This window comes from Chlorocebus sabaeus, chromosome 6, assembly GCF_047675955.1.
Source record: "Chlorocebus sabaeus isolate Y175 chromosome 6, mChlSab1.0.hap1, whole genome shotgun sequence".
Taxonomy (NCBI): Eukaryota; Metazoa; Chordata; class Mammalia; order Primates; family Cercopithecidae; genus Chlorocebus; species Chlorocebus sabaeus.
The window spans coordinates 11,564,834-11,635,754 of NC_132909.1; the positions used below are offsets into that span (position 1 = coordinate 11,564,834).

General features: G+C 49.4%; 1 protein-coding gene, 1 non-coding gene and 1 pseudogene across 12 annotated transcripts; 2 read left to right on the forward strand and 1 right to left on the reverse strand.

Annotated features, from left to right (window-relative positions):
- Positions 1–3,451: 3,451 nt before the first annotated feature.
- Positions 3,452–55,623, reverse strand: HIF3A (hypoxia inducible factor 3 subunit alpha). 11 transcript variants are annotated; one of them, XM_073016260.1, is made up of 16 exons: positions 55,545–55,623; positions 48,215–48,405; positions 46,940–47,085; positions 42,740–42,824; positions 42,316–42,428; positions 41,713–41,921; positions 38,041–38,147; positions 37,655–37,802; positions 29,206–29,324; positions 27,802–27,992; positions 24,306–24,410; positions 19,423–19,694; positions 16,340–16,457; positions 12,601–12,682; positions 8,198–8,312; positions 3,452–7,206 (listed from the first exon to the last, which is right to left on the reverse strand). In XM_073016260.1, exons 1-16 carry the CDS (start codon positions 55,568–55,570, stop codon positions 6,915–6,917), a joined length of 2,319 nt encoding a protein of 772 aa, XP_072872361.1. In that variant the 5' UTR covers positions 55,571–55,623; the 3' UTR covers positions 3,452–6,914. The 11 variants fall into 11 exon arrangements, with proteins under 11 accessions (XP_072872361.1, XP_072872364.1, XP_072872363.1 ...); XM_073016263.1 differs by lacking the exon at positions 55,545–55,623 and adding an exon at positions 54,147–54,397; XM_037991864.2 differs by having other exon boundaries at positions 7,100–7,206; positions 8,154–8,312.
- On the forward strand, positions 44,524–44,631 carry LOC119621806 (U6 spliceosomal RNA). Its single transcript, XR_005238409.1, has one exon. It is a non-coding gene; the product is annotated as a U6 spliceosomal RNA (small nuclear RNA).
- On the forward strand, positions 44,597–46,005 carry LOC119621789 (non-histone chromosomal protein HMG-17 pseudogene; annotated as a pseudogene).
- Positions 55,624–70,921: the final 15,298 nt, after the last annotated feature.

The window sequence follows — 70,921 nt, forward strand, 5'->3', positions numbered from 1 at the left end:
GCTATCTGCCCACCTCGGCCTCTCAAAGTGCTGGGATTACAAGAGTGAGCCACTGCACCTGGCCGAGGGATCTTTCTAAGACATGATAAAACCATGGCACACCCTCACTCCCAGTCTTCCATGGCCCCAGCACCCTTAGGAGAAAACCCAAACTCCTGATTAGGAGACCCCGAATAGTCTAACCTCAGGCTGAATAGTCTAATCTCCAGATTCCACCCCTTCCCCAACCCCCATCTGCCGTACACCCTTCCAGTCTGTCCTTTCTAAGCCCTCATGTAGCACTAAGTCCTGTAAGGCTCTGGTTACCCTCCTGGAAGCACAGTCCCAAACCTATCTATTCCACTCCCAAACCTCTTGTTAGTCCATCCCCATCTCTCCCACTGGCCCCCAGCACAACCAACAATCACCCTAAAGGGCAGATATTGGTATCATCCCCATTTTACAGATAAAGACACAGACTTGCAGAGGTGTTTGACCGAGGTCACAACAACATAAGAAGGTGACAGAGCCAGGATCAGGAATCCTATCTACTTCCTGTGTCCTTCATTGCCACTCTACTGCCTCTGTAGGTGCCAGAGCCCATCTTGGTGGCTTAGTAAATATTTCTTTTGTGTTCTTTGTTCGTATTGTTTGTTTGGGGGCTGGGGGAAAAGGAGGCTGCCATAATGGATTTGAATTTTGGGTTTGAGTCCAGCAGAATCCTTTCCTGACTCTGTGACCTTGGACAAGTGATCACCCTCTTCTAAGCCTCATTTTCAACCTCTGTAAAGTGGGGATAATAATTATCCCCATCACACAGGATTAGAGGAGAGTTTGATAACACGAGTACAGCATTTGGCAGGGGGCCTGACACAGAGTCGTGCTTTTATATTCACTCCATCACAAATACTCAAAGTAGGCTGGGTATGGTGGCTTATGCCTGTAATCGAAGCACTTCGGGAGGCCGAGGCAGGCAGATCACTTGAGGTCAGGCATTCAAGACCAGCCTGGCCAACATGGCAAAACCCCGTCTCTACCAAAAATACAAAAATTTAGCTGGGCATGATGGCGCACACCTATAGTCCCAGTTATTAGGGAGGTTGAGGCAGGAGAATTGCTTGAACCTGGGAGGCGGAGGTTGCAGTGAGCCGAGATTACACCCCTGCACTCCAGTCTGGGCCACAGAGTGAGACTCTGTCTCAAAAAACAAACAAACAAACAAAACCAAACAATACTCAGAGTCGGGCAGAGTGCCTAGTGCTGTGATGGGAGGGGGCTTCTGAGGTGAGCTTTTAGGGGCATTTTGCCCAATTGGAGCAGGCAGGGAGAGCTTCCTGGAGTAGCTGGTACCTAAACCAAGATGTGAAATATGAGTAGGAGATAACCAAGTGAGGGGAGGAGGGGAAGAGAGAGAGGCATTTCAGGCAGAAGGAACAGGAAGTGCAAAGGTTTGAGAGTGTTTTTCTTCCCTTGAAGAGATTCCTATGTGCAACCCTGTATGGGGGGTTATAAGAGTGACGTACATGACAACAGAGGCACCCACCTGCACATAAGTCCACGGACACACACTCTTGCACACACATGCTCATTTAACTATGGGGAATCATGTCACACAGACACACATTGGTACCCAGAATTACAGCATCAAGCAGTCCCACACACGTACGCAGAATCACATCACACAGACATACACAGGTTAAAAACAAAACAAAACAAAAAACAGCACCTTCCACACTGAGAAACACAGAAACCCAAAGTAACCAGAAACACACATAAGGCAGAATCATTTCACCCAGACAGTAATATGCACTTGTAGAAGGAATCACAACTCCCCCACAACCCACAACACAGGTTCACAGAATGTCACAAAGACCCATACACATACACAGAATGACAATGTGCACACACTCGTGCATGCACACACACACACACACAGATACACAGAATCAGAAAGTGACATGGGGCTGGCATGGTGGCTCAAGCCTATAATCCTAGAACTTTGGGAGCCTGAGGCAGGAGGATCACTTGAGCCCAGGAGTTTGAGACCAGCCTGGGCAACATGGTAAGGCTCTGTCTCTACAAAAAAATGAAAATAATTAGCTGGGCCTGGTGTCATGCACCTGTAGTCCCAGCTACTGGGAAGGGTGAGATGGGAGGATTGCTTGAGCCCAGGAGGCTGCAGTGAGCCATGATCACACCACTGCACTCCAGCCTGGGTGAGATAGTGAGACCCTGTCTCAAAAGAAAGAAAGGGCTGGGCATGGTGGCTCATGCCTGTAATCCCAGCACTTTGGGAGGCCGAGGCAGGCAGATCACCTGATCACCTGAGTTCAGGTGTTCCAGACCAGCCTGACCAACGTGGTGAAACCCTGTTTCTACTAAAAATACAAAAGTTAGGGCCGGGCACAGTGGCTCATGCCTGTAATCCCAGCACTTTGGGAGGCCAAGGCTGGTGGATCACGAGGTCGGGAGATTGAGACCATGGTGAAACCCTGTCTCTACTAAAAATACAAAAAATTAGCTGGGTGCAGAGGTGGGTGCCTGTAGTCCCCGCTATTCGGGAGGCTCAGGCAGGAGAATGGTGTGCACCCAGAAGGCGGAGCTTGCAGTAAGCCAAGATCGCACCACTGCACTCCAGCCTGGGTGACAAAGCCAGACTCTATCTCAAAAAGAAAAAAAAAAAAAATTAGCTTGGTGTGGTGGTGCATGCCTGAAATCCCAGCTACTTGGGAGACTGAAGCAGGAGAACTGCTTGAACCTGGGTGGTGGAGGTTGCAGTGAGCGGAGAATGTGTCACTGTACTCCAGCCTGGGCAACAGAGTGAGACTCCAAGAGAAAAAAAAAAAAAGAAGAAAAGAAAGAGAGAGAACGGAAGGAAGGAAGGAAAGAAGGAAGGAAGGAAAAAAAAAAAGACACTCAGCCGCCAGTGCACCCACACTCCCAGAGGAGATCCAAAAGATGAGTCAACACACAGAGTTCTGGTGCCTAGTAAGGTGAGGTTTTTATGGTGGTATAGAGATTGGTGAGTTTCAGAGCCAGTGTGTCCGGTCTAGTCCCTCCACACAATTCCCTCCATTGAGGATCCACATCACCTCCACAGGGAGGAGGTAGGGGTCACACCCCCCCATAGCACCAATCTGGATAGGCCACCCCCTGATGAAACAGAGCAAGCAGTGCCTTCCACAAAGGGGGTAAATGGGGCTAAGAAGGGGGAGGCCTTTTCCTGTGGGAGACCAAGAGTAGCACCATTTGCAGAAAGAAAGCTGGGGGGTAAGGGAGGCACATAGATGGTGGCAGAGAGCTGAGGGGTCCTGGCCTCTCTCCCCACCCAGCAATATGCAGACAGTGCCGTGCCTGTGCGTGTGCCTGTGCGGCTGGAGAAGTCTTCGGACTGCAAACCATCCAAGGGGTGAGGGAGCCCCAGGTGCCCCAAACGTGGGGTAAAGTCAAGGTAAGTGCATGTCTGCAGGGCTGGGGTGGGAAGTGGAGGCGGTTCTGGGGCACAGAGATTGTAGGCAATGAGAATGGAGAGGCATGAAGTCCAGGAGCAGCACAGCCTAGAGGGTAGGGGTCTAGAATGGGAAGACTTAAGACTGAAGGAAGGAATTGGGGTAAGTTCAGTGGGGTGGGAAGCCCAGAATAGATTTAGGAGGGTGGGGTCTGGAATTAGAGAGTTAAGGTTATAAGATTCAGAACCAGAGGAATCTTTAGGGAAAAGTCTAGATTCCATAATCAGAAGCATTTGGAGGCTAAATTATAGAACCAGAAGAATTTGGATCTGATATGAAAGACAGCTGGAAGCTGTGAGGCTTAGAAGCAGAGGAATTTATAGAATAAGGCACAGAATCAGAAAAAGCCTGGCTGGGCTCAGTGGCTTATGCCTGCAGTCCCAGCATTTTGGTGAGGCCAAGGAGGGAGAATTGCTTGAGCTCAGGAGTTCGCGACCAGCCTGGGCAACATGGCGGAACCCCGTCTCTATTTTTTTTTTTTTTTTAAATAAAAAAAGGAAAAACAAAAGCCTAAAATCTTGAGTTCTAGAACCAGAGAGATTTGGGGACCATAAGATCTAGAATCAGAAGAAGTTGAGGGTGGTAAGATCTAAAACCAGAGAACTGTATAAGGCAAAGTCTAAAATCAGAAGATATTTGAAGGCTGAATTCTAGACCCAGGGTAATTTGGAGTCAGATCTTGAGTGAGCAGGAGCTGGAAATGATGAAGTCTAGAGCCAAAGGAACTTACGGAATGAGGTCTAGAATCAGAAGGCACTTGTAAGTCAGTTCTAGAACCAGAGAAACAGCAGATCACCAGATCTTGAATCAGAGGACCCTGGAGGTAGCACTGTCTAGAAATTGTGTAGTCTGGAACTAGTGAGTGGTGCAGGTCATGAGGTTCAGAATCTAAGAGAACTAGAGCATCGTCTGGTTCTAGAAGAACTGGTTATTATAAGATAAGGACAGGGCTGGGCATGGTGGCTCATGCCTGTAATCCCAGCACTTTGGGAGGCTGAGGTGAGCAGATCATTTGAGGTCAGGAGTTCAAGACCAGCCTGGCCAACTTGGCAAAACCCCGTCTCTACTAAAAAATAAAAACAAAAAAAATTAGCCGGACATGGTGGTGGGCTCCTGTAATTCCAGCAACTTGGGAAGCTAAGGCAGGAGAATCGCTTGAACCCAGGAGGCGGAGGTTGCAGTGAGCCTAGATGGCACCACTGTACTCCAGCCTGGGCAACAGAGAGAGACTCCATCTCAAAAAAGAAAAAAAAAAAGAAAAAAAAAGATAAACACATCAAACTCTCTGTACTTGTTTTTGATGAGGGAAAATGAGTCTTGCGTATAGAGAACTGCAGAAAAATAAGCTGAACCTCATAAGGTCTAAAACAAAAGTGATTTAGAAACTAAGAAGTCTGGCCAGGCGTGGTGGCTCACTCCTGTAATTTCAGCACTTTGGGAGGCTGAGGCGGGTGGATCAGTTGAGGTCGGGAGTTCAAGACAGCCTAGCCAATATGGCAAAACACTGTCTCTACTAAAAATATAAAACTTAGCCAGGCATGGTGGCACACGCCTGTAATCCTAGCTATTTGGGAGGCTGAGGCCCAAGAATCGCTTGAACCCAGGAGGTGGAGGCTACAATGAATCGAGATTGCACCACTGCACTCCAGCCTGGATGACAGAGTGGGACTCTTGTCTCAAAAAAAAAAAGAGAGAGAGACTGACCGGGCGCAGTGGCTCACGCCTGTAGTCCTAGCACTTTGGGAGGCCAAAGCAGGCGGATCACAAGGTCAGGAGATCGAGTCCATCCTGGCTAACATGGTGAAACCCAGTGTCTACTAAAAATACAAAAAATTAGCCGGGCGTGGTGGCGGGCACCTGTAATCCCAGCTACTCAGGAGGCTGAGGCAGGAGAATGGTGTGAACCCGGGAGGCGGAGCTTGCAGTGAGCCGAGATCCTGCCACTGCACTCCAGCCTGGATGACAAAAAAAAAAAAAAAAAAAAAGAGAGAGATATTAAGAGGTCTGGATTTGGAACTAAATATATTACCAATCAAGAGGAGTGGAACCAACAGGAAGCTTGGCGTTGTGGGGTTCAAAACCAGAGGAAATCACTGAATATAAGATCTGGAACCAGGGGGAGTTGGAGGGTGTGAGATCTAGAACAAGAGAGATTAATTTATAGGAAGAGGTCTAGAACCAGAGGAAGTTAGTGAATTCTAGAACCAAAAGAATCTGGGAGTCATATACTGTAGAGCCAGAGGGAGTTAGAAGTTGCGAGGCCCAGAACCAGACAATTTTTGGGGACCGTAAGGTTTGAAAACAGGCAGAATGAGAGGTTGGTGAGGTCCAGAACTAGAAAGAGCTGAAGATGGTGAAATTTGAAGCAGAGAGATTTTAGAGAATGTGAGTCCTAGCTGGGCACAGTGGCTCACGCCTGTAATCCCAGCAATTTGGAAGGCTGAGGCAGGTGGAGCACTTGAGGTCAGGAATTCGAGACCAGCCTGGACAACGTGGTGAAACCCCGTCTGTACTAAAAATACAAAAATTAGCTGGGCATGGTGGCACATGCCTGTAGTCCCAGCTATTTGGGAAGCTGAGGCAGGGGAACCACTTGAACCGAGGACGTGGAGGCTGTAGTAAGCCGAAGTTGCACCACTGAACTCCAGCCTGGGTGACACAGCAAAACTCTGTCTCAAAAAAAAAAAAAAGAAAAAAGAAGAAGAAGAAGAAGGAGAGGAAGAGGAAGAGAGGAAGAGGAAGAGAGGAAGAGGAAGTAGAGGAAGAGAAAGAGGAAGAAGGAGGAGGAGGAGGTCTAAAGCAGACCACATTGGAGGTTGTGTGGTCTAGAACCAGTGCAGGTCAGAGGTTATACAGTCTGGAACTGGAGCAGGTTGGAGGTTGCATAGTTTGGAACCAGAGGAAGTGGAAGGCTGCTCCTGAAGTAGGAGGACCATGAATGAAGTCAGTGTCCAGGCAAAGCTGGGGGCAGCAGGAAGCCCAGAGTGGAAGGGGCAGGCAGGGCTGGCAGGCAGGGCTTGGGGGGCTTTGGCCTCAATTAGAAGTCACTGGGAGTAAGGTCTGGCCCAGAGCCTCCCCCGACTGACACCTGAGGAGGGGGAGAAGATCAGAGTCCCACATTCTTACAGACCCCAGGCAATTCATCATGATTAAAAACCGTATCACGAAATTGACAAAAATAAAAATGATAACATAAGGATAGAAGGAAACGTGATCACATTGACCTGTGGATCATTGATCTCCCCAGAACCTGGAAACACAGATATGACCCCCCGCCAACCCTCCCCACCCCTAATTCCCCAAAATAAAGCCAAGAGAGGCAGAGAAAGGGATAATGAGGTAACCAAGTATTGAGAACCCCAAGAGAAATCCTGAGAGGAGGAGGAGGGAGCCAGGGACCCCCTCCCAGAGGTCACTGAGCTGAGACTACCCCAAGGAGCCCCCAGATTGGGAGCAGGCAGAGGGGTGAGGGCTGAGGTAGGCCCGAGGTGGGCAGGGGGCACATAGAGAGGAGAGGGGCCCCTCTCCTGGCATCCCCATCCTGTGCGTTGGCTGCCGGCTTGGAGTGTGGTTGAGGTCCTCTCTGGGGGAGGAGAAGGCAGATGGGGAGAGGAGGCAGCTCAGTCGGCTTGGGCCGAGCCTGCCGTTGGCTGGAAGTGGTCCCTGGGCTGGGTAGTGTCCTCGTCTGAGTACGGAGAGAGCAGTGAGGGGCCCAGGCCTGCAAAGATGAAAGATAAATCAGAGGACAACCATAACCCTAATGTTTGAAATAATGTTTAAAATCTTAAGGAAATGGAACACTTCAACAAAGGATTTTTAGTAAAGTAATTTTACTTTTGCACAGAGGGGTGCCTCTTTGGCTAGTTACCAGGAAAGCACGCTTGAACAAAGGGGCACGAGAGCCTTTATTTTTGATGCAAGTCTTGCTTTTGTACTTTTTTTTTTATTAGCTTGGGTCGGGTTATACAATTTAAACTAATTTCGGTTGGCTAAACATTTGATTTGTTTAGATAAGATGGGCACGTTAAAGAAAGCGGAGAGGAAAGGGGAAGCGGTGTCTGCAATGAGTTAGAAAGTTAGTCCTTTTTTTAATAAGGAAAGGAACGTGAGCTGGTATTGATAACGCCTGGTATTGTGGCGTGTCTGGGCATTCAAAAAAGGCAAAAAGGAAAAAAGGAGAAAAAGGGAAAAAGGCGGCGGGGAGAGGTACTATGAATGAAAGAATAAAAGATTGGTTGGGTTATTTGAAGAGAAACCTCATCAGATCCCACACCAACCTGTCTCCCCTTCCTGGGACTTAAAAGCCTGGGTGGTGAGGGAGGCCTGCCTGGATTCAAACGGCAGTGACATCTTGGGCACTTTCCGCTCTTTGAACCTCTCTGGGGTGTTCAGGACTGCAGTGAAGAACCTGAGTCCAGAGCCAGATGCTGCCCTAGTTTGAATCCAGGTGTTGATATTTACTTTCTGTGTGACCTGGGGCAGGTGACTTCACCTCTCTGTGCCTCAGTTCCCTCATCTGTAAGATAGGCTAATAACAGCACCTCCCTCTTGGGCTGTTGTAAGGAATAAATGAGTAAATCTATGGAAGGTGCTTTGAACCATAACTAGTACTGGTGAAAAAGCAGTTAAGTCAGCTGTTGTTACTTGGGAAACCAGGATACTCACACGTACTTCATTTATGAGAGTTTATTCATTCAAAACATATTTACTGTCGGGCGCGGTGGTTCATGCCAATAATCCCAGCACTTTGGGAGGTCAAGGCAGGTGGATTACTTGAACTCAGGAGTTCAAGACCAGCTTGGGCAACATGGCGAAACCTCGTCTCTACAAAACATACAAACATCAGCCAGGCATGATGGCACATGGCTGTGGTCCCAGTTACTTGTGGGGGCTGAAGTAGGAGGATTGCTTAAGCCCAAGAGGTCGAGACTGCAATGAGAGCCATGTTTGTGCCACTGCACTCTAGCCTGGGTGACACAGTGAGAACCTGTCTTAAAAACAACAACAAAAAACCCCGACACATTTACTGAGCACCTACTTTGTGTCATCTGTGCCAGATGCTAGAGAGACAGCAGTGACCAGGATAGATGAATCTCCCTGCTCTTGTAGGACCGACATTCCAGTGAGAAGCACCAATTGGATCAGGTACATACAAGATTTAGCACAAACCTAGACACAGCGCGAGTGCGTGAATCTTAGCTCCTCATTCACAAATATGTGCTGTGAACTTCCTCTGTGCTCAACCACCGCCCACCCATGTGCACAAAGAAGAGTACAGCAGGGACCCAGACACCCCTGGGCCCTGCCCTTGAAGGCCTCATACCCAAAGAAGACAACAGACAGTCATCAAATGATGACCCACAGGCCTGTGTAATTATGGACTGTTATAAACCATTAGCATATGAAGTCAGGGAGGGCTTTGTGTAAGGAGTAATATTTGATTTGAGATCTAAAGGATGTGGTAACATGGCAAAGAACAGAGGGAAAAGTATTCCAGGCAGAAGGATCAGGATATGCAAAGGCCCTGAGGCAGCCTCCTCGAGCAAGCTGACTTTAAAGCCATCACAATGCCCCACAGAGTCTCCATGCAGTCAGCCCTCACCTTTCTCTCCTCTCTGCTTCAGCTACAATGGCCTTGCCTTTCCCCAAATAAGACAGAGACAGCCAGGCACAATCTCAGCACTCTGGGAGGCTGAGGCAGGAGGATCACTTGAACCCAGGAGTTTGAGACCAGCCTGAACAACACAGCAAGACCTCTTTCTCTACAAACATTTAAAAATTAGCTAGACATGATGAAGTGTACTTGTAGTCCCAGCTACTCAGGAGACTGAGACGGGAGGATCACTGGAGCCCAGGAGTTCAAGGCTGCAGTGAGCTGTGATTGCACCACTGTGCTCCAGCCTGGGCAACAGAGCAAGACCCACCCTGTCCCTCCACCCCCAAAAAAGACAGATACAGTCCCCACCTAAGGGCCTCTGCACTTGCTGTTCTCTCTGCCTGGGACACTCTTCCCCCCGATATCGTCAGGACTCACCCCAGGTCTTTGCTCAACTATCACCTTCTCAATGAAACCACCCTGATCATACTGTTTAAAACTGAAACCCCCTACTCCAAACTCTTTTTCCTTGCATGCATCATTTCCCCTGTTACGCTTATTTTTATCTCCCACTCTTTTTTTGTTCATTTGTTTGTATTTTTATTTTCTGAGACAGAGTCTTGCTGTATTGCCCAGGCTGGAGTGCAGTGGTGTGATCTTGGCTCACTGCAACCTCCGCCTCCTGGGCTCAAGTGATTCTCCTGTCTCAGCCTCTCGAGTAGCTGGGATTATAGGCACCCGCCACCGCGCCTGGCTGATTTTTGTATTTTTAGTAGAGACAGGGTTTCACCATGTTGGCCAGGCTGGTCTTGAACTCCTCACCTCAGGTGATCCGCCTGCTTCAGCCTCCCAAAGTGCTAGGATTACAGGCATGAGCCACCGCACCTGGCCTGTTTGTTTAAATAGAGACAGGAGCCTGGTGCGGTGGCTCACGCCTGTAATCCCAGCACTTTGGGAAACTGAGATGAGCGGATCACTTGAGCTCAGAAGTTCAAGACCAGCCTGGGCAACGTGGTGAAACTCTGTCTCTACTAAAAATACAAAAAAATAAAAGCCAAGTGTGCTGGTGCCCACCTGTAGTCCCAGCTACTCGGGAGGCTGAGGTGGGAGAATCGCTTGAGCCTGGGGGCACACAGGCTGCAGCAAGCAGACAGTGTGCCACTGCACTCCAGCCTGGGTGACAGAGTGAGACCCTTCTAAAAAAAAAAAAAAAAAAAAAAAGAGAAAGCCTGTAATCCCAGCACATTGGGAGGCAGAGGCAGGCGGATCACGAGGTCAGAAGATCAAGACCATCCTGGCTAACATGGTGAAACTCCGTCTCTACTAAAAATACAAAAAATTAGCTGGGCAAGGTGGTGGGCACCTATAGTCCCAGCTACTCGGGGGGCTGAAGCAGAAGAATGGTGTGAACCCGGGAGGCAGAGCCTGCAGCAAGCCGAGATCGTGCTGCTGCACTCCAGCTTGGGTGACAGAGCGAGACTCCATGTCAAAAAAAAAAAAAAAAGAGAGAGAGAGAGAGAAAGAAAATAAAAATGTGAAAAGAAATAAATAGAGACAGGATCTCGCCCTGTCACCCAGGTTGGAGTACTCTGGTGCAGTCACAGCTCACTGCAGCCTCGAACTCCTGGGCTTAAGCAATCCTCCCATTTCAGCCTCCCATAACTAGGACAACAGGTGCGTGCCACCACACCCACCTGGTTTTTAAAAATTTTTTGCAGAGACAGGGTCTTACCATGTTTCCCAGGCCGGTCTCGAACTCCTGGTCTCAAGTAATCCTCCCCTCCATAGCCTCCCAAAACACTGTGATTACAGGCATAAAACACTCACCCAGCCCTCTTGCACTTTTTTATTTGAGACAGGGTCTCACTGTGTTGCCCAGGCTGGAGTACAGTGGCACCATCATAGCTCACTGCAGCCTTGAACTCCCAGGCTCAAGTGATCCTCCCACCTCAGCCCCCAGAGTAGCGGGAACTACAGGCATGCACCACTATGCCCAGCCAATTAAAAAGATTTTTTTAGGCCAGGTGCGGTGGGTCACACCTGTAATTTCAGCACATTGGTAGGTCAAGGCAGGCAGATCACCTGAGGTCAGGAGTTCAAGACCAGCCTGGCCAACATGGTGAAATCCCGTCTCTCCTAAAAATACAAAAATTAGCTGGACACGGTGGCACGTACTAGCTACTTGGGAGGCTGAGGCAGGAGAATCGCTTGAACCCAGGAGACGGAGGCTGCAGTGAGCCAAGATTTCACCACTGCACTCCAGCTTGGGCGAAAGGGCAATGTAGAGACAAGGTCTCGCTATACTCTCCAGGCTGATCTCAAACTCCTAGCCTCAAGTGATCCTCCCACTTTGGCCTCCCAAAGCTTTGGGATTACAGAGCCACCGTGCCCAGCCTCCCTCTTGCATAGTTTCTTTGTTACAGTCTGTCTCCTGCACTAGAATATCAGCTCCGCGAGGGTAGAGATTTCTGTGTAATTTGTTCACAGTGAGTCCGCAGCCCCCGGAACCATGCCTGGTGCTTACAGCATGCTCCATAAATGTTTGTTACATGCATGAAGGAAAGAATAAACCGAATGACAGTGACTGTGCTGAAACAGAGGGTGTGGAGCACAGCATGGTCTGAGATGTGGCAGCAACTGGACCCTACAGGGATCTGAATCCAAATGAGGAGCTTGATCTTTCTTTGAAGGGCACTAGGGAGCCATAGAAGGGTTTTGAGCAGAGGAGGGCCAGGGTCCAATTCAGGCTCTGAAAAGATCCCTCTGGCTGATACCTGGAGGTTTCAAGTGAAGCTATGCACTAGGAAATGACAGCTTGTCTCATGCTCTGTGGAGGGGCTGTGGGAAGCAGCATCACCACCATAGCCACATGGGAAGACATTTCCTTTAATTTGTTGTTGTTGTTGTTCATCTTAAAACATTTTTAGGCTGGGTGCAGGGGCTCATGCCTGCAATCCCAGCACTTTGGGAGGCCAAGGAGGGTGGGTCACCTGAGGTCAGGAGTTCGAGACTAGCCTGGCCAACGTGGCGAAACCCTGACTCTACTAAAAATACAAAAATTAGCCAGGTGTGGTGGCGCACACCTGTGATCCCAGCTACTTGGGAGGCTGAGGCAGGAGAACCGCTTGAACCTGGGAGGCGGAGGTTGCAGTGAGCCGAGATCACGCCACTGCACTCCAGCCTGGGCGACAGAGTGAGACTTCATCTCAAAAATAAATAAATAAATAAATAAATAAATAAATAAAGGGTGATCATAGGCGTGCAGGCTCCAGAGACCTAGGCTCAGGCTTGCACCCCAAAGGGCAGCTTTGGAGAGCCCATGCCTCCCTTAGGATCTCTCTTCCTCTCTCCTCCGCAGTACCCATGAGAAGACAGAAGAGACAGGAGCTGCCATTTCCATCAAGGTCATCTCCAAGCACTGACAGTCCCCCAGCACCTTTGGAATGGTTCCATCCCTCTCGCACCTCCCAGGGGAGAGGGTGCCCTGGGACTCTGGATACCCAGGTTGCTACTCACCCAGGGGCTCATTCAGGTCCAGGAGGTGGGTGCTGGGGTCCTGTAGCCTCCCTGGGGCTGGTCCTCCTGTCAGAAGGAAACTCTGTGGGAGAGAGAGACAAAGCCATCACCATCACCATCATCATCGTTAGTATCCCAGGAACGGCCGGGCGCGGCGGCTGTCATCACAGCACTTTGGGAGGCTGAGGCGGGAGGATCGGGAGGATCACTTAAGTCTGAAAGTTTGAGACCAGCCTGGGCAAGATAGTGAGATATCATCTCTACAAAAATTTAAAAATTAGCTGGGTGTGGTGGCAAGTGCCTGTAGCCCTAGTTACTTAGGAGGCTGAGGTGAGAGGATCCCTTGAGACCAGGAGTTTGAGGTTGCAGTGAGCTATGATCGTGTCACTGCATTCTAGTCTGGGTGACAGAGACCCTATCTCTAAAAAAATAATAAAAATAAAATAAAATAAAAATAAGGCCAAGCACAGGGGCTCATGCCTGTAACTCTAGTGCTTTGGGAGGCCAAGGTAGGAGGACCACTTGAGGTCAGGAGTTTGAGATCATCCTGGGCAACATAACGAGACCATAGCTCTACAAAAAATTTTAAAAATGAAAGAAGCTGGGCACGGTGGCTCATGCCTGTAATCCCAGCACTTTGGGAGGCTGAGATGGGCGGATCATTCGAGGTCAGGAGTTTGAGACCAGCATGACCAACATGGTGAAACCCCATCTCTACTAAAAATACAAAAATTAGCAGGGTGTGGTGGCACGTGTCTGTAATCCCAGCTACTTGGGAGGCAGAGGTAGGAGAATTGCTTCAACCTGGGAGGAAGAGGTTGTAGTGAGCCAAGATCGTGCCACTGCACTCCAGCCTGGGTGACAGAGTGGACTCCATCTCAAAAAAGAAAGAAAAGAAAGGAAAGAAATGAAAGAAAGGAAAGGAAAGGAAAGGAAAAAGAGAAAGGAAGGAAGGAAAAAATATATATATCCAAAGACAAGATAGCGCAGTGATTAAGGGCTACTGGGGTCCAGTGGCCACCCATCTGTGGTGTGACTTTGGGTCAGTTCCTGTTCAGTCATCCTACTTGTGTACCTCCAGAGCCTCATTCCCCCTTATCCTTCTTCCTTCTCCTGAGGACCTGTGCACAGGGACCGTAACAGCGTGCAACTTTGCTCTGTGTGTTCCTGTTGGTTAGCTCATGGGAGATACCAGCAGGTGGGGTATTCATTCTTCCCTGTGAGTTGGCGGTGTCCTGCCATGGAAGGTTTCAGCCCTCGTTAGCTGGACTCCACTTGCTGCAGGATCTGGTGACCACCCCACCCTGCACCTTCAGGCCAGGGCTGGTGCCCACTTCCCATGCTGTGCCCCAGGGTGCTGCACCAGCCTTGCTGATTTCCCTACACTAGGTTAACACATTTTTCAACAGTCCTGTTATTAAATTCTCCTCAACACTCCATCTGAGTGTGCTACCTTTCCTGTGCAGACTCTGATACAGTTGTTTAACCTCTTCTGTGTAAGTGTGTATAACAGTAACAAGAATATTTCAATAGTAGTTGTGAGGATTAAATAAGTTAATCATGCAAGGAATTTAGAGCAGTCAGTGTCTGGCACACGGTAGGCACTTAATAAGTGTAAGTTGTTATATATAGAGAGGGAGGTTTTTTTTTTTTCCTTTCTGAGACAGAGTTTCACCCTGTCCTCCAGGCAGGAGTGCAATGGCACGATCTCGGCTCACCTCCCAGGTGAGCAATTATTGTGCCTTAGCCTCCCGAGTAGCTGGGCCTACAGGTGTGCACCACCACACCGGGCTAATGTTTGTATTTTTAATAGAGACAGGGTTTCACCATGTTGGCCAGGCTGGTCTTGAACTCCAGACCTCAAGTGATTCTCCCGCCGCATCCTCCTAAAGTGCTGGGATTACAGGCGTGAGGCATTGCGTCTGGACTGTAAACTGTTATATTATCGACCACATCTCATATTTAAACAACTCTTTGCAGAGTGAAGAACCAGGGCACTGCTGGAAGCACTAGGGAGCCATGAAAGGTCCTAGAGGGAGGCCTTGCAGAAGTGACATAGTCCAGGCTGGCTTTTTTATTTTTATTTTTTTGAGACAGGGTCTTGTGCTGTCATCCAGGCTGGAGTGCAGTGGCACGATCATGGCTCACTACAGCCTTGACCTCCCAGGCTCAGGTGATCCTTTCACCACAGCCTCCTAAGTAGTGGGGACTACAGGCACATGTCACCACCCCTGGTTAACTTTTTATTTTTATTTATTTATTTTTTTTTGTAGAGACGGTATCTCACTATGTTGCCCAGGCTGGTCTCGAACTCCTGGGCTCAAGTGATTCTCCTGCCTTGGCTTCCCAAAGTGCTGGGATTACGGGCAGGAACCACTGCACCTGGTCCCGGCTTTTAAAAAGGGTATTGTGGTTGCCATTGTGCAGAATGAATAGTTGAGGAGAGACTGGAGGAGGGACACTGTGGGAGGCTGCTTTTGTTTGTTTGTTTAGATGGAGTTTTGCTCTTTGTCGCCCAGGCTCGAGTGCAGCAGCAGGCTCACGCTGCCTCCCGGGTTCAAGTGATTCTCCTGTCTCAGCCTCCAGAGTAGTTGGGATTACAGGTACCTGCCACCGTGCCTGGCTAATTTTTGTATTTTTAGTAGAGATGGGGTTTCACCATGTTGGCCAGGCTGGTCTCAAACTCCTGACCTCAGGTGATCCGCCCACCTTGGCCTCTCAAAGTGCTGGGATCACAGGCATGAGCCACCGTGCCCGGCCATTTGGTTTGTTTTTGTACACCATTTATGGTCAGCCCACTGAGTGTCAGCTAAGGGCCTAATTTCCTTTAATTCTCATGGCAGTCCCGTGAGATGTAACTATTCCCACTTTCTGGATGAAGAAACTGAGGCTCCATGTGGTGATGTCACCTGCCCAAGGTCTCACAATTAATGAGTGGCAGACCTGGGACTTGAACCCAGCTCAGTCTGATTCTAGTGTCTGCACTTTGAACTCTGCACTGGTAATCCAAGGCCAAGACCTGTTCTAGTTTGGGGAGGGGGTCCCATGGGAGCAGAGAAGCTTCCTGCAGATACCAGCCACACGCCATTTCTCCCCTTACCCTGCTTAATTTTCCTTCTTTGCACTTACTGCCTTTTTTTTTTTTTTTTTTTTTGAGGGAGTTTCGCTCTTGTTGCCTAGGCTGGAGTGCAGTGGCACGATCTCAGCTCACCGCAATCTTCTCCTCCCGGGTTCAAACGATTCTCCTGCCTCAGCCTCCTGAGTAGCTGGGATTACAGGCATGTGCCACCACGCCCGGCTAATTTTGTATTTTTAGTAGAGATGGGGTATCTCCATGTTGGTCAGGCTGGTCTCAAACTCCTGACCTCAGGTGATCGACCTGCCTCAGCCTCCCAAAGTGCTGGGATTACAGGCGTGAGCAACCACGCCCAGCTGACTTACTGCCATCTTATATATATTGGCAGAGGTTTTTGTTTTTGTTTTTGTTTTTGTTTTTGTTTTGACAAGGTCTCACTCTGTAGCTCAGGCTGGAGTGCAGTGGCGCGATCTCAGTTCACTGCAGAGGTTTTTAATACCCATTAGTGAAACTAGAAGATTAGGCTTCAGTCTCAGCTGGCCCACTGACTTTCTGTACGACCCTCAACCAGCCCCTGCCTGTCTGGTTTCCTATCTATAAAACAGGAGGTTTAAGCAGGCTAGGTAATGAGGGCCAGAGAATCCCATTAATCCCCCAACACACCAGGCTGAGGGGAAACAGCAGAAAGTTTTCGGGTTCTGGGCTGGGGGACCTTTTGGGAGGTCTCACTCCCAGCAGCTCCACTCCTTCGTCCTCGTCCTCTGAGCTCTGGGCCAGGGTCCTGGAGGAAAACAGGAAAGAATCTCAGGATACAGCAAACCTGGGCAAGTGTGGGTAACAGTGTAAGCAGGTGATGAGCATTCGTTCACTCCTCTGAGTACCTATTTATTCCTTTACTCATACACACACCAGTCCATCCATCCATCAATCCACCTTCTCATTTATCCAATGATCCATCACCCACCCACCCAAACAAACTCTATCCATTTATCCTTCCATTCATCCACCTGTTTATCCACCTAGTTGTCTTCCATCTATCCATCCATCCTTCCACCCAGCCATCTACCATCCATCCATCCATCCGCCGTCCATCCACCATCTGTCTGCCAGCCATCCAACATCCATCCATCCATCCATTGATCCATCCATCCATCCATCCATCCATCCATTGATCCATCCATCCATCCATCCATCCGCCATCCATCTGCCATCATCCATCCATCCATCCATCCACCATCCATCCATTCATCCATCCATCCACCCATCCATCCATCCGCCATCCATCCACCATCCATTAATCCATTGATTCATCCATCTATCCATCCCCCATCCATCCATCCATCCGCTGTCCATCCACCATCTGTCTGCCAGCCATCCACCATCCACCATCCATCCATCCATCCATCCATCCACCATCCATCCATTCATCCACCCACCCACCCACCCACCCATCCATCCATCCATCCATTGATCCATCTATCCATCCATCCATCCATCGATCCATCCATCCATCCATTAATCCATTGATTCATCCATCCATCCATCTGCCATCCATCTGCCATCATCCATCCATCCATCCATCCACCATCCATCCATTCATCCATCCATCCACCCATCCATCCATCCGCCATCCATCCACCATCCATTAATCCATTGATTCATCCATCTATCCATCCCCCATCCATCCATCCATCTGCTGTCCATCCACCATCTGTCTGCCAGCCATCCACCATCCACCATCCATCCATCCATCCATCCACTCACCCACCCATCCATCCATCCATCCATTGATCCATCCATCCATCCATCCTCCATCCATCTGCCATCCACCATCCATCCACCCATCCATCCATCCATTAATCCATTGATTCATCCATCCATCCATCCATCCGCCATCCATCTGCCGTCATCCATCCATCCATCCATCCATCCACCTGCAGTCCATCCACCATCTGTCTGCCTGCCATCCACCATCTATCCATCCATCCATCCATCCATCCATCCATCCATCATCCATCCACCATCCGCCATCCATCTACCATCCATGCATCCATCCAGCCATCCAGCCATCCATTAATCCATTGATTAATCCATCCATCTGTCTGCCATCCATCCACCACCCATCTGCCATCCATCTGCCATCCATTAATCCATTGATTAGTCCGTCCATCCATCCATCCACCATCCATCTACCATCCATCTGCCATCCGTCTACCATCCATGCATCCATCCATCCATCCAGGCATCCATTAATCCATTGATTAATCCATCCATCTGTCTGCCATCCATCCACCACCCATCTGCCATCCATCCACCATCCATCCATCCATCCATCCATCCATCCCTCCACCCATCCATCTGCCATCCATCCACCATCCATGATCCATTGATTAATCCATCCATCCGCCATCCATCCACCATCCATCTGCCATCCATCCATCCATCCATCCATCCATTAATCCACTGACTCATCCATCCATCTGCCATCCATCCACCATCCACCATCCATCCACAATCTATCCATCCATCCGCCATCCATCCACAATCTATCCATCCATCCATCCATCCATCCGCCATCCATCTGCCATCTATCCACCATCCATCCACCATCCATGCATCCATCCATTAATCCATTCATTAATCCATCCATCCATCCGCCATCTATCCACCATCCACCTGCCATCCATCCACCATCCATCCATCCATCCACCCATCCATCCATCCATCCATCCATCCATCCATTGATCCATCCATCCATCCATCCATCCATCCATCCTTCCAGCCACCCATCAATCCATTGACCCATCTATCCATCCTTCTGTCTACCCAGACATCCATCCATCATCCATCCATCCATCCATCCACACATACACACACATACATACACCCTTTCACCTACACATCCATCCATCTGTCCTTCCATTGACCCATCCATCCATCCATCCACCTGTCCACCCATTGAAGTGCCAACTATATTCATTAATAATTCCCTCCCTCCCTCATTTAATAAGTCTTTATCAGGCACCCACTTTATAGCCAGTACCAAGCTGGGAGCCTTGGAAAATACCAAGACGTATCCATAAGGATAAGACCACTCTGGATTCGAAATGAGCACATGCTTGCAACTTAGTTCTAGACAGTTTCTTTTCCTTTTTCCTTTCCTTCCTTCCCTCCCTCCCTCCCTTCCTTCCTCCCTTCCTTCCTCTCTCTCCATTCTCTGTCTCTCTTTCTTTCATCTTTTTTTTTTTTCTTGACAGTGTCTCACTGTTGCCCAGGCTGGAGTACAGTGGCACAATCACAGCTTACTGCAACCTCGATCTCCTGGGCTCAAGAGATCCTCCCACCTCAGCCTCCCAAGTAGCTGGCACTACAGGCATGCACTACTACACCCAGCTTAATAGTTTCTCCGACACTGCAGCAATGTCTTCCAAACTCTGACAAAAATTGTCACTAGATCAGATATAACTTTGTTCCAAAGGAGACAGCCCTGGTTGACAGGTGAGAGCTCTGGTTGACAGGATTTGGATAAATGGTGAGAGCAGTGGAGGGTACTCCAGAAGGGGTGCACAGCCTAGGCAAAGGCATAGAGATTGGCACAAACTTGGCAGGTGCTGGGCCCACTGAGGGCCTGGCTGGAGCAGAGATCAGGGTTAGAGAAATGGTGAGGGATGAGGCTGAAGCAGGAGGCAGGGGCAAGACGGGGTGAGGGGATGCTCCCTTGATGTCCCCCCTTTACTGTGGCTCACCTCTTCCGAGCCCCAGCCATGGAAGAGGATGCTGAGGGGTTCCCTCTGGAAGGGCTGGAGTAGCTCAGCCGGGGGTCACTACCCCAGCGGGGCAGCAGAGAGGGCTCAAGGGCTGGAGGTGACAGGCCATGGAAGCTCCGAGCGCGGGGCCGGGGGACAGCCCCCAGAGGTCTGTGGTAGGCCCTGGGTAGCTGCTCGTTGGCATTGAGCTGGAAGTCATCATCCATGGAGATGTAGGGGGCCAGCATCTCCAAATCCAGAGCATCGGCATCCTGCGGAGGGCAGGAGGGAGGTAAGAGCATAAGACTTGGACTTGGGTGGACCTTGGCTGACGTCCCAGCACCACCACTTCTGAGTTCCGTGACTGTGGCCAACAGTCTGAGCTTCAGTTTCCTCATCTGTAAAATGGGTATAAGGACTCCCTGAAGAGCATGTTAGAGAAATCCTAAATTGGGTCAGAAGCACGGGAGCTCACACCTGTAATCCCAGAGCTTTTAGGAGGCTGAGTTGGGAGCATCACTTGAGGCTAGAAATTAAGAGACCAGTCTGGGTAACATAGCGAGACCCCCACCTACACAAAAAGGAAAAAAATTAGCCAGGTGTGGTGGCCCATGCCTGCAGTTCTAATTACTCAGGAGGCTGAGGTGGGAGGATTGTGTCAGCCCAGGAGTTTGAGGTTGCAGTGAGTCATGATCACACCATTGAAGTCCAGCCTGAGTGTCACAGTGAAACACTGTCTCAAAAAAGAAAAAAAAAAAAAAAGAAAAGAAAAGTAAAAAAAAGAAATCCTAAATACCTCAGAGAAACCACTGGTCAAAATCTGAACATTGTGGCCGGGCGCGGTGGCTCACGCTTGTAATCCCAGCACTTTGGGAGGCCGAGGCGGGTGGATCATGAGGTCAGGAGATCGAGACCACGGTGAAACCCCATCTCTACTAAAAATACAAACCGGGCGCGGTGGCGGGCGCCTGTAGTCCCAGCCACTCGGGAGGCTGAGGCAGGAGAACGGCGTGAACCCGGGAGGCGGAGCTTGCAGTGAGCCGAGGTCGAGATCACACCACTGCACTCCAGCCTGAGCGACTGAGCGAGACTCTGTCTCAAAAAAAAAAAAAAAAAAATTCTGAACATTGAGAAGACTCAGTGAGGGCTTAGAGAGAGGTGGGAAACATACTGGAAACCAGAGGAAAGAGAATTTTTGTCCTGTAGTGGCTGAAAGTTTAGCAGCACTGCTGCTTGCAGTTACATAGAAAGTAGAAAATACAACAAATACACTAGGTGGTCCAGCTAAGACTCCCAGCCAGAGTGTTGAAGGGGCTGCCTGATTTCTTCTTGTTACTTACAGTAAAAGGTAAGAGGAGAGAGAGAGATAAAAAATATTTCTCCTAAAGGAAGAGATGTTAAACATGAAGGAGATAGGACTTGAAGGTTTTGAATATTCTCAACCTCCTTGTGCAGTGAATAATTAACTGTACCCAAAGAGAGGTCTGGCTTTTGTCCCAGCTCCTGGAAGGTAACCTCTAAACCTCTGGAATTTTCTGAGTGATAGGAGTGTCTTTGCTACTCACTGTGGGTCTTTTGGATAATCTGTGCTAACCAGGTGACTCATGGTGAGCCCCTAGAAAGTTTATGCTAATGAGGTAACTCAGGATGGAGGCTGGCCATGCAGAAAAAACAACCACTGTGATTAGAGGGTTGGGGCTTTGTTCCACACAAAATCAGCCAGATCCAGGGAAGGTAGGCGTGGCATTGGAGACTGAATTCAATTACATGGGCAGTAATTTGCTCAATCATGCCTACGCAATAAAACCCCAATAAAAACTCTGAACATTGATGCTTTGGTGAGTTTCCTGAGTTGGCATTACTCTGCACATATTGCTACATATCAATGCTGGGAGGATAACATGTCCCTGAGGACAAGAAAACTTTCCATTTGGGACCTTCCAGTCCCAGATTCCACCTATGAATATCTTCCTTTGTCTGTTTCTGATTTGTATTCTTTTGTTATGATAAAACTACCATCCTAAGTATAGCACTTTCTGAGTACCACAAACACTTCTAGCAAATTATCAAACCTGAGGGAGTCTACAGGAGTCTGGGAATCTCCACATTGGTAGGCAGCTGGTCTAAAGTGAGGGTGGCCCTGGGGACCCTCAAACTTGTGGCTGATGTCAGAAGTCTGGGCAGACTCCGTAGTCTGGAGAACCATGCCATTAACTTTGAGTTTGGCTGACTGCAGGAGCCCTCCAGATGGGAAATGATGCTAATATTAAGAAGTGGTCTCTAGGCCAGGTGCGGTGGCTCACGCCTGTAATCCCAGCACTTTGGGAGGCGGAGGTGGGCAGATCACGAGGTCAGGAGATCGAGACCATCCTGGCTAACATGGTGAAACCCCGTCTCTACTAAAAATACAAAAAATTAGCCAGACATGGTGGCGGGTACCTGTAGTCCCAGCTACTCGGGAGGCTGAAGTAGGAGAATGGCGTGAACCCAGGAGGTGGAGCTGGCGGTGAGCTGAGATCATGCCACTGCACTCTAGCCTGGGTGACAGAGCAAGACTCTGTCTCAAAAAAAAAAAAGAAGTGGTCTCTGAGCCAGCCTGGTGAAACCTCATCTCTACAAAAAATATGAAAATTAGCCAGGCATGGTGGTGGGCAGCTGTAGTCCCAGCTACTCGGGAGGCTGAGACCAGAGGGTCACTTGAAGCTGGGAGGCGGAAGTTGCAGTGAGCCAAGATTAAGCCACTGTATTCCAGCTTGGGTGACAGAGTGAGACTCCGTTTCAAAAAAAAAAAAAAAAAAAAAAAGAGAAAAAGGTGGTCTCTGAGCAATGAAGGGCACCCTCGGGCCAGACACAGTGGCTCACACCTCTAATCCCAGCACTTTAGGAGGCCAGGGTGAAAGGATCACTTGAGCCCAGGGGTTCAAGATGGGCCTGGGCAATATAGTGAGACCCTGTCTCTATTTTTATAATTTTTTTTTTTTTTTTTTTTTTGAGACAAGAGTCTTGCTCTATCATCAGGCTGGAGTGCAGTGGCACAATCTTGGCTCACTGCAACCTCTGCCTCCCTGGTTCAAGTGATTCTCCTGCCTCAGCCTCCCGAGTAGCTGAGATTATAGGCATGTGCCAGCACGCCCAGCTAATTTTATTTTTATTTTTATTTTTGGTAGAGACAGGGTTTCACCATGTTGGCCAGGATGGTCTCGATCTCCTGACCTCGTGAACCACCTGCCTCAGCCTCCCAACGTGCTGGGATTACAGGTGTGAGCCACCGTGCCTGGCCCCCAATTTTTTTTTTAAAGTCCTAATGAAATAACTTCTGATATTTGCCCACATAGATTTCAAAACTGCTATGGACCAGGGATATATGCATGCTCCTCTTCCCCGTCCTTTTTGAATAGTAGTGTTTATTCCTGTCTCACCACTATATATTGAGTATGTGGGTGACAGATGACTCGTCTCCATTAGTCCACAAGTCAAAATGTTGAGAGGAACTGTACTCAAGGAGTTTCCCCAGCACCCAGACCAGATTTAGATGATCAGATTCTAGACTTCAAGCTGATGCTGTAATGGGAAGAAACTCTGGGAGACTTTGGGGGGGCCTTGATATGTGGGTGAGTGTATTTTGCATGAGGGAGAGACATCAATCATTGGAAGTTCCCAATGATCCCTGCCTCTCTTTTTTTTTTTTTTTTTTGAGACGGAGTCTCGTTCTGTCGCCCAGGCTGGAGTGCAATGGCGCAGTCTCGGCTCACTGTAAGCTCCACCTCCCGGGTTCACGCCATTCTCCTGCCTCAGCCTCCCGAGTAGCTGGGACTACAGGCACCTGCCACCATGCCTGGCTAATTTTTTGTATTTTTAGTAGAGATGGGGTTTCACCGTATTAGCCAGGATGGTCTCGATCTCCTGACCTCATGATCCAGCCGCCTTGGCCTCCCAAAGTGCTGGGATTACAGGTGTGAGCCACCGTGCCCGGCCAATCCCTGCCTCTTGATGTTCACACTCTTGTGTTGTTGCCTCCCACAGTGTACAGGATTGATCTATATGACCAGAACAATATGGCAAAAGCGATGGTTTGTCACTTCTGAGATTAGGCTATGAAAGACTGTGTCTTCAGTCTGGGACTTGTTCTTTCTGTCTCTCTGCTTCCCCATTTGTCTCTTTCTCTCTTTGTTGGATTGCTTGCCTTACGGAAGCCAATTGCCATGTTGTGAGGACACTTAGGGAGTCTATGTAGAGGTTCATGTGATGAGGAACTGAGGCCTCCAGCCAAAGCAAAGTGAGGGACTGAGGCCTGCCAGCCACCTCATGTGTGTGAGCTTGGAAGAAAACCTTCTAACCCCAGATGACTATAGCCCTGACTGAGAGTTTGACTTCAACCTCGTGAGAGACTCTGAGCAAAAACTAGCAGTTAAGTTGCTCCTGAATTTCTGATACCCAGTCACCATGTGACATAATAAATAGTTGTTGTTTTAAGGTGTTACGTTTTTAGACAATTTGTTACACAGCAATAATAACTAATACATCATGCTGCTGTCATTTTATCTATGCACTCAGTAAATCATCCATCCAAATATCACCCATCCATTTTTCATCCAGCTATCAAAACATCCACCCAAACATTCATCCACCCACCCACCCATCCACCCATCAATCCATCCATTAGAATATCTGCCTAAACCTCATCCATTCATCTGCTATCATCCACCTAATGAATACAATGGTCCATCCATCCATCCATCCATCCATCCATCCATCCATCCATCCATCTATCCATCCATCCATCCACTCATTCCTTTAGCCATCCCACTAACCTTCTCTAAAGCCACATATGTGAATCCCCAGAATGCAGGGCTAAGGATTACTCCTTCCATGCCAGCCCTTACCTGAGCTATATCTAAATCTGTCTCCACTGCCTCAGTGTCTTTCCCGGAGGTGAAGAGTCTGTGCACATTCTCTGTTCCCACAGGTAGTTCATCTGGGAGATCAGCCTGTGGAGAGATGGAGTAGAGACTTCAGGAAATCTTGAGCCTGGGAGATGTCAACAGTAAGACAGTCTGTAGCTCAAAGGTAGAAGTGGGGATCAAATGCCCGGCATCTGGGGACAAAGGGAGTCCAATGGCAAATGCAGATGAGTTTTGAGCCTGGGTATTCAAAAGTCAGAATGCCTGAGTGTATGTAGATCGACAGAGCAAACATGGAAGTTCCAGTTAGAAGGATCAGAGCCTGGCCAGGCTCAGTGGCTCATACCTGTAATCCCAGGACTTTGGGAGGCCAAGGTGGGTGGCACTTGAGATCAGGAGTTCAAGACCGGCTTGGCCAACATAGTGAAACCCTGTCTCTACTAAAAGTACAAAAATTAGCTGGGCTTGGTGGCACACATCTGTGGTCCTAGCTACTAGGGAGGCTGAGGCAGGAGAATGGCTTGAGCCTGGGAAGCGGAGGCTGCACTGAGCTATGACTGTGCCACCACACTCCAGCCTGGGTGACAGAGTGAGACTCTGTCGCAAAAAAAAAAAAAAAAAATCCGAAAGACTTTTTTTTTTTTTTTTTTTTTTTTTTTTTGAGAGGGAGTCTTACTCTGTCACCCAGGTTGGAGTGCAATGGTGTGGTCTCGGCTCACTGCAACCTCCGCCTCCCGGATTCAAGTGATTCTCCTGCCTTAGCCTCCTAAGTAGCTGGGATTACAGGCGTCTGCCACCACACATGGCTAATTTTTGTGTTTTTAGTAGAGACAGGGTTTCACCATGTCAATCAGGCTGGTTTTGAACTCCTGACCTCAGATGATCTCCCCACCTTGGCCTCCCTAAGTACTGAGATTACAGGTGTGAGCCACTGTACCCAGCCTGAGGCCAAGATTTTCAAACAAATCCTCTGCTGTTAAAGGTCTTGGAGCCTGGAGTTTGGGTGGGAAACAATGGCGAGTTCAGCTGTCTCAGGAGTAAAGGATGAGGTCAAAGGTCACAGTCTGTATTTCTCTGGAGAGAAGATATTTTCTTGGGGTGGAGAGTGGGGATGAAGACAGTCAACACTAGATAATATAGACTCACTGAGGTCAAAGGTCAGACTATCTTCACAACAAATAGTGATAGTAACAGGTATGATCTGTTGAGCACCAGTAGGTGCCAGGCCCCTACTGAGTGCTTCTCATGAATACTCTCATTTAATGCTCAGAATAACCAATGATGTGGTGACATGTTATCATCTTTCTTTTATAGGTGAAGAAATTAAGGCCTCAAGAACTTGCCTGCCCAGCCAGGGTAACGCCGTTGATAAATGGCAGATTTAGGATTGAATCCAGGTCTGTATAAATCAGGACATTAGACATTTTGACTCTTTGAGGTCAAAGTTCAGAGAATTGGATGCTTAGTCACAAGCTGGAGTGGGAGGAGGGTCATCTGTGCCAGTTCCAAACAACCCAGGTTAGGGGCCTGATATGGTTTGGCTGCATTTCCACCCAAATCTCATCTTGAACTGTAGCTCCCGTAATTCCCACACACTGTGGGAAGGACCTGGTCAGCGATAAATGAATTACGGGGGTGGTCTCCCCCATACTGTCCTCATGATAGTGAATAAGTCTCATGAGATCTGATGGTTTCACAAGGGGAAACCCCTTTCACTTGGTTTCATTCTCTCTTGCCTGCTGCCATGTAAGACATACCTTTCACCTTCCACCATGATTGTGAGGCCTCCCCAGTCATGTGGAACTCTGAGTCCATTAAACCTTTTTTTGTTTATAAATTACTCAGTCTTGGGTATGTCTTTAGCAGCAGCATGAAGATGGACTAATACAGGGCCTATGGTGTTATTTTATTTATATATATATACACACAGACACACACACACAGACACACACACATAAATATATAAAAATATATTTACATTCATGTATATTTACATATATGCAAACACATCCACACATGCAAACATATTTACATATATGCAAATATATATAAATACAAATATACTTATATATTTGCATATGTAAATGAATATATTTGCATATATAAATAAGTATATTTACATATATAAATATATGTTTATCTATTTATTTTTAATATAAAATATATATTTATAGATATACATGATTTTGTATACGGTTCCTGGGTCAAACTCCCATGGCCCTTGTCTTTTGTTAGAACAGTCTTTTATTAGAACAGTCTAATAAAACAGTTCGAACAGTCTTTTGTTAGAACATTGGGTGTGTTAGGCCTCATGAAACAACCTCTCCAGCCTTCTTCTGCCCTCCTTTCACCTGCCCCAAGGCAGGTCTCTAATCTTCCCCCGCCTTTCTGATTGTGAGTCATAAAACTGTACCCAGAGAGGGTCCTGCCCGATACCCTGGGGGAAAGAATGCTGACATCATGAAGCTTCCATAAAAACCCAAGAGGACTGGGTTTGAGGGGCTTCCAGATAGCTGACCCACGGAGGTTTCTGGAGGGTGGTGCCCAGGGACGGCATGGAAGCTCTGAGACCCTGTATTCCCCCATATCTCACTTGACGTATCCCTTCATCTGTATCCCGTGTGATATCCTTGACAATGAACCAGTAAACCTAAATAAATGTTATCCTGATTACTGTGAGCTGTTCCAGCGAATTAAACCCAAAGAGCCAGGTGCGGTGGCTCACACCTGTAATCCCAGCACTTTGGGAGGCCAAGGCCGGAAGATCACTTGAGGTCAGGAGTTCGAGACCAGCCTGGCCAACATGGTGAAACCCTGTCCCTACTAAAAATACAAAAAATTAACCTGGTGTGGTGGCAGGCACCTGTAATCTCAGCTACTTGGGAGGCTGAGGCAAGAGAATTGTTTGAACCTTGGAGGTGAAGGTTGCAGTGAGCCGAGATTGCGCCACTGCACTCCAGCCTGGGGGACAGAGTAAAACTCCATCTCAAAAAGAAAAAGAAAAAGAAGAAAGAAATTCTGGAGGCCCAGACTTGTGACTGGTGTCTGAAGAGCAGGGAGCAGTCTCGGGGACTGAGGGCCAACCTGTGAGATCTGACACTATCTCCAGGTAGATGGTGCCGGAATGGAATTGGAGGACACCCAGCTGGTGTTCGCTGCTTGGTGTGTGGGAAAAACTGCCCACATTTGGTCACAGAAGTCTTCTTCTGTGTTGACGATTGTTGCGTTATCAGGAGAGCAGAGGAAAAACATAGCTTGAGAGAGTTTTTCCCTAACAGAGCCAGATTCTGGAATCCTAACAGTTGAAGAATCTGGATCTGCGTCTTAAAGGAACCTCAACCCCATCTCAACCCAACCTCCCCACTACACAGATGGAGAAGCTGAGGCCCAGAGAACAATCAGGTTTAAGCCACAGGCCAAGACCACCTGAGGGACGGAGCCTTGGATGCTGAGGGCTCATGTGGGTGGGATGGCTTACCGAAAGAGGACTTCGGGGACGCCGTGTGGCCAGCGGGGTGCTGGGAGTGGCGGCTACTGAAGCCCCATCCAGGATGGGTCCCAGGAGGCGACGGAGGTCAGGGCTGCAGAAACGGCGTGGGTCAGCAGCCAGGGCAGCCTCGCTCAGGGAAGGGGGGTGCAGGAAGGCGAGGATCCGGGGGCCAGGGGCGTCTGCAGGACACATGAAGACAGGGAGGACACGGGCTGGTGACCAAAGGCCAAGGGCCAGAGCCCTCCATACCACCCGGGAACACAGTTGACATCAGCAAGTCAGGATGGTCACTGTTCTTAGTGTGGGAGTAAGGAAGGGGCCTGGAGGACCCCTGCTGAGCCAGGGGTAAACTTTATTTTTATTTTTGAGATGGAGTCTTGCTCTGTTGCCCAGGCTGGAGTGCAGTGGCATAATCTCAGTTCACTGCAGCCTCCGCCTCCTGGGTTCAAGCGGTTCTGTGCCTCAGTCTCTGGAGTAGCTGGGATTACAGGTGCCTGCCATTCATGCCCAGCTAAGTTTTGTATTTTTTGTAGAGACAGGGTTTCACCATGTTGGCCAGGCTATCTCAGACTCCTGACCTCAAGTGATCCGCCCACCTCGGCCTCCCAAAGTGCTGAGATTGCAGGCATAAACCACTGCACCCAGCCTGGGTGTGAACTTTAGTGGCCAGATCGTGGTGAGGCTCCGAAAACTCCGAGGGGAGGGGATTGGTGGCTCAGAGCAGCATTTGGCCATTCCATTCAGCTCTGGGGAGCTTGTACCTTAGGAGAAAAGACTGGCCCCAAGTCCTCAAGGAGGCTGTAAGGTCCCCAGAGGTTAAGACAAGGCCCAGAGCCAGCTCTGAGCCAGAAAAGGAAAGGATATTATATCAGCAATCCCACCCCACACCCAGGAGCATGGGTGGCCAGCAACAGTTGGGAGAAGTTGAGGTCTTGAAGGACAAACCAGGAGGGAGGCTCATCCACGATGGCAGGAGAGTGAAGGAAGAGGGAGAAAGGAGCCAGACTTAGGAGGATCGAGATTACTGGAAGCCAAAGAGCGGCAAAGCCAGAATAGAGAGGAGGCAGAAGCATGGGGACAATGTGGAGCCACAGCAGGATTCAGAGCAGAGGCCAGCAAGAGACTGAAGCAACCATGCCATAGCCACAGGAGGGGAGGGAGGACAGGAGAGAGAAGAGCATTCTGGGAAACTGCATGTGCAAAGGCCCTGAGGCACGAGGCTGCAGTGTTCTAAGGGGTCTTAGGAGGCTGTGTGGTTTGGAGGCGGAGTGTGCAGGGAAGGGAGTCAAGAGGCAGGTCCCACAGGGCCTGGTGAGCCATGTTAAGGTGCTTGGGCTTTCTCCCAAGGGCCCTGGGGACACAACCCCTCCCAGCCCCAGCCCTGCCCCATACCAAGGCTGTTCCCAGGGTTAGGGGTGTCCTTCTGAGAGGGGGCACCCCGCTGAATGGGTCTGCGAGAGTGTCGCTCCGTTTGCTCCAGGGACAGCACCACTCCGGTCTCTTCCACCCGGCTGGGGTACAAGACAGAAAGGGAGGTGGGAGTCAGGGAGGGTCCTTGGCTCCAGCCCAGGTAGCCTGTTCAGGTGATGTCCTATTACAGAAGGCAATGGCGCCCAGGGGCTTGGAGGGCGTTTCACAGAAAATAATTGCCCACATTTATTTGTCTCCTATAAGGGTTTGATTTTTGTTGACTGCTTTTTATTCTGACAGCGAATTTTTCTTTCTTTTTCTTTTTCTTTTTTTAAGACAAGGTCTCACTCTGTTGCCCAGGCTGGAGTGCAGTGGCACGATCTTGGCTCACTGCAACCTCTGCCTCCCAGGTTCAAGCGATTCTCCCGCCTCAGCCTTCCGAGTAGCTGGGATTGCAGGTGGATGCCCCTATACCTGGCTAATTTTTGTATTTTTAGTAGAGATGGGGTTTCACCATGTTGGCCAGGCTGGTCTTGAACTCCTGACCTCAGGTGATCCACCTGCCTCAGCCTCCCAAAGTGCTAGGATTACAGGCATGAGCTACTGCGCCCAGCCTATTCTGACAACATTTTAAAAAGAAAGTTAAGTTTGTCCCTTCCCAAGCTCCTTCTGTAAAAGGAAAGGCAGAAAAAGGAGCTGGCATTTAGCACAGCCTGGGCAGAGAGGAGGAAGACTGAGGGAAGCGGGTAGGGCGGCACTGAAAGACAGAAGTGGGAAGAGACCTAGGAACAGACAGGGGACGCCCAGGGGCAAAGAGAGGGGTGAGCAAAAGGCTTCAGAATACTTAAATATTCTCTTTATAGATTTTAACTTACAAACATATTCTTAGAAAACTACTGATGAAAAAATATATTTTTAACATAGTCTTCATTACATTACCAAATAGGAAGAATTCATAGGGCTGTAATTTTTATGAATAAGATTTTATTTATGCTGTTTCTATTCACAGATATTTTTCATATTCAAGGGAACAGGTTTATAAATACTTCCTTATGTCCCTGCCACCTCCCTTCACACAGTCTGTGGCTGCAGAGACAATCTAAATGCTCGCTGGGCAAGTTGGTTTTTAGAGAGTTGGGTGGGGCTGAGGATCAGGCCCTCATTTGCATCTCATCTGCATAACCTGCTTCAGGACAGGATGTAGGTGGGCCTGGTTTTCCCACCAGCTCCTTGAGAAGCTATGACCTCTCCCTACCCTCATTAAACCCTCCCTGGGTTGGAAACATCCCAATTTAGGCTGGATCAAAGCCACCCTTATTCCCCTGAAAGACAAGCACACACAATCGAACTTGCACACACACTCGGTACACACAGGCACAAACAGGAGCGCTCGCATACACCTGAGTGCATACAGGGACAGATATGCTCACACGTTCCATACACTTGGGCCTGAATATGTGCACATGTGACACATTCAGTTCACTCATTCATCATTCCACAAACATCTCCTCGTCAAGCACTACTGTGTAGTGGTTCATAGCAAGGACTCTGTAGTCAGTGGCCTGGGTTCAAATCCCAGCTCTGCTACTTACGCAGTGGTGTGATCTTGAATATGAAAATAAAATATATTATTAAAATTAGGCCAGGCACGGTGGCTCATGCCTGTAATCCCAGCACTTCGGGAGGCCGAGGCAGGTGGATCACCTGAGGTCAGAAGTTTAAGATCAGCCTGGCCCACATGGTGAAACCCTATCTCTACTAAAAATACAAAAATTAGCCGGGCATAGTGGCGGGCACCTGTAATCCCAGCTATTCAGGAAGCTGAGGCAGGAGAATCACTGGAACCCCAGAGGTGGAGGTTGCAGTGAGTTGATATCACACCACTGCACTCCAGCCTGGATGATGGAGTGAGACTCCAAATAAATAAATAAATAAAATGAAATTAAAAAAATAAAATTGGCTGGGCACAGTGCTCACACCTGTAATCCCAGCACTTTGGGAGGCCAAGGTGGGAGGATCACGAGGTCAGGAGATCAAGACCATCCTGGCTAACATGGTGAAACCCCATCTCTACAAAAATTACCAAAAAAAAATTAGCTGGGCATGGTGGTGCGCATCTGTAGTCCCAGCTACTCAGGAGGCTGAGGCAGGAGAATGTCGTGAACCTGGGAGGCGGAGCTTGCATGAGCCGAGATCATGCCCCTGCTCTCCAGCCTGGGCGACAGAGCGAGACTCTGCCTCAAAATAAATAAATAAATAAATAAAATTAATTAATTTCACCTGCTTCTGTTGACTTTTCTTTTGAGACAGGATCTCAGTCTGTCACTCAGGCTGGAGCAGTGGTGCAATCTCAGCTCACTGCAGCCTCAATCTCCCAGGCTTAGGTGATCCTCCTGCCTCAGCTTCCTGAGTAGCTGGGACTACAGGCACATGCCACCATGATGGGCTAATTTTTAAATTATTTGTAGAGATGGGGGTCTCCCTATATTGCCAAGGCTAGTCTCAAACTCCTGGCCTTGGCCTCCCAAAAGTGTTGGGATTACAGGTGTGAGTTATCACACCCAGCATTCTGTTTACCTTTCAAGGTGGCTACTAGAAAATTCAAAATGACATATGTGGCTGGCATCATGCTTTTATTGGACAACATTGGGTTAGATAGTAGTAATACTAGGGAGGGCTGGGCGCAGTGGCTCACGCCCATAATCCCAGCACTTTGGGAGGCTGAGGTGGGTGGATGACTTGAGCTCAGGAGTTTGAGAGCAGCCTGGCCAACATGGTGAAACCCCATCTCTACTAAAAACACAAAAATTTGCCGGGTGTGGTGGCGGGTGCTTGTAATCCTTACTCAGAAGGTTGAGACAGGAGAATCACTTGAACCCGGGAGGCAAAGGTTGCAGTGAGCTGACGTTGTGCCACTGCACTCCAGCCTGGGCAACAGAACGAGACTCCGTCTCAAAGAAAGACAGTGGTAAGTACTACGGAGAAAATAAAGCAGTGATGGGAGTTGGCAGTTTAGAAAAGGGCAATCAAAGAAGGCCTGGCTGAACACACAAGTTAATAGGATAATTACAAATGGTTTTAAGTGCTTTGGTGCAAAAGTACAGGATACCAGGAGAGAAAATGGGGGTGGGGGGCACCTGAGTGCATGTAGGGGCTCAGGAAAGAGGGTCTCCAGAAGTGATGTCTGAGCTGAGACTGGAAGGATGAGCAGGCATGACTCAGGAGAAAAAGGAGGAGGGAAGAGAGGAGAGCATTCTGGGCTGGAGGAACAGCCTGTGCAAAGGCCCTAAGGTTTGGAGAGTGAGTGAGAAGGGGAGGGAGGCAGGAGCTTCACAGGGCCTGGTGAGCCATGCCAATGCCCTTGGGCTTTCTCCTAAGGATGCTGGGGAGCCTCAGAAGGGCTCTGAGAAGGGCAGAGACAGGAGGCATAAGTTGATTTGGAGGCCTGGCATGGTGGTTTCGCATCTGTATTGCAGCGCTTTAGGAGGCTGAGGTGGGAGGATCACTTGAGCCCAGAAGTTTGAGACCAGCCTGAATAACATAGTGGGACCCCATCCCTATTAAAAAAAAAAATTATAGGCTGGGTGCCAGGCTCACACCTGTAATCCTAGCACTTTGGGAAGCTGAGGCGGGTGGGTCACTTGAACTCAGGAGCTTAAGACCAGCCTGGGCAACATGATGAAACTCCATCTCTACAAAAAATACAAAAAAAATTAGTCGGGCATGGTAGTGCATGCCTATAGTCCCACCTACTTGGGAGGCTCAGTCATGCACTCCAGCCTGCATGACAAAGCAAAACTTTATCTCAAAAAAATTTATATACATATATATATGTTGATTTGTATTTCAGAACATTCCTCCGATCTAGAAAAACCCCTAAGGCTTTAGAAACTGATGCATGTCCTATAGGATAACCTTCAAAGAAAAGCTATAATTATTTTTTCTTTTCTTTCTTTTTTTTTTTTTGAGATGGAGTCTCGCTCTGTTGCCCAGACTGGGGTGTGGTGGTCTCATCTCCGCTCATTGCAACCTCCACCTCCTGGGTTCAAGTGATTCTCCTGCCTCGGCCTCCCAAGTGGCTCAGATTACAGGCATGCGCCACCACGCCCGGGTAATTTTTGTATTTTTAGTAGAGATGGGGTTTCCCCATGTTGGTCAGGCTGGTCTTGAACTCCCGACCTCAAGTGATCTGCCTACCTTGGCCTCCCAAAGTGCTGGGATTATAGGTGTGAGCTACTCACTGCACCCGACCGAAAAGCTGTAATTTTAACTCTGCCTCACAATGTTGTCATGGATACCTCTGCATTCCTAAATGGTGAAAAGCTTCTATGACACATGATGGAGAAAAAAAGCCCCATCGTGATTTTCCCACGACACATCTATTAGAATGACTAAAAGTAACACCAAACCCAAACACCCAGACAATATGAAATGCTGGCACAGATGTGGAGCAACTGGAACCCTCATACATTGCTGATGGGAATGCAAAATGATACAGTCACTTTGGAAAACAGTTTGGCTGTTTCTTTTTTTTCTTTTTTTGGAAATGGAGTCTCCCTTTGTTGCCCAGGCTGGAGTACAGTGGCGTGATCTCGGCTCACTGCAACCTCCACCTCCCAGGTTCAAGTGATTCTCCTGCCTCAGCCTCCTGAGTAGTTGGCACTACAGGCATGCACCACCACACCCAGCTAATTTTTGTATTTTTAGTAGAGATGGGGTTTCACCATGTTGACCAGGCTGGTCCTGAACTCCTGATCTCAGGTGATCCACCCACCTTGGCCTCCCAAAGTGCTGGGATTACAGGCACGAGCCATTACACTCTTCCCTGACTGTTTCTTTCTTTCTTTTATTTTTTGAGACAAAATCTCACTCTGTCACCCAGGCTAGAGTGCAGTGGTCTGATCTCAGCTTACTGCAACTTCCGCCTCCTGGGTTAAAGTGATTCTCGTGTCTTGGCCTCCCAAGCAACTAGGGTTACAAGCATATGCCACCACACCTGGCTAATTTTTGTATTTTTAATGGAGACGGTGTTTTGCCATGTTGGCCAGGCTGGTCTCAAACTCATGGCCTCAACTGATCCACCCTCCTCAGCCTCCCAAAGTGCTGGGATTACAGGAGTGAGCCACTGCAGCCAGCCATGGCAGTTTCTTACATTAAATATACACTTACTGTATAACCCATCCATTCCAATCCTAGCTGTTTACCCAAGAGAAATGAAAACATGTGATCTCATAAAATCTTGTATGGGAATGTTTACAGTAGCTGGTTTTTTGTAATCACCCAAACTTGGAAACAGCCCAACATCTTCCAACTGGTGAAAGGATAAAAAAAAAACTGTGCTCCATTCATGCCATGGAATACTATTCACTATTTACAAAGGAGCTACTGATATAAACCACAACATGGGCCAGGTGCGGTGGCTCACGCCTGTAATCCCAGCACTTTGGGAGGCTGAGGCGAGTGGATCACCTGAGGTCAGCAGTTCGAGACCAGCCTGGCCAACCTGGTGAAACTCCTTCTCTATTAAAAATATAAAAGTTAGCTGGGCGTGTTGGTGCACACCTGTAATCCCAGCTACTCGGGAGGCTGAGGCAGGAGAATCACTCGAACCTAGGAGGCAGAGGCCGCAGTGAGCCAAGATTGCACCAATGCACTCCTGGGCAACAGAATGAGACTCTGTCTCAAAAAAACAAAACAAAACAAGAAAGAAGAACCACAACAGGGAGGAATTTTAAATATATCATGCTAAGTATGAGCCAGGCTCAAACGGCTACATCCTGTAGGATTCCTTGTATGTGACCCTCTGGAAAAAGCAAAACTCTAGGTTCTGAGGACAGTGGTTGTCAGGGACATGGGAGTGTGGGAGGGGTTTACTACAAGAGAATATTTCTGTGTAAAAAATCATGGTAATGGCCGGATGTGGTGGCTCACGCCTGTAATCCCAGCACTTTGGGAGGCTGAGGCAGGTGGATCACCTGAGGTCGGGAGTTCAAGACCAGCCTGGCCAACATGGTGAAACCCCGACTCTACTAAAAATACAAAAATTAGCTGGGCTTGATGGCGGGCACCTATAATCTCAGCTACTCAGGAGGCTGAAGCAGGAGAATTGCTTGAACCCAGGAGGTGGAGGTTGAAGTGAGCCGAGATCATGCCAGTGCACTCCAGCCTGAGTGACAAGGGCAAAACTCTGTCTCAAAAAAAGAAAAAAAAAAAAATCGTGGTAATTGTGTAACGGCTATTACAATCACACTAATTGGTCAACAGCTGGACTGTGATAGTGGTTACACAACTGCATGCATGTGTCAAAATTCACAGAACTGTGTACCATAAAGAGAATTTAATGCATGAAAACCATATATCTTTTTGTGTTTTTTTGTTTGTTTGTTTGTTTGTTTTCAGGTTTTTTTTTTTTTTTTTTTTTTTTTTTTTTTTTTTTTTTTGAGATTGGGTCTTAACCACTTTGCCCAGGCTGGTCTTCACCTCTGAGGCTCTAGCAATCCTCCTTCCTTGGCTTCCCAAAGGGCTGGGATTACAGGTGTGAGTCACTGCACCCAGCCATGACAGTTTCTTACATTAAATATACTCTTACTGTATAACCCATCCATTCCAATCCTAGCTGTTTACCCAAGAGAAATGAAAACATGTGATCTCATAAAATCTTGTATGGGAATGTTTACAGTAGCTGGTTTTTTGTAATCACCCAAACTTGGAAACAGCCCAACATCTTCCAACTGGTGAAAGGATAAAAAAACTGTGCTCCATTCATGCCATGGAATACTATTCACTATTTACAAAGGAGCTACTGATATAAACCACAACATGGGCCAGGTACGGTGGCTCACACCTGTAATCCCAGCACTTTGGGAGGCTGAGGCGAGTGGATCACCTGAGGTCAGGAGTTCGAGACCAGCCTGACCAACCTGGTGAAACTCCTTCTCTATTAAAAATATAAAAACTAGCTGAGCATGTTGTTGCATGCCTGTAATTCCAGCTACTTGGGAGGCTGAGGCAGGAGAATCGCTTGAACCCGGGAGGCAGAGGCTGAACTGAGCCAAGATTGTGCCAGTGCTCTCCAGCCTGAGTGACAAGAGTAAAACTCTGTCTCAAAAAAAAAAAAAAAAAAAAAAAATCGTGGTAATTGTGTAACCACTATTACAATCACACTAATTGGTCAAAGCTAGATTGTGATAGTGGTTACACAATTGCATGCATGTGTCAAAAATTCACAGAACTGTGTACCATAAAGAGAATTTACCATATGCAAACCATATATATATCTTCTTGTGTGTGTGTGTGGTTTTTTTTTGGTTTGTTTTCAGGTTTTTTGTTTTTTTTTGAGAATGGGTCCTCACCACTTTGCCCAGTCTGGTCTTAACCCCGAGGCTCTAGCAATCCTCCTCCCTTGGCCTCCCAAAGTTCTGGGATTACAGGAGTGAGCCACACATCAAATTTTTTTTTTTTTTTTTTTGAGACGGAGTCTCGCTCTGCCGCCCAGGCTGGAGTGCAATGGCGCGATCTCGGCTCACTGCAAGCTCCGCCTCCCGGGTTCACGCCATTCTCCTGCCTCAGCCTCCCGAGTAGCTGGGACTACAGGCGCCCGCCACTGCGCCCGGCTAATTTTTTCTATTTTTAGTAGAGACGGGGTTTCACCATGGTCTCGATCTCCTGACCTTGTGATTCACCCGCCTCGGCCTCCCAAAGTGCTGGGATTACAGGCGTGAGCCACCGCGCCCGGCCCACACATCAAATTTTAAAAAGCAAAACAGATCCCATGATCCTGCTACATTTCTTATTTTAACTTGAATAGAGAGTCCTTCTGTTTGTTTGTTTGTTTGAGACAGAGTCCAACTCTGTTGCCGAGGTCAGAGTGCACTGACGCAATCTAATCTCGGCTCACTGCAACCTCCACTTCCTGGGTTCAAACAATTCTCGTGCCTCAGCCTCCCGAGTAGTTGGGATTATAGGCATGTGTCACTACACCCAGCTAATTTTTGGTATTACTGGTAGAGACAGCATTTCGTCATGTTGCCCAGGCTGGTCTCGAACTCCTGAGCTCAGGCAATCCGCCCACCTCAGCCTCCCAAAGTGCTAGGATTACAGGCATGAGCCACCATGCCAGGCCAAACAAAGAGCCCTTTCTAATTGGAATTAACGGTTCACTTAAGCAGAGGTTCATGCAATAAATAAATAAATAAATAAAATAATAAAAATTAACAGTACACACCCATACACATACCTGTGTCCATGCAGACACACACACCGGCATTTACATGGTGACACACATTCCTCATATGTGTACATGTGCACACTCCCTCACATACACTTATGCGTCATACACATGCACGGTCATATACACACACACACACATACACCTGTCCGCACGTGCCGATCAGGCCCACACACAGCCACTCCAACCCCTCCTCCTGCTTACCTGATTAAAAAATGGACACAGACGATACTCTCCGACTGGGGGCCCCGTCCCCCTGACACCACTGTGGCCTGGGTCTGGGTCCACAGGTAGCCACCGTTCCGGGCCAGGAAGCGATACTGCCCTGTTACTGCCTGGCCCTTGCTCAGCACTGAGGAGGGGGATCGGGAGGGGTCAGAGCCACCAAGGGGGCAACTGAGGAGAGAAAGATCTGGGGGCTGGGTATGAGGGGGTAAGGAAGGAGACGGTTCCCTGGGGCTTGGGGAGCAGGGAGCTGGTGTTGAGGTAGGGAGGGATTGCATCCTGGGGTGTGGAGAGCTGGGGGGTCCTGGTGCTGGCTGGGGGCCATGTGGCAGCTGGCTCCACGCCTGGGGAAATGGGATACATACAGGTGTGGATGCTCTTGCTGACCGCATCGGAGTCCAGCACGTGGATGTACTCGTAGGCGGAACAGCCGATCAGGTCATCGGGACTGTAGCCGGCCACTTCTGCGATCCTGGGGGTGGAGCAGAGTGGGGTCTGGTCAGGATGCTACTGGCTGAGAGGGAGGGTAGGTAGAGGGAAGTGGCAGCAGAGGACACAGGAACAAAGCCAGTAAGATGTCAAGAGACAGGATCGTAACCCAGAGAAAAGGAGTAAGAAACAGAGTAAGAGGAGTGCGGTGGGTTGAATAATGACCCCCAAAGATGTCCACATCCTAATTCCCAGAATCTGTAGATATGGTGTCTTTTTTTTTTTTTTTTTTTTTTTTTTTTTTGAGACAGATTCTGGCTCTGTCGCCCAGGCTGGAGTGCAGTGGCGCGATCTTGGCTCACTGCAACCTCCGCCTCCTGGGTTCAGGTCATTCTCCTGCCTCAGCCACCGCAGCTAGATATGGTATCTTACATGGCAAAAGGGACTTTGCAGATATGATGACATTAGAAGTTTTTTTTTATGGTTTTGGTTTTGTTTTTTGTCGGAGTCTCGCCCTGTCACCCAGGCTGGAGTACAGTGGCGTGATCTCAGTTCACTTTAAGCTCCGGCTCCTGGGTTCACACCTTTCTCCTGCCTCAGTCACCCTAGTAGCTGGGACTACAGGCACCCGTCACCACGCCCGGCTAATTTTTTGTATTTTTTTTTTTTAGTAGTGACGGTGTTTCATCGTGTTAGCCAGGATGGTCTCGATCTCCTGACCTCAGGATCCACCTGCCTCCGCCTCCCAAACTGCTGGGATTACAGGCGTGAGCCACTGCACCCAGCTGTTGCTTGTTTTCTGAGGCAGGCTCTCGCTCTGTCACCCAGGCTAGAGTGCAGTGGTGCAATCATGGCTCACCACAGACTTGACCTCCCAGGCTCAAGCAATCCCCCTGACTCAGCCTACTGAGTAGCTGGGACTACAGGTGTGTACCCTGTCTGGCTACTTTATACATTTTTCTTTTTTTTTTTTTTGTAGAAATGGGGTCTCACTATGTTGCCTAGTCTGGTCTTGAACTCCCGGGCTCAATCTTCCTGCCTTAGCCTCCCAAAGAGATGAGATTACAGGTGTCAGCCACCTCACCCGGCCTGCCTTAGTCTTGAGATGGGGAGATGGATGCAGGTGGGTCCCGCTCTAGGAGCTGGAAAAGGCGTGGAAACAGATTCTTTCCTGGAGCCTCCAGAAGGAACACAGCCTTAATTTTGCCTGTAAGACTCATTACTAATTTATTTTTCTTTCTTTAAGATGGGGTCTCACTATGCTGTCCAGGATGATCTGGAACTCCTGGCCTCAAGTCATCCTCCCGCCTTGATCTCCCAAAGTGCTGAGATTACAGGCGTGAGCCACCACGCCTGGCCTAATTTCAAATTTCTGACCTCCAGAATGGTGAGACAGTGAGTATGTGTTTTTTGGAGCCACTGAGTTTGTGGTAATATATTACAGCAACAATAGGGAACTAATACATGGAGACGGGAAGAAGAGCTAAGAAAAGAGAGAAAAAGAGACAACATGCATGACATAGGAGAGGAAGAGAGGGGAAGAAAAAAAACACAAAAAGAAAGAGAAGAATGAAAATAAATAAAGAGTAATGAGGATGATAGACCAGGTGCAGGGGCTCACACCTGTAATCCCAGCACTTTGGGAGGCCGAGGCGGGTGGATCACCTGAGGTCAGGAGTTCAAGACCAGCCTGGCCAAAATGGTAAAAACTCACCTCTACTAAAAATACAAAAGTAGCCAGGCATGATGGCAGGCGACTGTGATCCCAGCTACTCAGGAGGCTGAGGGAGGAGAATCACTTGAACCCAGGAGGCGGACATTGCAGTGGGCCAAGATCCTGCCACTGCGTTCCAGCCTGGGCAACAGAGCAAGACTCCATCTCAACAACAACAACAAAGTAATGATGACAATAATGATTTAAAAATCAGACACTTGTGCTTTGCACTGGGAAACTCACTGAGCTACTCAGAATGACCGTACAAGGCAGGTTTTGATGTGATTCCACAGGATAGGTGAGGAAATCATGGCACAGACAGTTGAAGTCATTTGGCTAAAGATACACAGCCAAGACTGACACCCAAGCAGGCTGAATCCAGAGTCACCATTCCTACATACAACACCAGGGTGAGGGATAAGATAGAAGAAGGAAGAGAAGGACAAAAGGAAGAGAAGGACAGAAGGAAGAGAAGGGGACAGAAAAAGAGATGAAAGGAAGGATAGAGGATGAACAAATAATAACAGTTTATTTTATTTATTATTGTTTTTTTTTTTTTTTTTTGAGACGGAGTCTCACTCTGTCGCCCAGGCTGGAGTGTAGTGGCCGGATCTCAGCTCACTGCAAGCTCCGCCTCCCGGGTTTACGCCATTCTCCTGCCTCAGCCTCCCGAGTAGCTGGGACTACAGGCGCCCGCCACCTCGCCCGGCTAGTTTTTTGTATTTTTTAGTAGAGACGGGGTTTCACTGTGTTAGCCAGGATGGTTTCGATCTCCTGACCTCGTGATCCGCCTGTCTCGGCCTCCCAAAGTGCTGGGATTACAGGCTTGAGCCACCGCGCCCAGCCTATTATTGTTTTTTTAGAGACAGCATCTCATTCTGTTGCCCAGGCTGGAGCACAATGGTGCAATCATGGCTAACTGCAGCCTCAACCTCCTGGGCTCAAGTATTCCTCCCACCTCAGACTCCTGTGTAGCTGGGACCACAGGCATGTGCCACCTGCCTGGTTAATTTTTTTTTTTTTTTTTTTTTTTTGAGACAGAGTCTTGTTCTGTCACCCAGGCTGGAGTGCAATGGAACAATCTCGGCTCACTGTAACCTCTGCCTCCCAGGCTCAAGCGATTCTCCTGTCTCAGTCTCCCGAGTAGCTGGGATTACAGGCATGCACCACCACGCCCAGCTAATTTTTGTATTTTTAGTGGAGACGGGGGTTTCATCATGTTGGCCAGGCTGGTCTTGAACTCCTGACCTCAGGTGATCCACCCGCCTTGGCCTCCCAAAGTGCTGGGATTACAGGCAGGAGCCACCGTGCTCAGCCCCACCTGGCTAGTTTTTTTGTAGAGACGGGGTCTCCCTATGTTGTCCAAGCTGGTCTTGAACTCCTGGTCTCAAGCAATTCTCCTGCATTGGCCTCCCTAAGTGCTGGTATTACAGGTGTGAGCCACTGTGCCTGGCCTAATGACAATTTATCGAGTGCTTCCTGTGTGCTGGGCACCATACTAACTGCTTGACACAAATTGACTCATTTAAGAAAAGGGACAAAGAGAGAGAGACCCTAAGAGAAAGACTCAGAGACAGAGAGAGAACGAAAGATAAAAGGAGGCTGGGTGCGGGTGGCTCACGCCTGTAATCCCAGCACTTTGGGAGGCCAAGGCAGGAGGATGGCTTGAGCCCAGGAGTTTGAGAGCAGTCTGGGCAAATGGCAAGACAGTATTTTTACGAAAAAAGAAAAGATATAAAAGACACGCAGAAAATTCAGAGACAGGCAGGCACACACAGAGAGAAAGATGGATGAAGTGAGAGAGACAGAGAAGGAGTGAGAGAAATGTGGGGGTGTGGAGGTGGGGAGGACAGCACACTTGAACCTGGGCAGAGGGAAGTGGGCCCCTGCCCACCTGTCATCACAGTAGGTGAACTTCATGTCCAGGCTGTGGCGGCTGAGGAAGGCCCCCCGGCCCAGCGGAGGCTCCAGGCTGCCTGGGTGGGGGATGGCTTCGCAGATGAGCACCAGGCACTGCAGTGGCGGCTCTGAGTTGGGGCTCCCAGCTGGAGAAGTCTGTGCAGGGGGCTTGTAGGCCCTCATATGTCCAGAGCAATGCAGTACCTGGGGGCCGAGAAGCGGGGACAAGGCAGTGGTGCCTCCGGGCCTGAGACCACCCATGAGGCTGAAAGATGCATCCTGTGGGCCCATCAGGGAGCTGAGATTCCAACCCCATGAAGACTCCAGGTTCCAAGGGGCTGAGGATCCCCAGCCCCAGGCCCATAGGAACCCCTCCTAAGAGAGTTTACAGGAGCCCCAGGTCCCAACTCCACAGACACCCATGCTCCTGGATGGACTGAGGACCCACTAGACCTGACCTGAGTGAGCTCCGCACAGTCCCCAAGCCAGGAGATGCCTGGACTCCAGCACCATTCGAGATCTTTCGGGGCTCACACCCAGCCCCAGCAGCCCCGGCAGCCCCAGCGTCCTCGCCCTCCTCCGGCCCGGCCCCGCGCACCTTCCAGGTGGCCGCCTTGAGGTTGAGGGTGCGCCCGCGGCTGGTGAGCGTACTCTTCATGCGCAAGGAGAAGCACCGCTCCGTGGGGGCCTCCACCTTCCTCCTGGACAGGGCTGGGGAGGCCCGGGGCAGGGGGGAGGTCACAGGCAGCTGCACACAGGCCCAGTGCCCTCCGGCACCCTGGCTGCTCAGGCCTCTGGAAGGTCTGAACCTCTCTGGAACCAGAGAGGATCCCCCAGGGGTAGTATGTGTCCCCTCAGACCCCCCAGGGCAGGGCTGTGTCCCCTCAGATCCCCCAGGGCAGGGCCATCTCTCCTCTTCCTACTTGTCTTTGTCTGGTGTTCCAGAGGAGGAGGGGATATGCTGAGGGAGGGGCGGAGCCTCAGCTTCCTCCTGTGAGGACAGACGCTTCTGGGGAACTCACTCTGTTGGGGGGTCAGGGCGTCCTGAAGCTCCTCTTGGTCACAGGGGTGGATGAAATCAAAGATGCTATGTCCGATGAGCTCCAGCTGCCGGGGATGAGAGGGGTTGGGGTCTACCAGGGCCTCTCACCCATCTCCTCCACCCCATCCTCATTCCCCTGCTCCAGTTCGCCAGCCTGATTGATTTCACCAGTCTCCCCATTCATGTTTCCATCCATTTGTCCATCCATCCATCCATCCACTCAGCAAGCATTTATTCAGCACGTACCAAGTGCCAGGCCCTCATCTATCTATCTATCTATCTATCTATCTATCTATCTATCTATCTATCAATCTATCTATCTATCAATCAATCAATCATCTATCTATCTATCTATCTATCTATCTATCTATCTATCTATTTTTTGAGACAGGTCTTGCTCTGTTGCCCAGGCTGGAGTGCAGTGGTGCAGTGGTGCGATCATAACTTCCTGCAGCCTCAACCTCCTGGGCTCAAGCAATCTGATCCTCCCACCTCAGCCTCCTCAGTAGCTGGGACTACAGTCATACGCCATCACACCTGGATATATATATATATTTTATATATATATATATATTTTAGATATATATAGAAATGGAGTCTCGCTCTGTTGCCCAGGCTGGAGTGCAATGGCACAATCTTGGCTCATTGCAACCTCTGCCTCCCTGGTTCAAGCGATTCTCCCACCTCAGCCTCCCGAGCGGCTGGGATTATAGGCATGTGCCACCACACCCGGCTACTTTTTGTATTTTTAGTAGAGGTGGGGTTTCACCATATTGGCCAGGCTGGTCTCAAACTCCTGACTCAAGTGATCTGCCTGTCTTGGCCTTCCAAAGTGCTGGGATTATAGGCATGAGCCACTGCATCCGGCTTTCTGCTAATTAAAAAAAATTTTTTTTTTAATAGAGATGGGGGTCTCACCATGTTGCCCAGGCTGGTCTCAAACTCCTGAGCTCAAGCGATCCTCCCACATTGGCCTCCCAAAGTACTGGAATTATAGGTGGGAGCTACCGCACCTGGCTCTTCTAAATGGTATGGACACAGTGACCACACACACAAATCCCTGCCTCGAAGAGCTTACTGGCCAGTGGGGTGAGATAGACAGTGAATGAAAGAACAGAAAATAACAATATACCAAGTAACATGAAGAAAACAAAAGAAGGACAAGGTGATGCAATGATGGGAGGCTGCTTTAGAGACAGTGGTCTAGACAGTTTCTTTGAAGAGGTGACATTTAAAAAGACTGCTGAACAAAGCAAGTGAAGTGGCCTTGTGGCCCCCTGCAGTAAGAGGATTCCAGAAAGAGCGAACAGTAAGCGCAAGGCCCTGAGATGAGACTCCATTCAAATCACACTTGTCTGGCAGGCCGAAAACCCAACTCTTCATTTCAGTTTAGGAAATGAGCCTGGTGCTGGGAGGAGGGGACACAGATGAAGGTGGACCCTATTGGCTCACCATGTGAATGGTGCTGGTGCTGGTGAATAGGGAAAGAGGGAGATCTTCCTCCTCTGACAACATCTCTTGTAGCTGGAGTCGAATCCTGGCTGTGCCACTTCCTAGCTTTGGGACCTCAGGACATTCATCTCTCTGGGTCCAAAAAGCTCACTCACACTAACAGAGAAATTGGTACCAGGAGTGGGGTAACGAGGCAGAGAAAAGGAACAGATACCAACTATTGCGCCCATTTATGTGAGATTAAAAAAAAAAGAATGGGAACTCTCTCGTAGGCCTTGCTGTAAGGATGAATTAAAGTTAGTTCTACTTTCTATGCTCGCTTAGGCAGCACGTATGCTAAAAATTGGAATAATACAGAGAAGATTAGCATGGCCTTTGTGCAAGGATGATACGCAAATGCATGAAGCCTTCCATGTTAATTAAAAAAGTAAGTTCTACTTTCTAAATGTCTCTTGTTCCTATCTTTCCATCCCCATGGCCCCTGCCACTGTTCCTCTTCTCCCACCTGAGATTGGCATCTACCCATTGCTGATCTCTCAACCTCTGATCTCACTCCCTCCAAATCTACCTCCATGCTATACCTAGAGGATCTTTCAAAAATGTAAATCTGGGAAGAAGAAGAGGCGAGAACGACCCCCGGACCGACCAAAGCCCGCGCGCGCTGCATCCCGCATCCAGCACCTACGTCCCGCCGCCGTCGCCACCACGCCCAAGAGAAAGGCTGAAGGGGATGCTAAAGGAGATAAAGCCAAAGTGAAGGACGAACCACAGAGAAGATCTGCGAGGTTGTCTGCTAAACCTGCTCCTCCAAAGCCAGAGCCCAAGCCTAAAAAGGCCCCTGCAAAGAAGGGAGAGAAGGTACCCAAAGGGAAAAAGGGAAAAGCTGATGCTGGCAAGGAGGGGAATAACCCTGCAGAAAACGGAGAGGCCAAAACAGACCAGGCCCAGAAAGCTGAAGGTGCTGGAGATGCCAAGTGAAGTGTGTGCATTTTTGATAACTGTGTACTTCTGGTGACTGTACAGTTTGAAATACTATTTTTTATCAAGTTTTATAAAAATGCAGAATTTTGTTTTACTTTTTTTTTTTTTTTTAAAGCTATGTTGTTAGCACACAGAACACTTCATTGTTGTTTTTGGGGAAAGGGGCATATGTCACTAATAGAATGTCTCCAAAGCTGGATTGATGTGGGGAAAACACCTTTCCCTTCTAGTTTTGAGAGACTTCCTCTTGGTTCCCAGGAGGAGGGATTCCCTGACTTTGACACACATGGCCACCTTGGCACAAAAGCCTTGTGGTATGGAAAAACAAATTTGTTTTTATGTCCTCTTCTCCCTTTCCATCTTTCAGCATAGACTTAACTCCCTTAAGCCCAGACATCTGTTGGGACCTGACCCCTAGTCATTGGTTACCAGTGTGTCAGGCACTCTGGACTTTCCAGTGATGCCACTGAGATGGCACCTGTCAAAACAGCATTGGTTCCATTTCTAGATTGTGGATCTTCAGATAAATTCTGCCATTTTCATTTCACTTCCTGAAAGTCAGGGTCGGCTTGTGAAAAGTTGTTAAACAACATGCTAAATGTGAAATGTCAACCCTCACTCTAAACTTTCCCTGTTCAGAGCATCAGATGAAGACTTCATTGGGTTTTACAGTGGCTTTCTGATTTTTGGTAGTCCATTGAAGAAGGGAGTTTGAAAGTTGTTGTATACTGTTAACGATTGTCTGCCCATGTCCTGCCTGAAATACCATGATTGTTTATGGAAAGTATCTTTAATAAAGCTGGATACAGTTTGGCTTGGGGAAAAAAAAAAAAAAAAAAAAAAAAAAAACGTAAATCTGATTCTACCTCTCTGGCACAACCTCTCCACTGCTTAAAATCCTTCTATAGCTCCCCAGGGTCCTGGAGATAAAGCTAGTTTGGCCTTACATTTGGCCACAGGCTACCCTGATGACCTCTCTAGCCTTCTGTCTCTCCGCTTCTCCTATTGAACTCTGCACCTAGGAGGATAAACTTGTTTTTGTTTGTTTGTTCGTTTTTGAGACTGGATCTTGCTCTGTCACCCAGGCTGTAGTGTACTGGTGTGATCTTGGCTCACTGCAACTTCCACCTCCCAGGCTCACATGATCCTCCCACCCCAGCCTCCCAAGTAGCTGGGACCACAGACGTGTGCCAGCACATCTGGCGAATTTTTTGTATTTTTGGTGGAGACAGGGTTTTGCCATGTTGCCCAGGTGAAACACTGAACTCCTGAACTTAAGCTATCCTCCCATCTTGCCCATTCAAAGTGTTAGAATTACAGGTGTGAGCCACTGCACGTGGCCAACTTCTTTATTTCCCGAAATTATTCTGTTTCTTTCTCACCTCTTGGCCTTTGCCTCCTCTGTTCCCTCTGCCATGTACATTCCTGATCTTCACTGATCCCATCCATTCTCCATACCCCTCCGACCAGCTAAGCTCTTCAGATTTCAGCTCAGACGTCTTCTCCTCCAGGAAGCCCTCCATTCCCACCCAGGCTGGGTCAGGTACACCCCACCCCTGGGCTCCCACAGCCCCCTAGACTGTCCCAACCCAGCCCTGACCATTCTGGGTCTTCCTGTCTAGTGACATACCTATATCCCCTTTGTACTGTGAGTCCCATAAAGGTAGGGCTATGGCTGTCCTGGTCACCACTGTATCCCCAGCATCACCAGTACAGGGCCAGGCACAGAGCCAGGAGCTCCTCTCACCTGACTGAGGCCCAGGTGTTTGCTGACATTCTCCGACAGGTAAGCCATGTCTCCCTCGGTGGTGAGCACCATGACGAAGCCCTCCAGGGCCTTCAGGTAGCAGGCATCCAGTGGTTCTCCCCCTGCTCCCACCTGGTTCCACTCCCCTGGTGCCCGGGGCAGGGGGGATGGGGGCATCTCTAGTCAGTTATGGACTGAATCATGAACTGACCCTGGGCTAGCCTCCCTCTGCCTTGCCTCATTCAGAGAAACTTACATGCACCCCCGAGGGAGTGGGGGTACATCCTAGTGACCTGGATTCCCAAGGAAGAAAGCAGGACCAAGAAGCACTGGAATTAGAAGCAGGGCCTCCCAGGGGGGCAGAATTCTAAGGAAGCAGGAGTCTCCCAAGGGAACGGAATTCTAAGGATGTGGGTGGGCCTCCTAGGAGGACAGAATTCAAAGTGGATGGAACTCCCCAGGGTCAAAATATGAAGGGGCCAGGGCCTAGGGGGAATTGTAACACAGAGCTGATGGGGAAGCCTCGAAGGGGTTCAACACTCATGGAGGGCAGGATGTTCCAGAGGGACAGAACTCCAGAGAAGCAGGGGCTCCCAGAGGACAGACTTCTAAGGGGGTAAAGCCTCCAAGAAAAGTAAAATTCTATGGGGCAAGTCAAATGGGCAGAGCCTCCCAGAGAATAACACTACCTCCTCCGCTTTCAGGGTCCTGGGATTCCATGGGGTTTATGTGTGAGTGTATGTGTGTGTGTGCGTGCGTGGCAAAGCCCGCTGCACGGTGCAATTCTAACTGGGTGGAAATTCAAGGAGATGCCTACTAAAAGAACAAGTGATGTAGAACTAGAGGGGTGGGGAAGGGACAAGGGACTCTCAGGTTCAGCAATGAAAAGTTGGGCGGCGTGGCCTCCCAGTGGATGTATTATGAGACCAGGGCCTATCCATCTGGGAGAGTCTCCCAGAGGATGAAATCCTAAGGATTGAAGGGTTAGGGGATTCTCTGCGAGTCCTAAGGAGGCGGGGCTTCCAAAGGGCGCGTTCCAGCGGGCGGGGCCTCACAAGTGACCGACTTCTAAGGGGGTGGGACTCCCAGCACGCCAGTAACTCAAAGGGGGCGGGGTCTCCCCTGGGAAGTGGGTTTCCAGGGGGGTGGGGCTCCGCCGAGAAGACGTCCACCAGGGGGCGGGGCTTTGTCAGAATGCGGCTTCCCGGAGGAGGGGCCTCCATGGGATGTGGGCGGGGCCTGGCCAAGACGGGAATTCCCACGGCCGGGGCTCACCTGCGGCGCAGAGGCGGTGCATGCGCAGGTAGCTGATGGTGAGGCGCATGATGGAGGCCTTGTCCAGGTGGGCGCTGACGCCGCGTGCGAAGGGCAGCGTGTGGGCCAGCTGGTACAGCACCTCGGTCTCCTGGCTGCGCCGGCTGCGGGCCGCATCCCGGGACTTTTCCTTGCGCAGCTCGGTGGTCGACCTGAGAGCATGGGCAGCGTTCACTGGTGGTGACTCGGGAAAGACAAGAGGAGGACGGGACGAGCACGTGGGGAGCTGCCACCTGGGGCCGGGGCTCGTGGAGGGCTGGGCCGCAGCTGCGCAGGCCTCGATGTGTGGCCCTGTCGAGTTCGCGGCGCTTTCTGGGCCTGGGACGGCTACACTGTGGAGCCCTCCTAGCCCTGAATTTACCTGTGGTCTTGCCAGTCCATGCTGCCTCCTGCGCCTCGCTCCTCTCTGTGGCGCGCCTAGGGCCGCTCTGTCCCCTCCCTGACTTATCTGCAGTTTATTTCCCGGGCTAGGGACGCCTGGGGGACAGGGACGGCCCCTGCTGGGAGGGGGCTGGCTGAGCTGGCCCGGGGCCAGAGAAGGGAGGGCCCACGAAGGAGAGGCCTACAGCCTCCCAGGCCCCCTGCCCTACAGTTTCCCAGATCTCCTTCTCTGCCCTTTCACCTCAACTGAGCCATCCTGTGAATCTTGGAACATAGATCTCAAAGTCTAACGACGAACCATGAACAGGGGCCCTAAGAGGGGCAGGGACCCGCCAGGGTGACACAGCAAAGCAACCTGTTCTGTTTACCACTCACCCTGCCCTGTAATCCACTTCAAATATCTGCATTTTGCTGTGGGGTTGGAAGAATAAGTGTCGTTTTATGAGAAATATCTGCCACTTATCCAGCTTTTACTATTTTGTCACTCCCGGTGCCAAGCGTGAAACTTAGGTTAACCTGTCTAATGCTCAGGCAACCCAGAAGGAAGTTGATAACGCCCCATTGAACAGATGAGGACACGGAGGCGCAGACAGTGCCTGCCCACAAATAGGGAAGCCTGCCTTTAAACAATGGTCTACCTAAACTCTCAAATTTTCTCTCTCTCTATGGGCCTGGGTTTATGTCCAGGATTTTAGCTCTTCTCCCTGTTTCTGCCACTGTCTTCAAAATCAAACTCCAGGTCTGTCTGAACCTAAAGTTTGTTTTTTTTTTTCTTTTCTTTTCCTTTCTTTTCTTTTTTCTTTTCTTCTCTTTCTTTTTTTTGAGACAGGCTCTCACTCTGTTGCCCAGGCTGGAGTGCAATGGCATGAATATGGCTTACTGCAGCCTCAACATCTTAGGCTCAAGCCATCCTCCAGCCTCAGCCTCTTATGTAGCTGGGACCACAGGTGTGCACCAGCACACCCAGCTAATTTTTGTATTTTTTGTAGTGACAGTGTGTCATTTTGTTGTCCAGGCTGGTCTTGAACTCCTGAACTCAAGTGATCCTCCCACCTTGGCCTCCCCAAATTCTGGGATTACAGGTGTGAGCCACCACGCCCGGCTTCTTTACTTTCATATAAAATTACAGCCGGAAGCAGCTATAATTTGGAGGGTGAGACAGAGGATCACTTGAACCCAGGTTCAAGGTTACAGTGAGCTATGCTTGTACCCCTGCACTCCAGCCTGGGCAACAGCTGTCTCTAAAAAAAGACAAAAACAGGCCGGGCGCGGTGGCTCACGCCTGTAATCCCAGCACTCTGGGAGGCCAAGACCGGCGGATCACGAGGTCAGGAGATCGAGATCATTCTGGCTAACCAGTGAAACCCTGTCTCTACTAAAAATACGAAAAATTAGCCGGGCATGGTGGCGGGCGCCTTGTAGTCCCAGCTACTCGAAAGGCTGAGGTGGGAGAATCGCTTGAACCTGGGAGGCAGAGGTTGTAGTGAGCCAAGATCTTGCCACTGCACTCCAGCCTGGATGACAGAGCAAGACTCCGTCTCAAAAAAAAAACAACAAAAAACAAAAACATAAACAAAAACAAAAACCGAAAAAACCAAAACAGACAAAAAACAAATTAGCAAAAATAGAAAAAATAAAAAATTATTACATGATGTATTACATCTAGTATATTGTATATATAGTCTAGTGTAGTATATTGTATATATAGTCTCATCTACATTTATAATATTGATAAATATTACCATTAGTAATAGGCAGCTGTCATTTGCTAAGCATTTGTGTGCTTGCTACTGTACTATGTATTTTATATGTATTCATCCAATCCTCAGGGGACCCCTAGGAGGGAGGTATTTTATTTTTTATTTATTTTTTTAATTTTTAATTCTTTTTTTTTTTTTTTTGAGATGGAGTTTCCCTCTGTCGTCCAGGCTGGAGTATAATGGCACGATCTCGGCTCACTGCAACCTCCGCCTCCCGGGTTCAATTATCCTCCCTCAGCCTCCCGAGTAGCTGGGATTACAGGCCTTTGCCACCACGCCTGGCTAATTTTTGTATTTTTAGTAGAGACAGGGTTTCGCCATGTTGGCCAGGCTGGTCTCAAACTCCTGACCTCAAGTGATCTGCCCACCTCAGCCTCCCAAAGTGCTGGGATTACAGGCATGAGCCACCGTGCCCGGCGGAGGGGGACATTTTAAACTTCCACTTTACAATGGGGAAACTGAGACTGAAAGGTGAAGTCCTTGCCCAAGAAGCCCCAAAGCCAACAACTGGCAGAGCTGGGATTTGAAACTGGGCAGTGAGTTTCAGGCTTTTTCTCATCCCCTCCTTGGGACCCATCTGAGGGAAGTAGAACCTCTAGGAGGGGTCACTGTCCCTTCCTAAATTCAAGAGCAGAGGCGGCTTCTGGGGTGGCATCAACCCCAGCCTCAGGCAAGAGACCTGTAGCCCCACCACCCAGGGCGAGGGGATATTTTCCTGTCTGGAGGCAGAAGGAAAATAAAATCCTCAGTACAGCAGGGTGGGAGGCACACAAGAGGGCAGGCTGGATGGAGGGTTGGAGCAGGGGAGATACGGCCCCTGTCCCCGCCCCCTCCCTCCTGGCTGGTGGGGGCAGGGGCCTCAGTCCTGCCTGCCTGAGAGGACATGCCGTCCTGTTCTGTTCCAGCCCTGTTTGTCTTCCTGCCCAGAGGGTGGGGGCGAGAGGGCCTCACGGTGCTGGGGGCCCGACAGAGGGAACAGGGAGTGGGAACCGGCAGGGAGGTGGGGCCAGCGCCCCACCTCCTAGGCAGCTGGGCTCTGTAATCCTCTGTGGCTGGGCTGCTTCTTCCATAGAAGGAGCCAGCTGGTGGCTGCGGAGGGTCCCTCCTTCCAACTCCCAGCCTGCCCTCTGGATGTTCTACTGGGAAGTGTGGGTCTTTCCCATTTCACAGACTGGAGGCTAGTTCCTCTGGCTCAGGGTTCCAATCCTGACTCTACTACTTATAAACTCCACTACTTATAAGCTCCACTACTTACAAGCTCCACTGTTTATAAGGTGGGTGACGACTTATAAGCTGTGTGAACGTAATCGTGCTCTGTCGCCCAGGCTGGAGTGCAGGGGCTCGATCTCGGCTCACTGTCACCTCCGCCTCGCGAGTTCAAGCGATTCTCCTGCCTCAGCTTCCTGAGTAGCTGGGATTACAGGCGCCTGCCACCACGCCTGGGTAATTTTTGTATTTTTAGTAGAGACAGGGTTTCACTATGTTGGCCAGGCTGGTTTCGAACTCCTGACCTCAGGTGATCTGCCTGCCTAGGACTCCCAAAATGTTAGGATTACAGGCGTAAGCCACCGCGCCCGGCCAAGGTTAGACTTATTCTCCCTCTGTGCATGTCAGAGGTGGAAAGCATGGGCTTAGGAGCTTCTGGGGCTTTAGAGTAACCTGTGGGTTACCCTCCCCATAGTGTGGTGTGTGCATGCAATTACATGGTTTTTACGCAAGCATCTTAAAAGGAGGACTGAGGCCGGGCGCGGTGGCTCAAGCCTGTAATCCCAGCACTTTGGGAGGCCGAGACGGGCGGATCACGAGGTCAGGAGATCGAGACCATCCTGGCAAACACGGTGAAACCCCGTCTCTACTAAAAAATACAAAAAAACTAGCCGGGCGAGGTGGCGGGTGCCTGTAGTCCCAGCTACTCGGGAGGCTGAGGCAGGAGAATGGCATAAACCCGGGAGGCGGAGCTTGCAGTGAGCTGAGATCCGGCCACTGCACTCCAGCCCGGGCGACAGAGCGAGACTCCGTCTCAAAAAAAAAAAAAAAAAAAAAAAAAGGAGGACTGAATAACAGTGATACTGTAATAATGATAGCATTGGTGTGTTGAACACCCACGGAGCTAGAGACCCCATTAAGTCCTTACTACAACCCTATGAGCAGGAAAAGTGATTTCTCCTTCAAAGAGGCAGAAACCGAGAGTCGGAGCAATGGTATCCCCAGCCCAAGTAACCCAGCGCCCTCCATCGACACTGAACTATGTTCAACCACTTCTCAGTGAATCTGACCATGTTCCTGCAATGACTTTCCCCATTTTCCGGATGAGGAAGGAAGCCCAAAGAGGTGATGAAACTTGCCTGAAGCCACACGGCTTTTAGTAGCAGAGCCAGGATTCAAACCAGGTCTGTCCACTCTGACTTGAACTCACTTTGTGGCACACCTATTGGGTGTTCTGCTCCCGACCATCTGCTTCCTCACTACTGGCTCCTCATCTTGATCTGGGATGGTGGAAAGGGAGTGTGATCCCCAGTTTTCTTTGATTTTTTTTTTTTTTTTTTTTTTTTTTTTTTGAGACAAAGTCGGGCTCTATTGTCCAGGCTGGAGTGCAGTGGCCTGATCTTGGCTCACTACAACCTCTGCTTCTCAGGCTCTAGCCATTCTCCCACCTCAGCCTCCTGAGTAGCTGGGACTACAGACACTCACCACCATGCCTGGCTGATCTGCGTATTTCTAGTATAGATGAGATTTTGCCATATTGCCCAGGCCCGCCTCGAACTCAAGCAATCTGCCCACCTCAGCCTCCGGAAGTGCTGGAATAACAGGCCTGAGCCACTGCGCCCGGCCTCCCCGTATTTCCAGGACCTGAAACTGAGGCTCAGAGCAGCAGTCACTGACACAAGTCCACACCACCAGGAAGTGGGTGAGAAGGGATTTGAACCCTGACTTTGGGGCCTGTGCTCTTGGTAGGTGTGCCCACCGCCCAAGGGGCCCCTGCCCTGCCCCTCTTTTGCCTAGCAGCCTCAGTCCCTTCCCCTGTCACACCCCTGCTGCCTCCAGATCGCCCCAGCTGGCCCCATGCCCAGCCCTGGTCCAGCCCCCTGGCACTCTGCCCAGCTTGGGACGTGCAGCTGGAACCCTGCCACCCTTCCTCCGTGTTCCAGCCAAGAACAGGGGGTGGGGCCGGGGCCTGGAGGGCTCAGGGTGAGGCCTGAGAATGGGGGTTGGGGCCCAGTGCCCCCTCCAACCAGGAAGGAGAGAAGTTCACCCCTTCCCTGCCCTGAAGAACTTGCCACCCATGAGGAAGGCATAATAAAAGCAGGGAGTCCCTGCTCCACATTCAGGGCTACTTCTGGGCTTTTCTCTTCTGATACTCAGCTGGGTACTGGGGGGTCTTACGAAAAGCACAGAGGATTTGGTGGGTGGGGGCTTAGGTTGTAGCTGGGCAAGGATGCCTCTTGGCACTGCCCAGAGCTGTCCTGACAGACCAGACGCAGGGTTTGGGTTTGCAAAGGGACTTGGCATGAGGGTCTGTGGGAGTCTCTCTGTCCCCTGACTCTGCTTGTTCCCAAGGACATGGTAATCTGGTGGGGTGCCGGTCCCCAAAATCCTATCTTCTCCAGGAACCTTGTACCTCACTAGACACTCTGGGCTGCAAGCCGTACCCACCAGGGACTTCCCAAGAGCATCCTTGCCCACAGTGGGATGGCAGCCAGCCCCAGCTAGAGGAAGGGAAGGGGGAAAGGGGGTTTGGGGGGCCCACTCACCATTGCCCAGGCCCCCTTTGGCTGAAGGGCCATCCAGGGGATGCAGGAGGGGACGCAGCGCAGCCAGGACCCGGGTGCGAGTTACGAGTGGGTGGCGCGCGGCAGTGAGATGACTCCACAGGAAAGGGCCGGCCTTGGGTGGGGAGGGGGACACCCCAGCTCAGCCAAGAGGGGCCCCCACCCAGCCAGGAGGGGGCGCTGAGAAGGGCGGGACGACAGCTGGCCCAAAAAGGGTGGGATGGAGTTCCCTGGTAGGCCCAGAGCCAGGGCCTGGAATAGAGTGGGGGAGGGGGGAGAGGATGGGGGGGTTAGAAACATGGGGTGTGCACGGATCCAATCAGGCCTGAGAAACCAGGGAGGAGGGAAGGGGGTGAGGCTTACTGGGTGCCTCACATTGGACAGAGAAAGCTGAGGACCTAGAACATTTTCCAGAGTCCCATGAGAACATGGCCAGATAAGACCCCATGGCAGCGGCCCCAGGGCACAGGTTCCTTGTGTTCCAGCAGAGCTGCACCTGCTGGGAGGTGAACCCAGAAACCCACCCTCTGCCCGGGAAGACCCCAGCTTAGCACTGCGGCAGGGGGCGCTCCCATCACAGCCTGCAGGCTCACAGTACCCCGCCATGGAATCTCCCCAAAATAAAGCTTGAATGAGGCTCCCCTGTCTCTCAGGATGGGGGTGGAGGGGTGAGATGAGGGGCTGGACTTTGGGACGCGGGTCCAGCTTGTTTCCCTGTTATTTAAGGGAGTGACTCTGGCTTTTGAAAGGATACAAAAAGTCTCTTAGGAAGGGTCCCAGACGGCTTCTGAAAGGGGTTCCCCTCTGCCCATTGCTAGGGAAACCCAACGTTTACGAGACTGTGTCAGGAAGGGTACTATCAGAGGAGATCTCTCCTCTCTTGAACTCAGGAGAAGAATGCCATTCCAAGGGACTCCCTATACGTGGGAAGGCTCAATTTAGGGGTATCCCGTATCTCCTAGGATCCCAGGGACCTGGTGGAAAAGAACACCCTCAATTTGGGGAGTTCAGAGGCCAGAGGGATCAATATGTGGCGGGAGAATACCTCCCGCCTGGGGACTGCTCAAATGCAATCACCCCTAATTTATCAGGAATCCCAAGTTCCACCCCCAGCCAGAAGGGTAAGTGAGCCTTGGGTAACGAAAAATCGGGGACCCCGAAGCCGCTCTTGGCCAGAGGGGCGGGGCAGCCAGAGACGTAGGGAATCCCCCACCCCTGCAGTCTCTAAGGGTGGAGAGTGCGGCGGGGATGTGCCTCCTTCCGCGCGTCCCGGGGCGTTCTTGTTTCGTACCCGCGAACCGCCTCCCCACAATCCAGCTCAGGGGTCTCCAGGAGGAGAGCCCCCCAATTCCCAGAACTCCTGCCCCCGAACTTCAGTACCTTGCGCGCTGCAGCCCCAGCGCCATGGCTCGCCGGTCGCGGCTCCGGAGCCCTCGGAGGCCCCTAGCCCCCTCCCCTGGCCTTGCGAGCCCCCTCCCCAGCTCCTCCCCACGCCGTGCGGTTGGCTGTGCCGCGCCAGGCCCGCAGCTCTGATTGGGCGAAGGGTATGTCACTCCTGAAAAGGAGGCGGAACCAGGGGAAAAGACTTGGAAAGGCAAAGGGGGTGATACCGTGTAATACACACCCCCCAACCACGCCTCTCGCCGCGGACTTCCTAGGCAGTGTAGCCCGCACCGTCGGCTGGCCGCGCCTTCTCTGGCCCAGCCTCTAAAGTGCCAACGCCAGTACTCTTCTGAACCCACCCAGTTCACTCTGTTCTCTGCACCCCAGTCCCCAGCCTCTAACCCCCACCTCCTCTCACCTTTCCATTTCCTAACCCCAGTTGGGCCCTTTCGACCTCCCAATTCCACCCCTTCCAACCCCCTAGCCTCCTCTATCCCTTCTAAGGTATTCACAGAGTACCCTACTTCCCCTCCCCACCCTCCAACTCCCAACCCCACCCCAGTTACACAATCCCTGGCCCTCTGGCACCTACCCTTCCCTGTCACTCCCCAGCTCCTCCCTGCCGCCCCTGTCCCATACCCCACCTAGCCCCCGTTCCTCCAGTCTGCACCCTCTGCACCCCAGCTTACCTTCCCCCACCCCCTCTACTCCACCCTAACCTCTTGGCCTTTCTGACCCCCTTTTCAGGTCCCTACTGATGAATAATTAAGCTTATGTCAAGTAAATATGGTTTAATTCAATCACACCTACTTTAAAAAGAGCCGAGAAATAGTTTTGTTGTTGTTGTTGTTTAACTAGTCAACTATGAAGGGAGAGGTACAAAGTTACCTAGCAATAATGAAAGAATTACAGTTGGATAAGGAACAGTGTGTGTGTGTGTGTGTGTGTGTGTTGGACCACTATTCTGCATTTGGTTGGCAGGGAAGAGGATACTATAGCAGAAGTGGCCTTGTTGAACCTTGAACTTGCCAGGCAAGTTGCTCACCTGAGGGCCTTTGCACTTGCTGCTGTTCCCACAGCTTAGAACACTCTTCCTCCAGGAATCCACACAGCTCCCCGGCTCACCCCAGTACCCCACTCTGTTTTCTTTTGGGAAACCGCTTCTCTCTCCTCTTCATCTATTTAATTTGAATAGGGTTTAGCCACTGCTCCGCCCTCACCAGCTCCAGGGATGAACACAGGATCCAGACCTGGCTAATCAGTTGAGTCTGCTTCCCTGGCCACAGTGATTGGTTCAGGGAAGGCACGTTACCTAATTTAGCCCAATGAGAATCAACCCTGAGACATTTGCTGCAACCATCAGGAAACAGGTTTTTCTATTTCTGCTGGAATTGCCGAGCAGATGGAGCAGATGGGGCTCACACTGCCACAAAGAGAAGAGAGGCTTTATGAGATGAGGTTCAGTGCAAAAGAGATTGTGCAGAAATGAGCGACTGTGAAAGGCAGTTTTGACCCCAGTACTTGAGTGCCTGGATCCAGCCATACCTGAACTCCAGTTTAATTCTTGGATTTTTCCAACGAAACCCACTATGGGCTTTTTTTTTTTTTTTTTTTCTCTTGTCAAATATTGCTTCATTCACTATTGCCTTTTTTGCTTTGTGCTTAGATTAGTTTGAATGGATTTTAGATGCTTGCTCCCAAGAGAATCTTGATATATAGAGAAACTAACTCTCAACCCTCAGTATGGAGGCATGTGGGATGTTAGAAAAGGAGCAGTCTGAATTATAAAGGGGGGCCAACCATGGTGGCTCATGCCCGTAATCCCAGCACTTTGGCAGGCTGAGGTGGGCAGATCACCTGAGGTCAGGAGTTCAAGAGCAGCCTGGCCAACATGGTGAAACTCCATCTCTACTGAAAATACAAAAATTAGCCGGGCGTGGTGGCTCACCCTTGTAATCCCAGCTACTCGGGAGGCTGAGGCAGGAGAATCGCTTGAAGCCAGGAGGCAGAGGTTGCAGTGAGCCGAGATCGTGCCATTGCACTCCAGCCTGAGTGACAGAGTGAGACTCTGTCTCTTAATAAATAAATAGTAGAAGGGGCTGCAGAGGAACCAATGCTTTTAGAGCTTGTCAGGGTTTAGGTAAAGACACGGAGTAGAAGAAATGTTCAAGGGACAAACCGAGGAAGGGGCGTGATTGTTAACAAGGCATCAAGAGTTCCAGTGAGTGTGTTGAAAGAGTTTGGAGGGGGCAGTCGTTGGATGATAGATTGAGTGGAAGAGAAGAACTCATTGATTTTGGCATGAGGGAGTCGTAGCAGAGAGCCAATCAGAGGGATTTACAGTGACCAAGAAAAGCTGGCACTAGTTCAACAAACATTAAAATAGAACTAACACTGTATATATAGAGATGCAACAGGTGTCTCTCTATGATGTAGGATAGTGTTAAACTTCACTCGGAGGTTCCCAGCAGCTAAGGCAATAAGGGAAATGTGTCTGTTGAAATGGTTTCCAATTTTTGCTAAAGGATGTGTTCTTGTTTGTCTGAAGAGACAAGTTTTGTACCTGGAACTGAAGTTAAGGGGGGAATTTAAGACCTTTTAATATTAAAATGTAGAGTGGTCTGAGCTGCCAGGAACTGTGGGAGCTTGGTTGCAGTGTCTCACCCTCCTGTCAGGGTTGTCAGAAAGGTTTATTGTGGAAGGGACGTTTGGATGCAGACTTGAGGAGGAATAACAGTGAGGCAAGAAGAGAGAGGGTTGGATACAGCCGAGTGCAGTGGCTCTCACCTGTAATCCCAATGACTCAGGAGGCTAAGCTGGGAGGATTGTTTGAGGCTAGGAGTTTGAGACCAGCCTGGGCAACACAGCTAGATTCCATCTCTTAATTTTTATTTTATTTATATATGCATTTATTTATTTTTTGAGACTGAGTGTCGATCTTGTCGCCTAGCCTGGAGTTCACTGGTGTGATCTTGGCTCACTGCAACCTCTACCTCCCAGGTTCAAGCAATTCTCCTGCCTCAGCCTCCTGAGTAGCTGAGATTACAGGCACCTGCCACCACACCCGGCTAATTTTTGTCTTTTTAGTAGAGACGGGGTTTCACCATGTTGGCCAGACTGGTCTCAAAATCCAGACCTCAGGTGATTTGCCCATCTCAGCCTCCCAAAGTGCTGGGATAAGAGGCATGAACCACTGTGCCCAGCTTCCATCTCTTAATTTTTTTTTTAAACTTTGCCAGGCATGGTGATGTGTGCCTATAGTCCCAGTTACTTGGGAGGCTGAGACGGGAGGATTGCTTGAGCCCAGGAGCTGGAGGCTGCAGTGAGCTATGATTGTGCCACTGCACTCCAGTCTGGGCAACAGAGTGAGACCTCATCTCTAAAATAAATAAATACATGAATGAGAGGACTGGGGGGAAAGTACTGAGGCAAAGGGAAGAGAATACAACAGTGTGGAGGCAAAAGAGAGCTTGGTACATTGAGGGAACTGACAGGTAGACTGTGGTTGCAGCCTGGAGTATAAAGAGAGGAAATGGGAAGTGTTGGTGGAGGGGTACATGGGAGTGAGATCAAACCAAGTCTGAAAGCCATTAAAGAATATCGGGCATTCCCCAGGGAGCACTGGGGAGCCATGGCAGAGTTTTGAGCAGGACAGAACACAACACTGAGGATTCCTCTGGGAACTGGGTGTGGTAGTTCACACCTGTAATTCCAGGGTTGGGAGGCCAAGGCAGGAGGATTGCTTGAGGCCAGTTTGAGACAAGCCTGAGCAACATAGTGAGAGCCCATCTCTGAAAAAAATTTAAAAGTTAACTGGGCATGGTGGCATGCACCTGTAGTCTCAGCTACTCAGGAGGCTGAGGAAGGAGGATTGATTGAACCCAGGAAGTTGAGGCTGCAGTGAGCTGTGATCCTGCCATATGCTCCAGCCTGGGTGACAGAAACCCTGTATTAAAAAACAAAACAAAACAAAACAAATTATTCTGGAAGGTGAATGAGAGGGAGTGATATTAGAGATCAGAGAACAAGAAGGAGGCTGGGCTGGGGTGGTGACCTGGGTGTAAATAAGGGATGCCTGGGCCAGGGAAGGGGCCATGGAGATGAAGGAAAGGGGATAGACTGAAGAGATATTGAGGTTCATCAATAGTAGAATGGATAAGCAAATTGTGGTATGCCCATGCAGTGAATACTATCAGCAAGAAAAAAAAATGAACTATTGATACACATACATCATGGATGACTCTCGAAAACCTTATGATGAGCAAAAGAAGCTAGACACAGAAAAGAATGTATTATGCTATTTCATTTAAATGAAGTTCCAGAACAAGTAAGGCTAATGTACAAGTGGGAAAAACATCAGGGGAGTCCTTCTTTATCTTGACAGAAATTTGGGTTACACCGGTATATAAATTTGTCAAAACTTAGTGAATGGCACACTTCAGATATGCTCATCTTGTATATAAACTTTACTTCAAAATAGAAAATAAAGAATGGTAAACAAATACTGATAGACACTCTGAAGGACTTACGAGACAGGGTACTGGTGTCTGCAACTTTCATTGAACTGCATCAAAACTAAGCTGGAGTGGGCCAGGCACGGTGGTTCACGCCTGTAATCCCAGCACTTTGGGAGTAGAAGGCGGGCAGATCACGAGGTCAGAAGATCAAGACCATCCTGGCCAACATGGTGAAACCCCGTCTCTACTAAAAATACAAAAATTAGCCAGGCGCGGTGGCCTGCGCCTGTAATGCCAGATACTTGGGAGGCTGAGGCAGGAGAATTGCTTGATCCTGGGAGGCAGAGGTTGCAGTGAGCCTAGATCGCGCCACTGCACTCCAGCCTGGTGACAGAGTGAGACTCTGTCTAAAAAACAAACAAACAAGCAAACAAAAAAACTAAGCTGGAGTAATAGATGGATGGATGGATGGTGTAATGGATGGAAGGATGGGTGGATGGGTGGGTGGATGGATGATGTAATGGATGGATGGTGTGATGGATGGATGGAGGGATGAATGGATGGAGTAATGAATGGATGGATGGAGTAATGGGTGGATGGAAGGATGGAGGGATGGATGGATGGAGGGATGGATAAATGTATAGAAATATGATTGAGCAAATACAGTAAAATGTTAAGAGTGGGGTCTAGGTGATTGGGATAAGGGAGTTCATTGTAAAATTCTTCAACTTTTCTGCATGCTTGAAATTGCTCATAATGAAATGTTGGAAGAAACAAGAAATGTTTGGGAGGCAAGAGGGACACGGTTTGAAGAGTGATTGATTAGTTGGTTGATTATTTGGTTGTAGAGATAACATTTTTTTTTTTTAAGTGTCTTCTGCCTTTGGCAAATGGAAGCCTTCATGTTTTTAAGGTAAGTTAGGCTCTTTTCCTGTCACTGTCCTCTTTCCTTTCCCTTGGATCTATTCTTCCAACAAAATATGCACCCATTAATCCATTCATTCCTTCCATTTATACCAACAAGTATTCACAGAGTGGTGAACATATGCCTGACACTATTGTAGACACTGGGGATACAGCAGTGACCAAGACAGATAGAGTTCCCTCACCTGCCCTCATGGAACTTACACTCTAGTTGGGCAGAGTATACACAAGAAACATAAGTGAAATATGCAATTCATCAGATTATGCTAAGTGCTCTGCAGAAATGGAACCCAGGGAATAAGGATGGGAAGTGATTTATTTTTTGGGGAGGGAAGGGGAGTTGTAATTTTAAATAGTGTGGTCATGGAAGGACTTATTGAGAGGGTGACATTTGAGCAAAGACCTGAACATGAGGTGGGAGCTATATAGAGTTCTGGAGGAAGAGCCTTCTGAGCTCGGAGAACAGCAAGTGCAAAAGCACTGAGGTGGGACTTGCTTGGTAAGTTTAAGAATCAACAAGGAGGCCAGTGTGGCTGGAGCAGAGGGGTGGATGGGTATAGTGGGATAAGAGGTCAGAGAGTCAATATTGACAGGAAACCATGGTATGGGCAGATCATGTAGGAAGGATCTTTTAGATTAAGTGTAGACTTTGGCTTTTACTCTGAAGGAGATGGGAACATGGGAGGCTTTTAAGCAAGAAAGCAACATCTGAGTTAGGTGTTTTTTGTTTGTTTGTTTGTTTTTTCTGACAGAGTCTCACTCTGTTGCCCAGGCTGGAGTGCTGTGGTGCAGTCTTGGCCCACTGAAACTTCCACCTCCCTGGTTCAAGCGATTCTCCTGTCTCAGTCTCTAGAGTAGCTGGGAATGCAGGTGTGCGTCATCACACCTGGCTAATTTTTTTGTATTTTTCATAGAGACGGAGTTTTACTATGTTGGCCAGGCTGGTCTCTAACTCCTGACCTCAAGTGATCCAACTGCCTTGGCCTCCCAAAGTGCTGGGATTACAGGCAATGAAGGGAAAAGTCTTCAACTAGGAAAGAGCTGGAAGTTCCCTAGTTTACGAACCACCCCAATGAAAAGATTTGCTTTGCTCATGGATCTGCAGTCTGGGCAGGGCTCAGCAGGAATGGCTCATCTTTGCTGCACTTGACACCCCTTGGGGTGGCTTAAAAGGCTGTGGACTGGAATGATCTGAAGCTTTCTCACTCACCTGTCTGGAAGTTGATGCTGCCTATCAGCTGGGACCTCACCTGGGCCCTGTGACTGGAACATCTACTTGTGACCTTTCCATGTGGCTGCTTGGGCTTCCTCACATCATGGCAGCTAGGTCCCAGAGGCCAGTGGTGGGGAGTGGGTAGGGAGAGGGAGGACAAGACAGAGAAGGGAAGGGAAGGGAAAGGACAAGCAGAAGCTGTGTCTGCTTTTATGACTTAGCCTTGGAAGTCACGCAGGCATGCAGTGTCACTTCTGCCCCCCCGCCCCACCCTTTTTTTCCCCTCCGTCAAGGCAATCACAAAGTTCTACCCACCTTCAAGAAGAGGAAAATACTCTGCCTTTTGATGGGAGGGGCAAGCTACCACAAGGGAGAGCATGTGAGACTCAAAATATTACTGTGACCATTTCCAGGAAATGTCTTCTGCCACACTCTTCATAGCACCGTATCTGGCTATGAAGCACTGTATCTAGCTAGGTCCTGTATCCCCTGGGACCTAGCTGCCATGATTTGAGGAAGCCCAAGCAGCCACATGGAAAGGTCATAAGTAGATGTTTCAGTCACAGGGCCCAGGTGAGCTCCACCTATGAGCAGCAGCATGGAGGTGGAAGTCATAGGCCTTGGGATACTAGGGAATACATGCTTGTCTTATCAACAGGGAAAGAAGATTCAGCAACAAAAACTCAGAACTGTGCACAAACCCAATTCTGATAAGCCGATGTCGCTGGCCACAATCTCCTGCACATCTTCATGGATATTCTACTTACAATCAGGTCTGGTTGTCTTTATTGTGTGTGACTCACATCCTATTGGCCACAGGAAGTCACATGACCAACCCTGACCTCAGTGGGTCGGGGAATGTATTTGACATACTCAAGAGGACCTATAAAGTCACATGGTACAGTCATGGATGTATAACTCTATAACAAGGAGGAAGGGTGAGTTCACTACTGTTGACTCATCCTCCCTACTGCTCAAGGCTGGGGAGAATTGCTTCTGACCTATTCATAGCTACCTCTTGTGATTGGATTTTATCTCCGGTCTCCCCTTGCCCAACTCTGACTCCTAATAAGGTCCTTGGATTTAAAAAGTCCAGCTGCTACCCCTGGAACACTGCCAGGGGCAGAAAATCCCTCCAAACTCAAGCCAAGGCCAACCCGGAATCAGGTGATGGAAATAAACAGCACCAGTTCCAAGCATGATGCACAAGTCCGGTGCCAAGCGCTGTCCTAAGTCCTTTGCATTCCTGTTCACATTGGAATGTCACAGCAGCCCCATTAAGTGGGCTCCAATGTTTTCCTATATTGTAGTAGTTGGGATCCTGGGCTCTGGAGCCAGGCTGCCTGCATTCTAATCCCATCATTTACCAGCTGCATAACCTTGAACAAATTACTTAACCGCTCTGTGACTCATAGAGTTCCCTCCCTCCCTCCCTCCCTCCCTCCCTTCCTTCCTTCCTTTCTTCCTTCCTCCTTCTCTCTCTGTCTCTCTTCCTTCCCCTTCCCTTCCTTTCTTTTCCTTCCTCCTTCCTTCCTTTGTTTCCCTTTTTTTTTTTTTTTTTTGAGATGGTGTCTCACTCTGTTGCCCAGTCTGGAGTGCAATGGCACGATCTCTGTTCACTACAAGTCAAGTCACTCAGATCACTACAACCTCTGCCTCCCGGGTTCAAGTGATTCTCATCCCTCAGCCTCCCGAGTAGCTGGGATTACAGGCATGTGCCACCATGTCCGGCTAATTTCTGTATTTTTAGTAGAGACAGGGTTTTACCATGTTAGTCAGGATGGTCTCGAACTTCTGACCTCAGGAGATCTGCCTACCTCGGCCTTCCAAAGTGCTGGGATTACAGGTGTGAGCCACCGCACCTGGCCTATTTCCTTCTTTTGAGAGAGGATCTTGCTCTGTTGCCCAGGCTGGAGTACAGTAGCATGAACACAGCTCACTGCAGCCTTGACCTGGGCTCAAGTGATCCTCCTGCCTAAGCTTCCTGAGTAGCTGGGACCACAGGCACAGACTACCACACTCAGATAATTTTTAAAATTATTTGTAGAGACAGGGTCTTGCCATGTTGCCCAGGCTGGTCTGGACCTCCTGGGCTCAAGCGATCCTCCCACCTCAGCCTCCCAAAGTGCTAGGATTACAGGCATACGTCATTTCATTTTTTTTTTTTTTGCGACGGAGTTTCACTCTTGTTACCCAGGTTGGAGTGCAGTGGTGTGATCTCGGCTCACCACAACCTCTGCCTCCTGGATTCAAGCGATTCTCCTGCCTCAACCTCCCGAGTAGCTGGGATTACAGGCATGTCCCACCATGCCCGGCTAATTTTGTAGTTTTAGTAGAGATGGGGTTTCTCCATGTTGGTCAGGCTGGTCTTGAACTCCTGTCGTCAGGTGATCCGCCTGCCTTAGCCCCACCAAAGTGCTGATTATAAGCGTGAGCCACTACGCTTGGCCAAGGCATTTCTGAAAAGTGCATTTGATTAAAACAAACAAACAAACAAACATGCCCTCGTGGTAGCTTGAATTATTGTTTCCAAATCTCCACTTCCTCCTTGTTATAGAATTATACATTCATGACTGTACCATGTGACTTTACAGGTCCTCTTGAGTATGTCAAATACATTCCTTGACCCACTGATGTCAGGCTTGGTCATGTGACTTCCTGTGGCCAATAGGATGTGAATCTCACGCAATAAAGACAACGAGACCTGATGTGTCTCCTGGTGGAAGGACACAGACCTAGGAAGTATTTTCACCAAAATAATTGAACCTGAATTTATTTGGCTTCCACGTGTAACTACTGGTGTACAGGAAAGGCAGGGAATAGAGGAATATGTTAAACAATGCCATAAAGAAGAATTGATCGTATATAGACTGGAGTAGACTATCCCGCGTGTCCAAACTTTTGGCTTCCCTGAGCTACACTGGAAGCAGAAGAATTGTCTTGGATCTCACATAAAATACACTAACACTAACGATAGGTGATAGCTTAAAAAAGAAAAAAAAAAAAAAAGGTCCACGGTCCATGGCTGGGCGCAGTGGCTCATGCCTGTAATCCCAGGACTTTGGGAGGCTGAGGCAGGCAGATTACCTGAGGTCAGGAAATGGAGACCATCTTGGCCAACATGGTGAAACTCTGTCTCTACTAAAATACAAAAAATTAGCTAGGCATGGTGGTGCGCACCTGTAGTCCCAGCTACTTAGGAGGTTGAGGCAGGGAATTGCTTGAACCCGGGAGGTGGAGGTTGCATTGAGCCGAGATCGCGGCACTGCACTTCAGCCTGGCGACAGAGCAAGACTGTCTCAATAGAAAAAAAAGGTCTGTGTCTAATTTTCATGATATCTACTATCACAGATAAGCAAAAAAGGAGGTGGGCGTATCACTTGAGACCAAGAGTTTGAGACCAGCCTGACCAAGATGGAGAAACCCTTTCTCTACTAAAAATGCAAAAATTAGCCAGGTGTGGTGGCGCATGCCTATAGTCGCAGCTACTCAGGAGGCTGAGGCAGGAGAGACTCTTGAACCCAGGAGGCGGAGGTTGCAGTGAGACAAGATCATGCCACTGCACTCCAGTCTGGGCCACAGAGTGAGACCCTGTCTCAAAAAACAAACAAATAAACAAAAGATAAGCAAAAGAGTCCTTGCATTTAAAGGGTTGGACACCCGTGCTAGACCGTGCTGTCCAGTAGAACTTTTTATGATGAGGAAATGACCTGTATCTAAATTGTCCATGTGGCTACTGAGCACCTATACTGTGGTGAGTGTGATTGTGGAACTGAATTTTTTATTTTTTCAGGTAGCTCTTTATAATAATAATAATAATTATTATTATTATTATTTTGAGACAGCATCTCACTCTGTTGCCCAGGCTGGAGTGCAGTGGCATGATCATGGCTCACTGCAGCCTTCCCTGCCCAGACTCAGGTGATTCTCCCACCTCAGCCTCCCACATAGCTAGGACTACAGGTGCATGCCACTGGACCTGGCTAATTTTTAAATTTTTATTTTGTAGAGATGGGGTCTCACTATGTTGCCCAGGATGGTCTTGAAATCCTGGCCCCAAGCAGTCCTCCTACCTTGGTTCTCCAAAGTGTTGGAATGACTGGCGTGAGTCACCTCACCCAGCCCTGATACAGAACTTCTGAGCTTCGTTGGGTTTAAAGTTTCTCTCTCTTTTCTCCTCTGTTTTGATGATGAAAGTCTGCCTTACTTTCTCGTAGCTTGCCGAATGCCTGCACTAGAAGGAGTTCGGTGGTGTGTCCCAGGAATTGGAAGAGAGGGTTGTCCCATCATAACAAGGATGGGGCGGTGATTAAGAACATTAGTTTTTGAGTTGGAGAGACCTGGGTCAAATCCAGGCTCTGTCACTTACACATATGGCTTTGGGAAAGCTACATCCTGTCTTTATGACTCAGGTTTTCCCGTCTGTATAGTGGGATCATTAGTTCTTACCTATACAGACTGTGGTAGGGATTAATGAGATCAGGCATGTGAGTGCTTATTACAGTGCCTGGCCCTGGTCTGTTCAAAGTATTTGTTGCCATTTATTCGTTCATTCAAGTATTTAATTTTTTTTTTTTTTTTTTTTGAGACGGAGTCTCGCTCTGTGCCCCAGGCTGGAGTGCAGTGGCGCGATCTCGGCTCACTGCAAGCTCCACCTCCCAGGTTCACGCCATTCTCCTGCCTCAGCCTCCTGAGTAGCTGGGACTACAGGTGCCCACCACCGCGCCCAGCTAGTTTTTTGTATTTTTAGTAGAGACAGGGTTTCACTGCAGTCTCGATCTCCTGACCTTGTGATCCGCCCGCCTCGGCCTCCCAAAGTGCTGGGATTACAGGCATGAGCCACCGCACCCGGCCTAATTTTTTTTTTTTTTTTATTAGATAGAGAAGAGATCTCACTATGTTGCCCACGCTGGCCTCAAACTCCCAGACTTAAGTAATCTTCCCACCCTGGCCTCCCAAAGTGCTGGGATTACAGGTGTGAGACACTGAACACAGCCTCATTCTAGCATTTATTTATTTATTTATTTAGAGATGAAGTTTCGCTCTTGTTGCCCAGGCTGGAGTGCAATGGCCCTATCTCAGCTCACTGCAACCTCTGCCTCCTGGCTTCAAGCAATTCTCCTGCCTCAGCCTCCCAAGTAGCTGGGATTACAGGTGCCCTTCATCATGATCAGCTAATTTTTGGATTTTTAGTAGAGATGGGGTTTCACCATGTTGGGCAGGCTGGTGTCCAACTCCTGACCTCAGGTGATCCGCCCGCCTCAGCCTCCCAAAGTGCTGGGATTACAGGCGTGAGTCACCGAGCGTGGCCTCATTCAAGCGTTTACGATGCATCTGTTCTCTGCCAGCTGCAGGTACACGACTTAATCAGAACGGCCTCAGCCCATCGAGGGGCTCCAGCCTGGAGGGTGGATGGATGGGGCTCAGACGGGTGCTTTCACACCCAGCGAAGGTGTGTGTGCCCACATCTATATATGCCCATGCATGTGTCAATGGCACGCAGGCAGGTGTCATGTCACTAGCTGCCATCAACACACAAATCAGTATCCAGCCATGTGAATTCTGACAACTACACATGTCAGTACATGCCATCGTGTTAAGATCTGTGTCTTAGCCTTAGGCGTGCCTTGATAGTAGCATGGTTGCCGATGACAGCACGTGGACGCATCTTGGTGCCAATAGTGACGGATACTGACTCCTGTACACACTGGGGGTCGTTAAAGAAGAGCAACTGCCATTAATAAAACGTGACTGCTGGGCCGGGTGTGGGCTCATGCCTGTAATCCCAGCACTTTGGGAGGTTGCAGCGGGCGGATCATGAGGTCAGGAGTTCGAGACCAGCCTGGCCAACATGGTGAAACCCCGTCTCTACAAAAAATACAAAAATTAGCTGGGCGTGGTGGTGGGCACCTGTAATCCCAGCTATTCAGGAGGCTGAGGCAGGAGAATCACTTGAACTCGGGAGGCAGAGGCTGCAGTGAGCCGAGATTGTGCCACTGCACTCTAGCCCGGGTGACAAGAGCAAGACTCCGTCTCAAAAACCAACCAACCAACCAACCAAACAAACAAAAAAAACCTTGAATGCTGAACTCATGTTTACAGTCATCACATGCATGTATGCGAAGGTCTCGTATATATCATGGTTCCCTGTGCAGATGCTGACGTCTACTTGATACTGATGCAGGTGACTGCCCTGGACAGTGGTGTGACGGAGACTGTGGCCCTAGTCCCCTGCTGGTGGCCTCAGCATCTCCCAGGAGGAGAAACTCTGTCTCCAGACTCCGGGTGGCCAAAGGGTCCCTCCCAGGGCTCTGCACCCCCACCTCTCCTGCAGGCACTTTTCTCAGGGCTCAGTGAGTAGTGCTTGGAAGCTGGGAGGCATGTGCAAACTTATGGAGCTTCCCGTCATTAGTGGCTGAAGCCAGGGATTCCAGGCATCGTGCGATGCGCTGCATAGCTCTGGCAAGGAGGGGTTTCCTGTATCCTGTTGAAGTCCTCTTGTACAGGAAGAATCTGTTAACAATCATGGCAGGCCATCTTACATAGAAACAGCAAGGATCTTGCACCAATTTTTTTTTTTTTTTTTGAGATGGTTTCTCACTCCATTGCTCAGACTGGAGTGCAGTGGTGTGATCATGGCTCACTGCAGCTTCAACTTCCTGGGCTCGAGCAATCCACCTGCTTCAGCCTCCTGAGTAGCTGGGGCCACAGACGCAGGCCACCATGCCAAGCTAATTTAATTTTTTTTTTTTTTTTTTGTAGAGATGTGGTCTCGCTATGTTGCCAAGGCTAGACTTAAACTTCTAGGCTCTGGCTGGGCCTGATGGCTTATACCCGTCATCCCAGCACTTCGAGAGGATGAAACAGGTGGATGGCTTGGGCCCAGGAGTTGGAGACCAGACTGGGCAACATGGCAAAACCCTGTCTCTTCAAAAAATACAAAAATTAGCTGATAGGAAACAAGCATGAGAAGAAGAAAAAAAAAATGAGCCAGGCATGGTGGTGTATGCCTGTAGTCCCAGCTACTCGAGAGGCTGAGGCCAGAGAATTGCTTGAACCTGGGAGGTGGAGGTTGCAGTGAGCCGAGATCATGTCACTTTACTCCAGCCTGGTGACAGAGCGAGGCTCTGTCTCAAAATAAATAAATAAATAAAATAGGCTGGGCGTGGTGGCCCATGCCTGTAATCCCAGCACTCTGGGAGGCCGAGGCGGGCAGATCACAAGGTCAGGAGTCAACCCCATCTCTACTAAAAATACAAAAAGCCAGGCGTGGTGGTGCGTTTCTGTAGTCTGCACCTGTAGTTCTCAAATAAATAAATAAATAAATATATACAAATAACCTTTTCTGCTGTCTTAAAGAAAATAAACAAAGCTACTAGGTTTAAGCCATCCTCCTGCCTCAGACTTCCAAATGCTGGGATTACCAGGTGTGAGCTACTGTACCTGGCTGCAGCCTTTTATTCATTTTATTTTATTTTATTTTACTTATTTGATTTGATTTTATTTAGAGATGGAGTCTTGCTCTGTTGCCCAGGCTGGAGTGCTGTGGTGCGATATTGGCTCACTGCAACCTCTGCCTCCTGGGTTCCAGTGATTCTTCTGCCTCAGCCTCCTCAGTAGCTGGGATTACAGGTACCCACCACCATAACTGGCTAATTTTTTTTTTTTTTTTTTTTTTTTTTTTTTAAGGAGAGATGGGGTTTCACCATGTTGGCCAGTCTGGTCTCGAACTCCTGACCCCAACTGATCCGCCTGCCTCGGCCTCCAAACGTGCCTGGTTTACAGGCGTGAGCCACTGTGCCCGGCCTGTAGCATTTTAATATACTCTGACTTTTGTGGGAAAGCAACTACACATGGATCAAAGGAAGACAGCACCCTCTTTCGGGCAGAAGCTGGTATTGGGGAAGTTCTCCACTTAGAAAATTGTATGGCCCACGTCTAGCCCTCTCATGGGATTTGAATCTCAGATGATCTATGCTGATCACTCAACTTTGGCTTCTGCTGTAGTCTACATAGGCAGAGGAATGCTCTTATTTAGTTCTTATTTCAAAATGTTGACTCTAAAGAAAAACAGACTTTTGACTGAATATTGTCTTATTCATCTTAAATACAAACTTTTAACTCATCAAAAGAAGGGATATCTGACTCTGTATGTCTGCGAGTAGAATTGCATTCAAGCTTTGACGTGGCAGGACACCTCTCATCTATGAGAAATGAGAGGCTCACCCTTCATCAACCACAATTCTGGCCGGGCGCGGTGGCTCACGCCTGTAATCCCAGCACTGTGGGAGGCCGAGGCGGGTGGATCACCTGAAGTCAGGAGTTTGAGACCAGCCTGGCCAACATAGTGAAACCCTGTCTCTGCTAATAATATGACATTTAGCCAGAGGTAGTGGCGTATGCCTGCAGTCCCAGCTACTCAGGAGGCTGAGGCAAGAGAATTGCTTGAGCCTGGGAGGTGGAGGTCGCAGTGAGCCGAGATCACGCCACTGCACTCCAGCCTGGGTGACAGGGTGAGACTCCCTCTCAACAAAACAAAACAAACCTTCCCCTCCCCATACACAATTCCAAGGTCCAAATAACTCTGAAAAGGGAGAGATTGTTGTGTAACTTATTTGGTGGCAAAACTTGACCCGAACTATCACAAGGCTATTTTGGCACTCTTCTGTATTTATTCCACTTTCCTGTAAATAGCCCTCATTTCATTGCATGAATGTTGATGTGTTTGATTCCAGGAACTATCCTGAACCCAGCTGGGGTGTTACATTGTATGTGCCATA

Excerpts from the sequence above, each read along its gene's own strand:
- HIF3A (XM_073016260.1), bottom strand. The coding sequence starts at position 55,570 with ATGGCGCTGGGGCTGCAGCGCGCAAG. Across the intron at positions 41,922-42,315 it reads TCAAGGCGGCCACCTGGAAG|GTACTGCATTGCTCTGGACA; the intron begins GTGCGCGGGGCC and ends CTCGGCCCCCAG. Across the intron at positions 38,148-41,712 it reads TTCACCTACTGTGATGACAG|GATCGCAGAAGTGGCCGGCT; the intron begins GTGGGCAGGGGC and ends CTCCACCCCCAG.